Raw genomic sequence first — 72,089 nt, forward strand, 5'->3', positions numbered from 1 at the left:
GCAAGCTATTTTTACGGCATTGCCATTTCTTTTCTCTAGGAAAAGCTTTGAGAGATATCTGCACCAAGTTTTTTTATAAACGTTTAGTACATGTATGCCCTGCTGACTGCAAATTTTGAGGTCGATTGTACTTGTAGTTTCAGAGAACATGTGGATTTTTTTTCAGAAGTGACGTAAGAACAATATTAAATTTCAATTTTTCTTGAATAATTGAGAGTTTGTTCCTTCAATAAACTGTCATGATTAAACAGTCATACAGATTGATTGATTGATTGATTGATTGATTGATTGATTGATTGATTGATAAGTTGGTTAGTTGGTTGATTGGTTGGTTGGTTGGTTGGTTACACACGTTGGATAGGGTCAATTGAAACACGGAAAAAGAAACAAAGAAGATCTTGGACCCTATATTAAACACATGAGACGGAAACATGATTGATTGATCATGATCATGATTGATTGATTGATTGATTGATTGATTGATTGATTAGTTGGTTGGTTGGTTGGTTGGTTGGTTGGTTGGTTGGTTAAACACATTGGATAGGGTCAATTGAAACACGGAAAAAGACACAAAGAAGATATTGGACCCTATATTAAACACATGAGACGGAAACATGATTGGTTGATCATGATCATGCATGATTGATTGAATGATTGATTGATTGGTTGGTTGGTTGGTTGGTTGGTTGGTTGGTTGGTTGGTTGGTTGAACCCTATAAGAAACACATGAGACGGAAACATGATTGATTGATTGAACATGATCATTATTGGTTGATTGATCATGATCATGATTGAATGATTGATTGATTGATTGATTGGTTGGTTGGTTGGTTGGTTGGTTGGTTGGTTGGTTGGTTGGTTGGTTGGTATGTTGGTTGGTTGGTTGAAATTCAAACACACATAAAACTGTTTAAATAGTGCCAAAACCACATAATTTGATGACCTTGACCTTTGACCTTGTAACCTTCGTCAAGGTCATTGCTCCACAAGGTCATTGCAAAAGAACCTATGGGTCAAGGACCTTTTGTTTAAGAGTTTTGCCTAAAAATGGCCTTTTAAAAACCATCGATGGGAGTTATGTCCCTTACATGATGGTAAAATCAATATAGTCATAATGTAAAAAAAGTTGCCCCTTGAAGTACCAAGCATTTTTCACTGCTTAATTTTTTTGTATCTATAACCGTTCAAGAGTTATAGGGAAATCAAAGACATATGAAAACCTAAAATATGAACTTGACCTTTGACCTTGACCTAATTTTCTAAGTTAGGAATCAGGGGACTCAAATAAAAACATTCCAGGGTTATACGGTTAACGGTTTATGAGTTAAAAAAACATACCGACAAATTTATTCCGAAAAGATAGATAACTCCTATAAAATTTCTTCGAATCGCTTCGATCCAAATACGCCAAAAATTACTGAGGATGTAACGAACAATTTTGTAAAATAAATTTGTCATAATCTTTAACGGTTGCGAAGGAGATGCCATAACAAGGAAAACAGTGTTTGGGGAGATAACTCCTACAAAGAAAAGTATTCGTTTACGCAGGGTAAATTTCAAAAGCGCATAAACTGTTCGATATCATATACAAAATATCTAAGCGACATATTGCGAAACAAATGTTTATCGCAAGAACAAAATTAGGCGGAAGAAAAAAAAAATAATCAGAAGAAAAACAATAGGTCTTTCCACAGAAAAGTGGAAAGACCTAATAATAAGTGTTGATATTTACATGTATCATGTTTATATTAAGTTTGTTGTATAATAGTTCATGACATTGTAGAACGTATGTTTATTTTTTTCTTGATTGATTGACTTAATATATATGTTAAAGCATTGGTTAGTATATTTTTTTCTGTTGACTAGTAAAATTAAGGAATAACAGTACTGTAGTTGAAGAGTTGTCACCGTCAATTGTAGATTTGACGGTCGCAAATGCAGTTTTACTGGCGACGCGTAGCGGAGACAGTAAAACGGAGATTTGCGACCGTCAAATCAAAATTGACGGTGGCAACTCTTCAACTACAGTTACTGTACTGTTATTCCGATTCTAATGCATTTCAAAATGAAATAATACGATAAAACTTGGAAAAATGACTAAATTTGACAAATTAAAAAAAATCCGCGAAACTTCATGAATGCTTTTGGCGCCAAGACGTCATTGGTAATCGTGACGTCATACAAAGGAAAACTTACAAACTGGAGCTTGTTACGTTACCTGTACGCTTCAAAGTCGGATAAAATAACATTAAAACGGCAAATTTGAGGTAGGTGTTGTTTTATTTTCGATTATATAGTAGTAATCGAACATTTGTTGATTCAATTATTTCAAATGGTTGTCCCTCCTTAGTTACGCCTGGTCAACTGTGGATTTGACGGCAACTTTTAGCCAATGAAAAAAAATGTTACACACAAATTGCATTAGAAATATAGATTCTTACACTGCAACAAGTGTATTACGATATTTCTCCACTCGAGACAGTTAAATTTTATTATTTAAAGCGCGAGGCTTAATGGAGAAATATCGTAATACCCGAGTTATAGTGTCGGAATCTGTTTCTCTAATGGTTTTTATCGGGTTTTTTCAAAAAATTTCAGAAAATTGTGCTCTTTATATGCGACGTCATCAGGCAAGGTCGCCTTTTTTCATGACGTCACAATAGGAAAATTGAGAAGAAAACAAAACATTTAGACGTCATAATCAAATTTCGACTAATCATTTGCCGAGAACAGATTTTTCACTAGTGAGGAGAACTATTTTTCTCACACCGGTCAGGAAATGTGAAAATAGCACAAAAATTAGAGAATTGTGATTACAACATTTCCAAGACCAGCCGGAATTGTTAGGGGAAAAAAGAAGATGACACTTTAGAAAAACTTATGAAAGAGGGAGTATCGTTGAAGTGCCGTATTTAAGAAAAATAACTGAATGCACCATCCCCCCCTTGTCCTTCATCAGAACATAAAGTTTGGGTTTTAATACATATTAACAATATTCTATGCTAAACGTTTAGAACCAAATGTTACATGTACCAATATTCATTCAGAATATCCCGATTTTTAAAATCTCTTCGACTATTTCTTTAGTGTATATTGAACGGAATAGCCGGCCAATGACTACAGTATAATGACGTCATAAATACGAATATGGAACGTTTGAAGCAGATATAAATGTTCAAAATTACATTTCAGTTCAAATGCCTACCTATGGTAAATTATAATGTCATGACATTTCGAGGTGTACGTACATCTTTGAGCATTTAATGTACAATGCAAAAACGTTGTTGACATAGAAAAAAATTATTTGGGATCTACGAAAAATAAAATGACATCCGTTTTAACGTATAGCATGCGAAAACTATTATTGTCATTTCGGGCAATAAACTTTTTGGGAGGTGATATTCCGATCATTTATCTGTGATGTGGCCATGAATCTTTTTTTCAATATCATTTTTTTACAAATGTTTTAATTGTAACAATTTTACCAATGAATAGATTGATTATGTTGAAATATAACATACCGATATATGAAAGTCAGTCTCTTGAAATATGTAATATTGATTGTCGCACTACAAAATAGACATGTTGCGTGATGTCGATGTTTTGACAGCTGCAAACAAACGTTACATTTGACATTTTATATGAAACCTTAGAATTGTAGCGACAAAAAAAAGGATCAGGTATTAAATCTTTGACAATTCGATTTTGTTTTCGTTTGTCAAAATACAATAAATATCATTCTAATATGACGTTCTTTAAACGCCTTGAAAATATTTGTTTGAGCTTTTCCGATAATACTACCACTTCATACGCTTTTTATGAATGGGCTACCCGACATCATTGAACGATGACGTAAGAATATGAGAATTTGGCGGGAAAATGCATGATTATGAAACCCAAAGTCATCAAAACAAGGAAACAAAAACAAACAATGATAAAATGTGTTATACATGTTATAAGCCAATTTTGTTTTACATATTAAAATTATCATTTAAATTCATCCAAATCTATCTAAATATGTTATTTTAAATAGTTTAAGCTTGTCACTAGCTTAGTTTGATTCGTTCTTTTACGTAAATATAATAATGTGTTAAAAGTAAAATAACAAAAATACTGAACTCAGAGGAAAATCCAATTTACGGGAGCGGCAAATATTTCACCTAGAACCCTTCGATCCAAAAGAATCGCCGTATTAGAATAGAAATAATTCGTTGGGACCACTGCTCGTGGTAAAATGTTTAGCATAAAGGGCCAACCCGTTGTAAAATCAGTATAAATTCAAGCCCCAATGAATTATTTCTAAAAAAAAAGAACTTAAACATTATTTTACAGACAGATAATCAGACACTGACTTTCTTGTTTCTTTAACAGCAATACGTGCATCATGTTCTTTTATCAAACTAACTAATACTATATCATGTCTACCGTAATATATTATCTCGAAATGTAAAAGAAAAATTAACAACCGGAGTATTAAATAAGTATTCAAAATTGCTACACTTGATGTATTCTTTAAATTGTTATCGACTGTAACAATATGAGCAATGAATATATGAACAGAAAACATACATCTTGTACACATGTAAAAATCAAAGAGCTGACACAACAACCTATCGAAACATAATCTTTTCGCTATAAATGCATTCTGAACAGATTTGCCGTAAGGGAGTGATATTTTCCCTTGGTATCTACAATAATGACTCATTTCAATGTCTACTCGGTCCAAAAATTGTGTTGTTTACGTCTTACACACATGTCGTCTTAAGACTTTAACTTTTCTCTACGAAATGGTATAGCATTGTGATATTTTATGTATTTGTAAGTACCCAAAAATAGGAGGAAATCAATAATCGAGGCATAACATTAAAGAAATAAGAAGATGTGGTATGATTGTCAACTCTCCACAAGAGACTAAATGACACACTGCTTAACAACTATATGTCGACATAATGCCTTCAACAATGATTAAAACGCATACCCTGTCCAAACAATAAAAGTAAGATTTTTCACGTAAGTATTCGGACAGCTGATTGACAAAAGTGAATAAAAACTGATCAGACATATGTAATTTTATGTTTTCAAGTGCTTTAAAGACTTTTTACACAAAATGAAAATTGATCTTTCCGTCATTTTTCTTATTTATGGCCGATTTGTGGTGACTGGCACATAAAATCAGAAAACTTCACCAACAATGTGCGTAAAGTCAATTACAAAGCATTGATTGTGTTCAATGACACTTTCATCACTATTGTACTATTTCGCGGTGGTCAGTTATAATTGTTGCCTAAGGAAGCCGGAGTGCCCGGAGAGAACCACCGACCTTCGGTAGGAAAACTTAAAATCCTAATCAATTAAGATTTGAGTCGATTCCAACTTTCAAGCTAGTGACACATCTTCTACATAATGATATCAAATGTCAAAACATGCCACAACATATTAACAAGAAGTCGTGGATATCAATTATTGCTCTTGTTTTATTAAGATACTAAACAATTTAAATATGTTATTTATATAGTAACAATTCTTTAAATACTTGCATATACATGCAATATATTTGTTTTACATTCATGTTATTTTGTTTTGGTTTTACAGTTTCTGTTCAATGTGATGAGTCTTTTACAAAGTTATATGTTCACCAAGCTTTATCGATAATACTCGGAATCAAACCTTTGGGAAGTAAAATGAAAAAAATAGATACATGTAGTAAGAGAAATTACTTTTCTCTTTGAGCTTGGCCGGTTGTTTATTTCTTGTTTGAATCTATGAATTTTAGTGTCATTGTTTGTATTATTTACATATCCCTCTCCATAGTTTTAAACTATCGTTCACTGTAAAACAAAATCGCGTTAACATTTGAACCCATCGCTTGTGTCGCTTGTGTCTAGGAGCCTAGCATGTAATGATTGTCACTGCTTGTTGTTTGCCCTCATTGTTTTTTGTTTCTTTTTTTGTTATTCATGTTAGCAAGTAGGCCGCTAGTTTTCTTTTATGATTCATTTCACATTCTGTTATCTTCTCATTACTTCGTTATAAAGTGTGTGATGATGAATGCGGTACCTTTACCTACAGATGTTCACATCCGTATCTTTGGATGTTCGGTTGATAGTTGTCTAATTGCAATAATACTATTTGTTTGAGCTTGATAATAATTTAGGTTGGTACCTGTTACTTAGTATCTAATTTGTGTTAATTTTCGATGATACAAACGTCAACCTCTCATATATCGTCATATCACATTTCTGCAGATGAATCATAATCAATCCAAAATAAAATTCACATTCGGTCTTATATTTAAAGCAAACCATATGTTGTTATTTAGAAGCACTGCAGTTGATCATGGAATACAATATTAAACAAAATTGTCTATAAAAATAATGGAATTATTTGCATTATGGATTATTGTATACTAAACGTATCATTACCAATTGTTTACAATATATATTCATTAATGTGCTTTTTAATTCATATATCTACCGTTTTCCTTAGTATTGGATTTCTTTTATTTGTACACGATTTTTTTTATATTCGGTTTGACAAAAATTACATGCTTAGTGCCATAATTGGAAAGTGAAGACGTCAAGTGTTTACCAGACGACACACTTGCAAAGTATAACATTAAACCGTGCATCCAAAAGACTACTTAATACTTCGGATGTAAGTATGTATTTATAAGTCAATATAAAACGTTCAACTCTCGCAGGCAAAGTTGACCTGTGATGAATTCGACCATTTATTTTAGGTGTTTTTGTCATTTAGCTCTTTAACTTTTTCAGTACTGATACATGACTTATAACAAGCATTTCTATATGTCCGTTGATAAATTTTGTAATTATAAAGAAACTAAGTTTTCAACTCCCTCAGGCAAAGTTGACCTTAGATACATTAGGCTATTTTTGAAGGTATTTTTGTCATATAGATCTAACAGACTTCAATTGTTACGGTTCTTATACAACCCTCGGATTTCAATTGTTTGGCTTTTAACGTTCCTGATGAAGGTAACTCCAGAAAAACGCTGCGGACGCATGAAGATATTTGAATGTGTTTTTTTTAGTTTGTACATCACTGTGTTGATACCTCTGCTGGTGGACTATCAGTCCACGAGGGTATCACCAGCTCAGTAGTCAGTACTCAGTACTCAGGTACTGACATGATTTATAACAAACCTTTCTAAATTTTTGGTTGTAACATTTTGAAATTATAAAGTAACTAAGATTTCAACTCCCTCAGACAAGGTTGACCTCAGATGAATTTGTCTGTTCTTGTTAGGTGATTTTGTCTAATGGATCTAACAGAATTCAACTGTTTCGGTATTTATATAGCCCTCGGATTCCAAATATTTGGCTTTGGGCGTTCCTGATGAATTCAAATCCAGAAAAAAAGCTTCGGACGTATGGAATTAATTGACGTGATGCTATGATTTTTTTATATCACTGGGTCGTTACCTCTGCTGGTGGACTATCAGTCCCCAAAGGTATCATCAGCTCAGTAGTCAGTACTTCGGTACTGACATGATTTATAACAAACATTTCCAAATTGTCCGTTAATAAATTTTGAAATTATAAAGTAACTAAGATTTCAACTCCCTCAGGCAAAGTTGACCTTGGATACATTAGGCTATTTTTTAAGGTATTTTTTGTCATATAGATCTAACAGACTTCAATTGTTACGGTTCTTATACAGCCCTCGGATTTCAATTGTTTGGCTTTTAACGTTCCTGATGAAGGTAAATCCAGAAAAACGCTTCGGACGCATGAAGATATTTGAACGTGTTTTTTCAGTTTGTACATCACTGTGTTGATACCTCTGCTGGTGGACTATCAGTCCACGAGGGTATCACCAGCTCAGTAGTCAGTACTCAGGTACTGACATGATTTATAACAAACCTTTCTAAATTTTTGGTTGATAAATTTTGAAATTATAAAGTAACTAAGATTTCAACTCCCTCAGACAAAGTTGACCTTAGATGAATTTGTCTGTTTTTGTTAGGTAATTTTGTCTAATGGATCTAACAGAATTCAACTGTTTCGGTATTTATATAGCCCTCGGATTCCAAATATTTGGCTTTGGGCGTTCCTGATGAATTCAAATCCAGAAAAAAAGCTTCGGACGTATGGAATTAATTGACGTGTTGTTATGAATTTTTTAGATCACTGGGTCGATACCTCTGCTGGTGGACTATCAGTCTCCAAAGGTATCATCAGCTCAGTAGTCAGTACTTCGGTACTGACATGATTTATAACAAACATTTCTAAATTTTCTGTTAATAAATTTTGAAATTATAAAGTAACTAAGATTTCAAATCCCTCAGGCACAGTTAACCTAAGATGAATTTGCTTATTTATTTTAGGTGTTTTTGTCATATAGCTCTTCAACTGTTTTGGTTCTCATACATCCCTCGGATTTCAAATGTTTGGCTTTGAGCGTTCCTGATGAAGGTAAATCAAGAAAAAAGCTTTGGACGTATGGAATTATTTGACGTGTTGTTATGATTTATTGTCATCACTGGGTCGATACCTCTGCTTGTGGACTATCAGTCCCCGAGTGTATCATCAGCTCTGTAATCAGTACTTCGGTACCGAAATGGTTTATAACAAACGTTTCTAAATTGTCCGTTTATAAATTTTGAAATCATAAAGAAACTTAGGTTTCAACTCTCTCAGGCAAAGTTGTTATTAGAATGTTAGATGGAATTGGCTATTTATTTTAGGTGTTTTTCGCATATACCTCTTCAACTGTTTCGGTATTTATGCATCGCTCGGATCTCAATTGTTTGGCTTTGAGCGTTCTTTGTGAAGGCATATCCAGAAAAGTGCTTCGGACGCATGCAATTATTTGTCGTGTTGTTTTCAATTTATACATCACAGGGTCGATACCTCTGCTCCTGGACTATCAGTTCCCGCGGGTATCATCAGGTCAGTAGTTAGTACTTCGGTATCGACATGATTTATAACAAACATTTCTAAATTGTCCGTTGATGAATTTTGAAATTATAAAGTAGCTAAGATTTCAACTCCCTCAGGCAAAGTTAACCTTATATGAATTTTGCTATTTATCTAGATGTTTTTGTATATAGCTCTTCAACTGTTTTGGTGCTAATACATCCCTCGGATTTTAAATGTTTGGCTTTGAGCGTTCCTGATGAAGATAAATCCAAAAAAGTGCTTTGGACGCATGAAAATATTTGACGTGTTTTTATTAATTTTTTAAATCACTGGGTCGATATCTCTGCTGGTGGACTATCAGTCCCCGAGGGTATCATCAGCTCAGTATTCAGTACTTCGGCACTGACATGATTTATAACAAACCTTTCTAAATTGTCTGTTAATAAATTTTGAAATTATAAAGTAACTAAGATTTCAAATCCCTCAGGCACAGTTAACCTAAGATGAATTTGCCTATTTATTTTAGGTGTTTTTGTCATATAGCTCTTCAACTGTTTTGGTTCTCATACATCCCTCGGATTTCAAATGTTTGGCTTTGAGCGTTCCTGATGAAGGTAAATCAAGAAAAAAGCTTCGGACGTATGGAATTATTTAACGTGTTGTTATGAATTTTTATCATCACTGGGGTGATACCTCTGCTCCTGGACTATCAGTTCCCGCGGGTATCATCAGGTCAGTAGTTAGTACTTCGGTATCGACATGATTTATAACAAACATTTCTAAATTGTCCGTTGATGAATTTTGAAATTATAAAGTAGCTAAGATTTCAACTCCCTCAGGCAAAGTTAACCTTATATGAATTTTGCTATGTATCTAGATGTTTTTGTAATATAGCTCTTCAACTGTTTTGGTGCTAATACATCCCTCGGATTTTAAATGTTTGGCTTTGAGCGTTCCTGATGAAGATAAATCCAAAAAAGCGCTTCGGACGCATGAAAATATTTGACGTGTTTTTATTAATTTTTTAAATCACTGGGTCGATATCTCTGCTGGTGGACTATCAGTCCCCAAGGGTATCATCAGCTCAGTATTCAGTACTTCGGCACTGACATGATTCATAACAAACCTTTCTAAATTTTCTGTTAATAAATTTTGAAATTATAAAGTAACTAAGATTTCAAATCCCTCAGACACAGTTGACCTAAGATGAATTTGCCTATTTATTTTAGGTGTTTTTGTCATATAGCTCTTCAACTGTTTTGGTTCTCATACATCCCTCGGATTTCAAATGTTTGGCTTTGAGCGTTCCTGATGAAGGTAAATCAAGAAAAAAGCTTCGGACGTATGGAATTATTTAACGTGTTGTTATGAATTTTTATCATCACTGGGTCGATACCTCTGCTTGTGGACTATCAGTCCCCGAGTGTATCATCAGCTCTGTAATCAGTACTTCGGTACCGAAATGATTTATAACAAACGTTTCTAAATTGTCCGTTTATAAATTTTGAAATTATAAAGAAACTTAGGTTTCAACTCTCTCAGGCAAAGTTGTTATTAGAATGTTAGATGGAATTGGCTATTTATTTTAGGTGTTTTTCGCATATACCTCTTCAACTGTTTCGGTATTTATGCATCGCTCGGATCTCAATTGTTTGGCTTTGAGCGTTCTTTGTGAAGGTATATCCAGAAAAGTGCTTCGGACGCATGCAATTATTTGTCGTGTTGTTTTCAATTTATACATCACTGGGTCGTTACCTCTGCTCCTGGACTATCAGTTCCCGCGGGTATCATCAGGTCAGTAGTTAGTACTTCGGTATCGACATGATTTATAACAAACATTTCTAAATTGTCCGTTGATGAATTTTGAAATTATAAAGTAGCTAAGATTTCAACTCCCTCAGGCAAAGTTAACCTTATATGAATTTTGCTATTTATCTAGATGTTTTTGTATATAGCTCTTCAACTGTTTTGGTGCTAATACATCCCTCGGATTTTAAATGTTTGGCTTTGAGCGTTCCTGATGAAGATAAATCCAAAAAAGCGCTTTGGACGCATGAAAATATTTGACGTGTTTTTATTAATTTTTTAAATCACTGGGTCGATATCTCTGCTGGTGGACTATCAGTCCCCGAGGGTATCATCAGCTCAGTATTCAGTACTTCGGCACTGACATGATTTATAACAAACCTTTCTAAATTGTCTGTTAATAAATTTTGAAATTATAAAGTAACTAAGATTTCAAATCCCTCAGGCACAGTTAACCTAAGATGAATTTGCCTATTTATTTTAGGTGTTTGTGTTAATAGCTGTTTAACTTTTTCGGTATTCATGCATCCTTCGGATTTCAAATGTTTGGCTTTGAGCGTTCCTGATGAAGGTAAATCCAGAAAAACGCTTTGGACGCAAACATTATTTGACGTGTTGTTTTCAATTCACTGATTACAAAGGATATGTTACACTTTTGTAGTCAATTACTCGATTGTATCATCTAAATTTTCGATTTGAAATCACAACCATCGTGTTTTGGTCAGTTTGTTTAAATGTTTAACTTATAATAACCTGTTAGCTGTAAAACTTGGATTTTCTTGTTTTTGATCTATTTGTGGATGTTGATGTCTGAATTATTTATTTGTGTTTTTTTTTTTGGGGGGGGGGGGGGTGTGTGAAATGGTGGGTTTAATGCATAGACTTATTTTTTTCTGTTTAAAAACAATCCGCATTCAGCAAGTTGATCTGTTTTTGATTTTATAACCTGTTTCCAATACCTTTTACAAGTCAGGAATATGACAGTTGTTTTACATTCGTTTGATGTGTTTTGTCATTTGATTAAAGACCTTCCGTTTTCAATTTCGTATTTTTGTGATTTTACCTTTTATCATGTGAGATAGTCATGTATGTTATTTTGGTGCTGTTCCATTGCAAAATTCTCCGCTCTATATTGTTAACCAGAAGTCTTAGATTATGAAAATCAATTGTTATTTATCATCTTAGAAAACATAAACGGGTGTAGCAAAGGACCAGAGCAAAGTAAAAAAGAAAACAAAAGAATAAAAAACCAATACAAACAAGATATTTCTAATTTATTATCTTATTACACGATGATTCCAAAAAACACTATGGTTGTAATAATACGATGACCACATTCATTTTATGGCCAGGTTTTCTTCTATTTTATTATCTTATTACACGACGATTCCAAAAACTCTCTGGTTGTTATATTACGTTCACCACATACACTTTTATGGACAGGTTTTCTGAAAAAAATATATAATCGTTGATTAAAAAATCAAATAACTTCAAAATGACATGAAATAATTTTTGAATAAATGCTTTTTGGAATGTTATTTTTTTCAAATATACGTGATTAATATAACCAAACTGAAATGTAATGGTACAACAAAAGATGCTTAAATAAACAGAAATCCATCGAAACTACATTATTGTTGATCAACTTGATGGGTGCCTCAAAATAAGTAATATCTGCTTACCAGGCAGGGGTACACGATCAGCAGGATCGGCTTACCCCGCAGGATCACATAATATCATCACCAGTTTTTGGTTGAACTGATATTGCTTAGTTCTATATATTTTGTAGACTAATGTTTTGTCTTTTGTTGTGTTTAGTTCACCTTGTGTCACCTTGTGTCTGTCGCATGCCGTCTGTCGTCGTCATATGTTATTGTCTCTTACAAATATAACTACTATCCAAGTTTATTTAAACTTAAATACAATCATAATTTTGGTGTCTAGTTAATAATATTTGTCTGATTACTTAGTCTAAAAAAACAACACAGCCGATATGGCTTAAAATTGAACATAGTGATAAAATGACCTTTAATCTTCAAAACCATTAATCTGTCATAAGACCTTTCAGAGGAGCAATTGTTCTTACAAGACAGTGTTAATAAGCTTGAGCTTACGACGGTAAAATATTTAAGTGTTAAAATTTTTAGATTTTAGTTTCAAATGATTTGTATGTCAATATGTAAAAGAGAGCACGGTTCTTTTCAATCATGTTCGTACATCTTTCATCAAAAGAGTCAAAAATATGTGCCAAAATGATCAAAATATAATACATTTGCAAGCAACCTACAGCTATAGTGTACATCGGAAATTATTTGCCGTTTCAAATGTAAATTACAATCACCAGTTCCTATATAAATAAATTGGGGAACCTTATGTTGTTTTTAATTTTGCCTTTCTATAAGGGCATTCCGTTTTTGAATTTTCTTTGGGGTTCAGTATTTTTGTTATTTAATTATTTGCAAGAGATTTAAAACTAAAAGAATAGTAAAAGTCCTGCTTTTTGGGGGTCACAAATAAATGAATGCTTTTCCGACTTGAATTGTTTAAATATCCTTTTAAATATTAAACTAATTACAACTATTGTATTAGAATATATTGAGACTTTTGCAAAACAACGAAATAAACTATCCACGTAATTGCAAGTTTTCCACATTCCACGAAACATCGATACCCACAAAAATGCGAATTTCAAAGAAAGCCACCCAAATACAGAGGGTGAGATCATACGGTCCAAATGTGACCCCTTTGTGTTTCTTATGTAGTTAATAGTTCGATGATCACAATTAAGTCTCATTCATTAAACACATTAATGATAGTTTTATCCATTGAACAAACTTAAAGCGTTAGTTTATAGGCTAGTTCTCTACCTTGCAACATACGGTTTTCAAAGCCAAACAGATAAAGGACAGAGAACAAGTCTACTTTATTGGGGAGAATACCATCGTTTCCTCGAAAGATCCATTTGATCAAAGTATTATCGAATACCTAAGACTTCCATATAAAAAAAAATCAGTAACATGGTAGGGCCCATTTAGTTTTTTTATGATTTAGCTACTTTGTTTAAATTTAAATAAATTTGCAAAAAGACAAAATAATAATACTCTTATCAGATTGATGTTTGGTTATACATGATAACATGTATGACTGTAGATAAGTGATTTTGGTTCAATAAGCATGATAAGATACAACAAAAAATCAATTTTATCAAATAATTTCACAAATAATGTGCCTACTAACCATTGGAAATTCGCAAATATATTGAAGTCTGCTCGTGCACCGATAATCTTCCCAATTTAAAATCGGTCCAAGAGCAATACAGCTTTCGTTGGTAAAAGTTCCAGCTGCAAAAAAGAAAAAAAAGGTATTTATTTTAAAATTCATGCTGAATAACGAATAAAACAACTAAATAGAAATCAGAAGAAAAAAAATAAGGAATACAAACTGACAGTTTTGGTAGCAGTGGCGGATCCAAAAAAATTTGGGGGTAGTCCCAAATGAATAATGAAGGGTATGAAAAAGGTAAAAAAATAATTTCGACATTATGGAAGATCATGAATTTGGACAACACCATGCAATGCACATATTCCTAGGTAAAGGAATTTAAAGACATGTAACACTGATTTTTATTTAAGACTCTATACAATATCTTGCAATCTAAAATAGCACAACATACGACTCTCATCTGAATTAGGCAAGCTGTAAAAAAAGTTAAGCTAAAATATTCCGAATCGGTAAAAATAGTTCTACGTACAATTGTTCAAAATTTAATAAATTAACAAAGAGTCGTATATCAGGTCATTCAACATCATGCGTCGCTGATGTTTCCTTGCAAAGTTATCTATAATTTGATTTATGTTAAGTTCCAAACTGTAGTGCAAATGGGTCAACGCAAGTCCGTTTAAACGCGATTGTCCCATAGTTGTTCTCAGGTAGGTTTTTAAAAGTGATAACTCAGTGTTGGATCGCTCACATTCGCAACTCGTCACCCCATGGTAGCTATGATTTTTAAGATAACAGAAATATTTGGAAAGTCTGTTTTGCAACATACTTTCAGAGCACCGGCTACAGTTTCTGGTTTTGAAAGCATTGACTCGCAAGTCTTTTGCCACAAAAGCAGTTCGGACGGCATTGTAGATGGACTCGGCAAATCAGTATGGCAAAAGTCTACAAAATGTTTAATTTCATCAAATGTTGCGCTTTGTACAAATGCCGGTACCAACTTCAGTGCTTGAATTGTTGTTGATGTCAGGCGCGAAAATCTTGCTTCCATGCCACTCAATACATCGTCAAGATATGGGATAGATTTAAGTGTTTTTAAGCGTGTGAAGATGTTATATCATTATTTTATCTGAAGTCTATCTTTAGATTCGTCTTTTTGAAACATTTTCAAAAACATCCGGTATTGCTCCTTGTTATGTTCCTGTGATTTCCTTTGTTTTTGTTTAACCATCGTTTGTCCTCCTTGTCGATTTATCATATCAGAACATCGGTAATGTACTATTGCCTTTTTTTAGTTGTATCGTCTTTTAACTGGTATTGATTTTGCTGTACTATTGTTTATTGTATTTTCGTTATCGTTCTCCTTAAGATTAGAAGTGATGAGTGCTATAGCATAAAACCAGTTTCATTCGAAATTTTGCAACCTCGGGACGATTTAAGACTTCTTCTGTTGATAACAGTATCGTGAGTATTTTGACCTCGTTATGTCTTTTTTATGTTGTTGGGTTACTGTCACAGTGATGTTTATCTCATATCAATTTTATCCATAAAACCCAAACTCTGAATTTAAAATTCTTCTGCTTTTTTCATTAGTATCGAATATAGTTATTAAAGGTACCAGGATTATAATTTAGTACGCCAGACGCTCATATCAAAATATTTATAAATATCTTTTGATTACACATACATAATACTATTATAATTATAAACATTTTTGATAAACAGTACATTTTAAACAATATATTTGTTTTATTTAATTATTTTCGAATATAAAACTTACTGATTCCAAAGGGAACATTCGAATAGTTAAAAACACCATTGTCTACAGCAAATACAAAGTTTCCGTCTTGGCCAGGACTATATCCACCAGTCCATATTTCATTCGCTAAAAGGAATTGACTTATAATGAAAGTATCATAGACTTGTTAGAAGATTCATAATCCCAGTCAGTTAGCAAATACTGTCTTAGACTTACCCACAAACGGATCTCAAGGTGTGATATGTAATATTAACCATTGTCTACGGCATATAATTTACGTCTTGACCAGGACTATTTGCACCAGTCCATATGACTGTAGCAAATTCTGTCTTAGACCTACCCAATTCCTATCACACAAATTTATATATATGAAAGACAACTGAAACTTAAATAAACATGCATTTTACTGTCCTCACAAGCTGACCCGTATGCTTTGCCTGTATCTCAACTCACTAGCCACATGTTTTCGGATTCTCAGATGATTTAGTAATGTAAAAGTCGTTACATCTGGAAGATTTCCGATTTTGTCCTTTTCTCAAATGTAAATATTTGCGTGAGTAGTGGTTCATATGGAACATGCAGGGTGTATTTCAGGAGAAGATTATCCTGTCAACACACTTGGTTGAGTATGCAGGATATATTTCAGGACACGTTTATCCTGTCGACGCACTCGGTTGAGTATTGGTTCATAAAGAACATACATGATATATTTCAGGACACTTTTATCCTGTCGACATACTCGTTTGAGTATTGGTTCATATAAAACATGCATGATGTATTTCAGGAGACGCTTATCCTGTCGACGAACTCGGTTGAGTATCGGTATATATGGAACATGTAGGATTTATTTCAGGAGACGGTTATCATGTCGACGCAACTGGTATCACTCCCATGCGATTGTCTCAGTTTGTTTCCTCGATTTTTCTGCTTGTTTTATTTAGTGCAAAGCAACATGAAATGCATTAAACATATTGAATCGTATAGATAAAAAAGTTGTGGTATGATTGCCAATCCCACAACTCTCCGCAAGAGACCAAAATGACACAGAAAATTACAACTATAGACCTTCAACAATGAGAAAAGCTCATACCGCATATTCAGCTATAACAGGCCACGAAATAACAATGTAAAACAATTCAAACGAGAAAACCAACGACATAACGACAAATAACTTACACATGAAGAAACGGAAACCACTAGATTACAGGTTCCTTACTTGGGACAGTAACATACAAAGAAATTTTTTCGAGGTTAAAGATGTTAGCAGGAATACCCCCTAACCTAAATAAAAACGAGCTAAAAAAAATCAGTTGAAAAATGCTTAACTCATCAGATGGATAACAATAAAAATACTACAAAAACAAGTAAAGGTGGCCGGATACTTGTAGATCCCAACAACAAAAAGGTGGTATTTTTCAGATCTGGAGGTACTCACAATTACTGACAGCTGGTTCAAAGCCACACACAATTAATAAAAAAAATCATACATCTACGACTAAATTATCAATCAGTACACATCCAACATCAAATGGATTTAGTGAGAGAAAACATGACCTTGTACAATGCCAAGATACAGGTATCGACAGATATCCATAAACGTCTATATGTTTATTATATAACAATAATATTTAGTTTGCTTTTAATTAACTGATTTCAAAATCAAAGTTGATACAAATGAAACAATATTCAGTGATATAATTACTGTGTTGAATTGGTAACCAAGGATACGTTTAATTGAAGGATCGATAAGTTTATCAAGATTTTTTCATAATTTCCGGGCACGGTAAATAACATTTCCGTAAAATAGAGGAGGTGCTATACAGTTTAAAATACGTTTGTTACAGGAACAACTAAACTACAAAACCAAATCTTGATATCTGTAGATATAGGAAGATGTGGTGCGAGTGCCAATGAGACAACTCTCCATCCAAATATGCATATTTTGTTTGTAACTTAAGCTTGGTAAATTCTTGTCTGTTGTTTTATCACATTTCCCACACTTTTTTAGACTAAAAATCATCAAGTCGGAATTACTTGCTCTCTCAATATTTTGTGCTATAGGACGGCAGTAAAATCAAGAATTACAAAACCTATGTGTTTAGATACATGTCGTTCAACTGATTGATGTTAAAAAGTGAATATTTTTTTATAATTTCTAAGAGCTGTTGTTATTATTACAATGATAACAAAAGAATTATCAGTTACTTATAAATGATAACTTACCGCATCTAAACTGTGTAAAAGCAGCCGAAGCTTCTGCTAGACTATTTGGTCTCCATAAATAAGCTCCTGGTGTCATGGTACATATCGACTAAAATTTAAGAACAGTCTTTTTAACTTTTTTGGATTCGAGCGTCACTTATGAGTCTTTTGTAGACGAAATGCGCGTCTGGCGTATATACAAATTTTTGTCCTGGTATCTATGATGAGATTATTTATCTAAACATTCATAAGATAAATAAAGATAATACAACAAATAAAACATGTCTCACACCGGATAAACACTGCAATAATAACTTATTGGGCTTTTAACTTATCGGTACTGCAATTTAGTATTACTAACGACTTTTGTCAGGTTATTTTTACTCTGGAGTCAGCTACAAGCCTATGTGAATGTTCAGTTTGTTGAGCATTTAAATTCGAGCATATGATATACCCATGAAATTCCATGAATAATAACGAATCATCTATTTTTAAATTGAAATGATAATGCATACCCTATTGGTTAATCTTGTAGACAATATACATGTATTGTTTTAAATATAACCAGATATACATTGATTATTATATCATGTATTTACATCGCTATCAAATAATACTCGAAAGAAAAATACTATGTTCGGAAGATATTGCTGAAAGTGACATTAAACACCAATATCAATCAATCAACTATAAATAGAGGTGATTGAGTTAAACATTTTAAATATAATGCTATATTTCTTTGGTCTTCCATTCATATACAAAAACAAATATATTATTTGGATAGTTGTCTCATTGGCAATCATACTACATCTTCTTTTTTATAATTAATTGAAATAAGATGTCAAGCGTCTCTGTGAAGGATGACAAAGGCACATATAAGTTTCCCATTCTTTATTTCCATTTTCAATTTTATAGATAACAAAAACAATAAAAGACATGAAAAAAGGTAGATCCGTTTGAATAATTTCTCAGAAATGTATACTTTCATATTTCATAACATATCAACCACTCAAAATCAACAATACTTGAATAAGAGAAAATTGAATCTGATATAACATAAAAACAAACTCACCAAAGCAATTGTCCATGGTTCTTCAAGGTGATCCGGTTTAGAGTGAGCGTAGCAATTACGACTAGCGGTTTGGTTATCTAACAGAACATATCCTTCAGGACAATTGGCAGTGGGAACACATGGTACTATTTATATAACACAATTAGAGTTAAATATTGAACAAAATAGCTACAACATTGAATTAACTGATGACACCAACAAATGTCATTAGGTTTTATGTACAGCATTGGCAGGATAAAAATGTAAAATGTATAACTGTCACAAAGAAGACTATTGTTTCGTCAAATTAAACCCATGTTATTTTGACGACATACAGACAGTGATACACGTATACAGAATGCTTGTACTGTATAATGCAGCTGTTAACAACTATATAGAGCAGAACAAAATTCGTCAATGAAAAATAGTAATACATTCTGTCTAGGATATTACACCAAAGGTGATATAACTTGTTTGAAATAGAATGACCAATATACTGCATTCTCGCAAAACAATATGATTATTGCTATGAGGTGAGTAATATGCATACCTTTTTTGTATCAGCGTTATCGATATATACTAAGTAAATCATATATTTTCAGACTTAACTAATAAAAGTGATATGACTCAAGGTTAGATATCTTAGTTTTTATACACGAGTAGTGATTACGTCCAGCTAAAAAAGATTTAAAATAAGCATTTCAGAAGCTGTCAAAAGTTTTCTAGATCACCAAAACATAAATTTTAAAATTGTCCATAGTTTGAATTAGAGTGGCTGAAATTTTCAATTATTTTGATATAACATATTATTGAGAAAGAGCAGGTAGGCTGTGGTATCCAACCATGAGATTGGTCATGAGAATCACGTAAAAAATATGTCACGCAGGCAAAGCTGTAGAGAAGAAGCCAACAATAGGACTGGTTGTTAAATGATTCCATTTATTAACTTTTTCCAGATCACATAAAACAAATTGTGACGTGTTTAAATCGTTATTGTCCAAAATATTTTGATAGAGTGTCGGGCATTTTCTCTGAAACTTAACAGAAATTAGAAATTAACTTCTTACAATTTAATTTAATTTTAATTAGATTAATTAAATTATTTAATTTTATTGTTTTGGTGTATCCTTAATGATGACAATTGTATACATTATCGGCATTGTCTTTCCATAAAATTGTAAAACAAGTTTCTGTATAATATCGTCATTGTTTGAGAACCTTGTGTTCTATTGATATTTTCTTATATATTTTTGTTAACATAACTTGATAAAAGGTGTCAAATATCTACGTTTAATTTAAAGACAATAATATATCGCTTTTTATATTGTTTAATCTTATTTTACATCACGATCTTCTGCCTACGTTTCATTTTTTAATAGAAGGGATCATGCTTTGTGTGTTTACTTACATTTACAACATGGTCCTCCATTGCAACATCTTCCGTCTTTGATCCATCCTTTACCAAACGCAGATTCACAAGTACGACCTTTCTGTCCACATGTCCCATTTGAAGCGAGACAATTTCCAGTGAGTCCTAAAGAGTAAAGTTCTTAAATACAATGTGACATTATGAGCTCCTATTTCTGCATTATACAATAAGAAAATAGCTTTTATTTGGAAAAACAACTGTTTTAGTCGTACTCTTAAAGTTATATTCTGCATCGCAGTAATGAGTTTAAGGAAAGCAAAATAGGTTCATATCATTTGAAACCCAAATCTCTTCTAATAACCTTATTTTATTTTTAACGTGAGGTGAATGTTTCATATGAACAACATTTTTGTCTGATAGATTTAATTCAAGGAAACATTAAACATGTTAAATTAAGTTATTCATATTTTTACTCGAATTTAAATTAAGGACACATTCATTGACTTAGATTCAACATTACCCACATCGAGATACCGGCAACTAAGTAAAGGCAATAGTAGTATCAAGAAAAACTGAACTACGAGGAAACAGAAAGTTCCCAATCAAGTGGCAAAATCAAATTAAAAAACGAATCAAACGAATCAAACGAATGGACAAAAACTGTCATATTCAAGACTTGGTACAAGCATTTTCAAATGTAGAACATCTGGTTTTATAGCGCTTAACCTCTCACTTGTCCGCCAATCGCATCAAATGTCATAATATTGACATCGATGCATGAACAAAGTGTAACAAATAGGGGTACAACAACAACCCAAACCCAACCCTAAATGTTGGTTGCTCTCGAAGGGTAAGTATATTCTGTTCTACATGTGGCATCCGTCATGTTACTGCTGTTCAATAGTCATAATTTCACTACTCAAAAACCAATTCCGGTATAAAACTTAAACCGTGGTTAACACACCAACAACTAGTATGAGAGGAAAAATTCCAGAAACAGCAAAATCCCTTAACGTCAACAAGGCAAGCGACAACATACCTAGAAACGGACTATATGAATCAACTGCCATATTCCTGACCTCTCTTGTATACGAGCGTTGTATACTTTGTCATTTTTAAAGTTTTTTTTTATTGATTCAAAGTGGTCTAGCACATACAATACAATTATGTATTGATGTAAAATCAAGTAAAAACTTTCGCCTAATTCTATTGTGTATAAGTAAGAACAGCATGTATACGATAAAACATAAAGAATACTTACTTCCGCCAGTAGAAACATGAATTGTGTAAAGGATGATTACAATCAAACAACAAAATTTCATCATGATACTGTAATACTAAAACGAAAATTTGTAAACATTCATTATATATTCAAGGTTATTCAGAGGGGAATCGTCACTCAGTAATATGTGCTTTTGTACTTGTATGCATTTAATGATACATTGTGACTGTTAGCTTCAGGTTCGAAACTATGCTAATACATTATGTTGAATTAACCATAAGCTGCCGAATAGACAGTTTTTTTTTCTCAAAAAGACAGATTATGCTTGAAGATGGAGTTGATTCAGAATTTGAATTGTTTTCGGGGATGCCAAGAACAGTGCTATATGTTGTTGCTGAAATTTTAATTTGACTTTTCGTTCAACTAAATATTACTCAATGCTAAAAACGAATGCATTGCAATATTTTTTTTCTGTCCGCTTTATTAGAAAAAACATAATTTCTGATGTAATTTTGTAGGATTATTTCAAAATCACTTTTTCCTATGTACCTACTTTTGTTCATGTACGTCAGCCGTAGAGTATTTTATTCTTATTTACATGTTTGATATAAGTAAAAGAATTATAATGTAAAAAGTAAAATCACAAAAATACTCAACTCAGAGGAACACCTAATCGAAAAGTTTATAATCACATGGCAAAATCAAATGACAAAACGCATCAAATTTATGTTCATTTCAGATTCTTGTATAGCTGACTAAACGGTAGGATTTTTTTTGTGGTGAATAATGTTTGTGTATAGAATCATTGGCAATTATACCACATCTTTTATTTCAATATACATACTTGTAATCAATCAATTAAATCATGGAACGTTCAGAAAATAATGCATCGTCTACTAAGGTGTAAAAAGGAAAGAGACAAAATACCAAATCAGCTTTCTATACAAACCAATGAAATCAGATAACATAAGTACATTAACCAAAATACAATGAAATCAAACAAACAGAAATTGTAAACAATATAAAGAAACTTTATAGATTTGACAACAGTGAATAATACGGTGAAGTAAAAGAGAGGCCAAATATACCAGAGGGACGGTCAAAGTTATGAAAAAAACCTGACAATGACATTGCCAAAAAATGAAACAGACAAACACAAATAATAGTACACATGAAAAAAACAAAGAAAACGATAGACTAAGCAACATAAACTCCACCAAAAACTAAGGGTGTTTTCAGGTGTTCCGGAAGGGTAAGCAGATCCTGCTTTTCATGTGGCACACGTCATGTTGCTTATGTTATTACAATACCGGTAAATAGTATAAATCGGTAGGTCAAATTCATGAAAAGGGAAGGGGATTGTAGTTACGACGTGAGAAACATTTCCGATATTATCTGTGAAACGGTTATTCCATAATGGTCAACCAACTCGTTATGGCGTCCGTTAAATTTTTGAAGGGATGAATTCATCTTCACCATTTGGAACTCTTGGGTTAATATTTTTTCTTGTGAGCAGCAACCCTCTATCAATGAAAACATGATAGCAAATACAAGCCCGGGTATATCGTATCAATTGGGAGATATATACACCGTATGCAGGCGCTGCTGGAATGTTGCTATTTAGAAATGGAAACTTCACAATTGGGAAACTGAAATCATCTCTTTTGTCGCAACGTTTTTTAATTCAAGATATGAGGTCGACTTAACTGTATCTATTGTATCCTTTATATCTAGTTCGATGGGATAGATCCGTTCAACATTGTCACCAATTTTTGAATCATTTAGTGAGAGAACATCATCTTTACAGTGGAAAGTAAAGTCAAGGGATATTGCTAACTTCTTATCTTTCTTCCTATGTATATTAGTAAAGAAACAAGTCGGATAGAAGAGGAGCATAATTTGTTCCCATTGGAATGCCGACAGTCTGATGAAAAACATATCCTCCAACGTAACAAATATGTTGTATATCAAGAAATCAAGCATCTTGATAACTTCAGTTTCAGAAAATGTTTTGTTGAATCAGAGTGATCCTGTACAAAGTAGGATGTATCCCTCCTTAAGAATATATACCTGAATCTACATTAGTCTTTCTTTTTTATGAAAAATAGCAAAACCAACTCTTTCAATTTGTCTTTTAGTTTGGAATCGGTAAGAAAAGTCAAATGTTTTAATACTACTGCAAGATGAAAGAGTCATAAATTGTATGTACTAGATCATTGAGTATCTGATTAACGCCACCTCTAGAAAAGGCAGTTTCACAATAACTTTGAAGCCCGGTTTTTTTTATTACTGATAAAACAGATAGGACACTTGCGTTGTTTAGGTATTCAATGCAGTGATAGAAGATCCAGTATTTCGTCTTTGGTTGAAATTCCAAAGGAACATAGAACAAACCTATGAATATTCAGGATTTCCTCTTTGGTAAGTGTCGAGAGGGTATAAATAACAGTAGTATACCGCTTTTTGAAATGCATGAATCGATTGAGATAAACACAAATCCGTGTTACAACCAAAAACTGAGGGAAACACATCAAATATAAGAGGAGAAAAACTACACAACAGAAACACAAGTTTTAAGGGGTAATAATTAAGATACCTAACCGCTTTTATTTATACATGTTATATGGCAGCAAATCATTAATAGAGACATCGTGCAAAGCAGGTGATGTATAATGACGATGACCATGACTGCGTCTACGTCGAGGAGTAAAGTTGGGAATATTCATCATATTCCACGAGCTACACAACGGACTATATATTATACATATACCATCAATTTAAATAAAGCATCAATTGTGTCAAGCAACTTAAATTCATTGACAAACAACAAAAGCTGACATTTTCAGATCAGACGGATTTTCATTTCTAAGTAAATAAATGAACACTTACCACACTCTGTTATAGCAGACCTAATGATAATAATATAACTTTTTAAACGAAGTGGCTTCTTAAATAACACCGGAAATTAAAATATTCAATCGAGGAATGCTGTAGGTGTGAACAAATCATTAGCGACATATGGTGTTAAGCTTTGTTCAATTTTACTGAATATGCAAACATTGTTTAGGCTTGCAACATCTGTCATCTTAAGTTAAACATGTGCACTTCTAAATATATATTTCACATCAGCTAATTATTGCCTTGACGTGTAGTCTTTAAAAAAAAAATTATAAATTCTATATTCAATATCTACAAAATTTGGACACAATTGTAACCGATTTTACGTTATAAGGGTCGTTGTTTAAAAAACGTTAACCTCTCTACATAATGTGATTGTCTGATTGGTATTCAGCTCCACTTTCAGCATTTTTTTGTTTAAACGTGGCTTTCGACTATTGACATGCTGTATGTATAACTGACAGCTCTAGTAGAAAATTTGGAGTCGAGCGTAGCTAGCAAATGAGGGATTGAGCTCAAAACATTTAATTTAATGTTGAAAGGCTATTGATGCAGTAGTTGATCTACATCTTCTAAATTGTTAGATAAGATTATACTAGGGTAATCTTAGTTAGGATTTTCGATATAACAATGCAATAGTATATTTTTTTCTATGTTTGGTCCATTGTGCAATCTTACATGTGTTATACACTGGTATTTATGTCAAATTTACATTATACATGTTCAGAAATCGACGGGACTACTGTCGTCCTTGACCTTTGTGAGTGAGTTGGTTTAATTCATCCTATTGGTACAGTGTCTGCATGCAATTTGAAGTCAGTGTTATATTATTGGGAATTGATCTATATTTAACATACCATGTATTTCAAAAGCTGAAATAAGCGACAACGAAATAAATATTACTACTTAGTCTGGTTATCTGGTTCATCGCCATTCTTTAATTGTTTATGCTTGATAATGTGTCTCTAATATGGAAAAGTAAACGAAGTATATAACTCAATTTCTTATACTCCTTAAGATCTGCTTAAAATAAATAGGGTTAGTCCTCTCAAAGATATACATAGATATACATAGCGTATAGACCAAGGAATTCTGAAGCAGAGGTATTTCCTTTATTCATTGATATTATACGTTGAACTTACAGTCAGCGAGATATGATTTATAGAAGTTGTGTAATGCTGTTTCCATGTTTAGCCATCGATTCAAATATGTTTGCCTGTTATAGATATGAAAATAGTTTCAAGAAACTTTGATCCTTCTATGATTTCATTAACATAGGAGTGTGTCCTGAAATGTTTGTAAATTTGTTGGTTTATTCGTAAATTAAAGCTCAGTAAAGTACTTCAGTGATACTGACATGTTATTAAAATATGATTTGTAACAGACTTTCTTCGATTATCAAGATGATTATGCAAATTATGTACTTTTTTATGTTGTACATGTAATATCTTAAATAATCATTATGATATACAATAGCAAGCCTTCAAATTAGTATACGTAGTGGTTCAAACAATTTTTAATACTCCTTTTTAAAAAAAATTGTTTGTCAATGATACAAGGTATAAACCACAGATTTCTGAACCATGGATCCTTACTTTATTCGGTAATATAATATGTTAAGCTTGCATTCAAAAAACATGGAAATAAGTGAAGTTGAGATCATTCTTTTAAAATTTCTATCCTTAATACAAAACTATTTGCCAGACATTGATATAGAGTAGGGTTTACAGAAACTGATATTTCCTTTATCCTTCAATACAATAAGTTTTCCTTATATTGTGGAAAATGATGCTATATGCAGAATTTATAATCATTATGTGTTGAGTCATAATGTACCAAGTAAGGAATATGGCAATATCTATATTATAGATCGTTCCTCTGTGTGTTACCTTTTAATGTTGTGTTTCTGGTGTGTCGTTGTTCTCCTCTTATAGTTGATGCTTTACCCTCAGTTTTAGTTTGTAACCCAGATTTTTTTAACCCAATCGGTTTATGAGTTTCGAACAGCGGTATACTACTGTTGCCTTTATTTGACATGTTTAAAGATAAAAACATGTTTTTGTGTATAGATATAAGCGTCACTGATGAGTCTTGTGTAGACGAAACGCGCGTCTGCCGTATTAGATTATAAGCATGGTATCTTTGATACCTATCAAACTTACTGGGTCGAAGTCACTACTAGTGGATGTTTTGTCCCCGAAGGTATTATCAGCCAAGTAGTTGGCTTCATAACTATTTTAATCTGAGCCTCACGGACGAGTCTTATGTAGACGAAACGCGCGTCTTAAATTATCAATAAATATCAAATTATAAGCCTTGTTCCTTTGTTACTATTGATAAACCATAGTAAGGTTTAAAGAAATAAAAATATTTCTTGATTGTGCAATAACGGATAGGGAATATGGTTTACACAAATGTTCACCATTCTTTTAATATGTTTGGAAGCCTGTTATAGCTGCATCAATATGCGGTATGGGTTTTGCTCATTGTTGACGGTTGTACGGTGACTTATAGTTGTAAACGTCTATGTATTTTGGTATCTGGTTGAATGTTGTCTTATACATGTTATATGTCTATTACACCAAATCTTCTTATTTTATATTGATCATTATAACAAACGTGTTTGCCTGATACATAATTTCATTGATATTGACAAGGTATTCACATATGATTTGTAACAGACTATGTTTTTCTTCGTTTATCAAATTGATTATGCAAATAATGTACATTAGGATGTTACACTTGTTACAACTACACATTACTAATAGTCTAGTGTAGACAATTACAAATTGTTAAATGTTTTATTCAATCTTCCTTAATTACCTATTGATGAAAAGAATCAGCAAATGTTTACATGTCTCTTTTAAAGAGTCAATAAAACAAATGTATATGTAAAGGGTAATGATATATTTTTCTGTGAAATATGATTTTTTTTTAAATTCGTTTATCAACGCAATGCGTCATATAATTTGAAATGTCTGTTGATGATACAATGCACAGATTTCAGAACTTGTGATTCTACCTATAATTGGTTATATAATATGATATCCTTACATAGGACATGTGGTTTATAGAAGTTGAGATAGTTCTCTTTCGAGTTTTACTATTGATATACACACTTATGTCTGCTATAGATATAGCGTATGGTTTACAGACACTAGTATGATCTTTCCTTTATTTATAAATATAATATTTGTCCTGACGTTGATTGGTTTGTGGTTCATATAACTTGCTATAATTTTTAACATAATTTACCCTCGCCGAATTGTTGTTTCTGTCCTGAGTCAAGAGCCTCTAACATTTGTTGGTCTTGTGTGATTTTTAATGTTATTTTCTTTTATATTAGTATGACGACAATTATCATATACTAGTATACTTTTTTATTAGGGGCCAGCTGAAGCACGCCTCCGGATGCGGGATTTTCTCGCTGCATTGAAGACCCTTGGTAACCTTCGGCTGTTAGTTGCTCTTTAGTCGGGTTGTTGTCTCTTTGGCACATTAATTCCCCGTTCCATTCTCAATTTCATTAAACATCAAAACAAATATGTTTGCCTGATATGGATATTGTAACTAAACTGTAATTGTTCTTTTATTTATCAATATGTCATTTGGCCTTGATATTCTAATAACTTATTTTGTAATACTCACAAATCAAAAAGAAAAAGCACAAACATACTGTACTCCGCAGAAAATTAAAAACGGAAAGTCCCTAATCAAATCGAACAATCAAAAGCTCAAACACATCAACGGACTGGATAACAACTGTCATATTCCTCACTTTGTACAGATATTTTCTTGTGTAGAAAAAAGTGGATTGAACCTGGTTTTATAGATAGCTAAATCGCTCACTTGTATGACAGTCGCACCAAATTCCATCACATTGACAACGATGCGCGAACAAAACAAACAGACGAACAGGTAACAATGTCAAAAATACAGCAGTTTAACATTGTGCCACTACCCTAATCACTAACAAAAACATACAAAAATGTAACAAAGAAACACAAAATAACATGAAGATCAAGCATATTAGGAAACAAATAAAGATAAAAATACACAAACTTACCACAGTACAATAACACAATGACCTGATGTATTAGTAACGAAGAAACAAAAAAAAAGCATATAGATAAAACACAAAGCGAAAATAAAAGACATTCAACAAACAAGTTTTCGAAGTAACACCCAAAGGTATATAGACAAAGCACATTGGCAGAATGAAAGACATGATAACGAGAATATCATAAACAAATTAACAGAATGTACAGAATGTACAAGTACCACAAGTATCATACATGTAATACTGTAAAACAAAAATATTTAAAAAAGAAGCACAAAAAGCCATTAATCAAATGCATCAACCTCATAATGAAGTAAAAGTGCTTTAATGATACTAGCAAGACTTGCAAACATGATTTTAGAGAAATGTGCAATGATATATTTTTCTGTGTAGTCTAGACATACATATGAAAATCTCAATTCGTATATCCACCTAGTGAGTCATACAATGTTAAGTACTCCTATTATTGATTATGAAAAGACTTGTCTGTTGATGATACAAGGTATGGACCATAGATTTCTGAACTTGTGATATTCTTCTTAAAATTGGTTATGTAATATGTTGAGACTGTCATACAAGTGAGAGGTTTGGCGCTCTAAAACCAGGTTCAATCCACCATTTTCTACATAAGAAAATGCCTGAACTAAGTCAAGAATATGACAGTTGTTGTCCATTCGTTTGATGTGTTTTATCTTTTGATTTTGCAATTTCATTAGGGACTTTCCGTTTAGTATTTTCCTCGGAGTTAAGTTTTTATGTGATTTGTCTTTTTACATGTACATTCAAAGGAAATGTGGTTTAAAAAAGTTGAAATTATTCTTTTCACGAATTTAACTATTGGTATAAACATTTAAGCCTGCTATAGATATAGAGTATGGTTTACATAAAAATTATCTTTCGTCATACATATCCATGTATATGTATATGATATTTTGTTGATAGGTATACGGTTAACATAACTTGCGATCATTTTCTAACATGTTTAAACATCAATACAAATAGTTTTGCCTGGTATACATGGTATAGATAAAGAGAAGTTTCCAGAAACTGTAATCTTTCTTTAATTTATGGTCTTTATATCTTTATCAAGAATTGTGTGATACTTTCAAATTTAAGTGTTTTAATGATACTGGCAAGGTAAGCAACCATGATTTGTCACAGACTCTGCTTTTCCTAAGAGTTGTCGCTCATACATTACTTCCGTCAATTAAGAATCAAATTACGACGACCAAAACTGATCCGTTCTGTCGATAAACGTGGAATATATAAAAAAAAAATATGGCACTTAAAACACAGACAATTTGCGGAAACGATGCATGCCCTAAGACCCAAAAGAAATCAAATGCCTTATAAATTAGAAAGATTACTCCTAGAATTCGAGAAGGAAAATATGTGATTAGGTACGAAGTGAAATACCTTTTCTCCATAAAATATATTAGTGACCACTGTGGATAGTAAACTTCAAATTGATCGTAAATAGCAAATACAAGTTATTTCTAGTATAGTTATGCTCATATTAAACTGTTAAACACGAAAATAATTGAAAATAATAGGGGAAAGGGATTTTGGAAAAAAGGGGAGGGCTAAAATAAATTGTCCTGTCCCTAAGTACCTAAGTATACATTTTGAAACATATTGAAAGAATTTCTTGAGAGTAGGTCCGATAAGACCGCTTTTTGACCCAAACATTTAGCAGTTTTACAAAAGTGTTTCAGCTATTTATCGGAAAGTAAAGTACTTCTGCTACATAAATATGGGCGAGTTTTGACAATACAATGCACAGATATCGGGTACTAGCATCATTTAGTCATGCTTTATTACTTAAATCTTCAGAATTTTAGCATTTGAGTTTCATTTTAGACGTTTTTCAACTTCAATGGTAGTGGCCGCATTTGTGGTCATCCTTGATATTTAAATATAAGTTGGATTTGATACATAACATATATTCATATGATGAAGACAATCTTTCGATCACTTTAATTGCGGTTTGTAGCTGACATGTCAGTAACTGATTGTAGTCCTTTGTTAATTTATGTATCATTGGTCATTTTGTTGAGTTTCTTGTGTTATCTATTTTGACATAGGACTCGGACGTCTTTTCAACTGAGTTTTACTGTGCGTTTTGTTGTGTGTTTGTTTTTTTCTACATTGGATAGGGGTAAAGGGGGAGAGTTGAAATCTCAAAATCTATGTTTAACCCCGACGCATTTTTGAAAATGTAAGAAGAGTTACCTATGAAAGAAAAGAAACAACAGCTATCCATATACGCACATGTAAACAGAAATAAAATTACTTCAATCATAATGACAAGATATTCATTATTGATTTGTAGCAGTCTTTGTCTTGTCAAATTGATTATGCAGTTTGTATATTCCAATTGTAACATCTGTAATTTATAACTCAACGTTTATTAATCACTTCTTCATCAACAAACAAATTTATTAGATTTCAGCAGCAAGTTTTCTTATCTTTTTTTAAACAAGCTAAAATGAGTGGAATGTGAAAATCTTGAATAACAGGTGAACTGGTACTTTTCTAAACTCAACACCATAGACAACAACTCAACCAAAAAGAAGAAAAACGTCGGAAGGAAACTTTAAACTATATAACATATCTTATTTAATTTATTAGACTAATTTATATCTCTTATAAACTATATTTTATTAACTTTATAAGATAGTGTTAAAATATATAAGATGTTTTATTAACTATCTGTTATAAACTATATAAGATATCTTTAAACTATATGAGATATTTTATAAACTATGTATTATAAACTACATAAGATATTTTATAAACTATGCATTATAAACTATATAAGATATCTTATAAACTGCATAAGACATCCTGTCAGCTATATAAGCTATCTTATAAACTTTATAACCTGTTTTATAAACTTAATAAGATATCTCATAAACTATATAAAAAATCTATTAATTTTGTTTAGTATCTTAAAGTTAGAATAAATAGTAAAACGGCTTGCCATACCAAAAGATGAACCGGGTTGACTTATGTGATCTAAAAGAGTAAGATCCTGCAGCACTAGTAACATTATTGTTTAGCCATGTAATAAATGCTTATCAATGTATTTTTGGTTTGTTTGTATTGATAAAAAAAAATTGTAATACATGTAAAAACCAAAACTGATCCGTTCTGTCGATAAACGTCAAATGTATCAAAAATTATGGCACTTAAAACACAGAAAATTTGTGGAAACGATTCATGCCCTAAGACCCAAAAGAAATCAAATGCCCGATAAATTAGAAAGATTACTCCTAGAATTCGAGAAGGAAAATATGTGATTAGGTACGAAGTGAAATACCTTTTCTCTATAGAATATATTAGTGACTACTGTGGATAGTAAACTTTAAATTGACAGTAAGTAGCAAATAAAAGTTATTTCTAGTATAGTTACATGTATGCTCATATTAAACTGTTAAACACGAAAATAAATGAAAATAATGGGGGAAAGGGTTTTGGAAAAAGGGGCCATCTTAAATAAATTGTCCTGTCCCTAAGTACCTAAGTATATTACATTTTGAAACATATTGAAATAATTTCTTGAGAGTAGGTCCGATAAGACCGCTTTTGGACCCAAACATTTAGCAGTTTTACAAAAGTGTTACAGCTATTTATCGGAAAGTAGAATACTTCTGCTACATAAATATGGGCGAGTTTTGACAATACAATGCACACATATCGGGTTCTAGCATCATTAAGTCATGCTTTATTAATTTTAGACGGTTTCCGACTTCAATGGAAGTGGGCGCATTTGTGTTCATTCTTAATATTTTAAAGTAAGTTGTATTTGATGATAATACATAACATATATTAATATGATGAATACAATCCTTCGATCACTTTAATTGCGGTCTGGAGCTGGCATGTCAGTAACTGATTGTAGTCCTTTGTTAATTTATGTATCATTGGTCATTTTGTTGAGTTTCTTTTGTTACCTATTCTGACATAGGACTCGGACGTCTTTTCAACTGAGTTTTACTGTGCGTTTTGTTGTGTGTTTGTTTTTTTCTACATTGGATAGGGGTAAAGGGGGAGGTTTGAAATCTCAAAATCTATGTTTAACCCCGACGCATTTTTGAAAATGTAAGAAGAGTTACCTATGAAAGAAAAGAAACAACAGCTTTCCATATACGCACATGTAAACAGAAATAAAATTACTTCAATCATAATGACAAGATATTCATTATTGATTTGTAGCAGTCTTTGTCTTGTCAAATTGATTATGCAGTTTGTATATTCTAATTGTAACATCTGTAATCTATAACTCAACGTTTATTAATCACTTCTTCATCAACAAACAAATTTATTAGATTTCAGTAGCAAGTTTTCTTATCTTTTTTTAAACAAGTTAAAATGAGTGGAATGTGAAAATCTTGAATAACAGGTGAACTGGTACTTTTCTAAACCCAACACCATAGACAACAACTCAACCAAAAAGAAGAAAAACGTCGGAAGGAAACTTTAAACTATATAACATATCTTATTTAATTTATTAGACTAATTAATATCTCTTATAAACTATATTTTATTAACTATATAAGATAGTGTTAAAATATATAAGATGTTTTATTAATTATCTGTTATAAACTATATAAGATATTTTATAAACTATGTATTATAAACTATATAAGATATCTAATAAACTGCATAAGACATCCTGTCAGCTATATAAGCTATCTTATAAACTTTATAACCTATTTTATAAATTTTATAAGATATCTCACAAACTATTTAAGAAAATTTATACATTTTGTTTGATATCTTTAAGTTAGAATAAATAGTAAAACGGCGTACTATACTAAAAGATAAACCGGGTGGACTTAAATGATACAAAAGAGTAAAATCCTGCAGCACTAGTAACATTATTGTTTAGCCATGTAATAAATGCTTATCAACTTGAATGTATTTTTGGTTTGTTGGTATTGATAAAAAAAAAATATGCATTGTAATACATGTATATGAGTAAATTCAAATGTTATGAATACTCCAAAAGACAGTTATCCAACACTCAATAACTAATTTGTTAGTTTATTCTCCAATTACAAAAGTTCATATTTCTACTTACAACAAGACAAACATTTTTCTAAGTTATGAAAGAGAGCTGATTACTGAATTTTTTTCTGGATTTGGTTGATCTGAATGTATTGAATTGAGTCTGAAATTTACTAACAGGACTTGTGTTTCCTTACAAATATCTAAGTATACATGTTTGTATAGGGTGCAAGCTGAAGAAAGCCTCCGGGTGCTGGAGTTTCTCGCTGCATCGAAGACCCATTGACAGCAACTCAACCAAAAAGAAGAAAAACGTCGGAAGGAAACTTTCAACTGTATAACATATCTTATTTAACTTATTAGACTAATTAATGTCTCTTATTAACTATATTTTATAAACTATATAAGATAGTGTTAAACTATATAAGATATTTTATAAACTATCTGTTATAAACTATATAAGATATTTTCAAACTATATGAGATATTTTATAAACTATGTATTATAAACTACATAAGATATTTTTTAAACTATGCATTATAAACTATATAAGATATCTTATAAACTGCATAAGACATCCTGTCAGCTATATAAGCTATCTTATAAACTTTATAACCTGTTTTATAAACTTAATAAGATATCTCATAAACTATATAAAAAATCTATTAATTTTGTTTAGTATCTTCAAGTTAGAATAAATAGTAAAACGGCTTGCCATACCAAAAGATGAACCGGGTTGACTTATGTGATCCAAAAGAGTAAGATCCTGCAGCACTAGTAACATTATTGTTTAGCCATGTAATAAATGCTTATCAATGTATTTTTGGCTTGTTTGTATTGATAAAAAAAAATTGTAATACATGTAAAAACCAAAACTGATCCGTTCTGTCGATAAACGTCAAATGTATCAAAAATTATGGCACTTAAAACACAGAAAATTTGTGGAAACGATTGCCTAAGACCCAAAAGAAATCAAATGCCCGATAAATTAGAAAGATTACTCCTAGAATTCGAGAAGGAAAATATGTGATTAGGTACGAAGTGAAATACCTTTTCTCTATAGAATATATTAATGACTACTGTGGATAGTAAACTTTAAATTGACAGTTAGTAGCAAATAAAAGTTATTTCTAGTATAGTTACATGTATGCTCATATTAAACTGTTAAACACGAAAATAAATGAAAATAATGGGGGAAAGGGATTTTGGAAAAAGGGGCCCTCTAAAATAAATTGTCCTGTCCCTAAGTACCTAAGTATATTACATTTTGAAACATATTGAAAGATTTTCTTGAGAGTAGGTCCGATAAGACCGCTTTTTGACCCAAACATTTAGCAGTTTTACAAAAGTGTTACAGCTATTTATCGGAAAGTAGAATACTTCTGCTACATAAATATGGGCGAGTTTTGACAATACAATGCACACATATCGGGTACTTGCATCATTAAGTCATGCTTTATTAATTTTAGACGGTTTCCGACTTCAATGGAAGTGGTCGCATTTGTGTTCATTCTTAATATTTTAAAGTAAGTTGTATTTGATGATAATACATAACATATATTCATATGATGAAGACAATCTTTCGATCACTTTAATTGCGGTCTGGAGCTGGCATGTCAATAACTGATTGTAGTCCTTTGTTAATGTATGTATCATTGGTCATTTTGTTGAGTTTCTTTTGTTACCTATTCTGACATAGGACTCGGACGTCTTTTCAACTGAGTTTTACTGTGCGTATTGTTGTGTGTTTTTTTTTTCTACATTGGATAGGGGTAAAGAGGGAGGGTTGAGATCTCAAAATCTATGTTTAACCCCGACGCATTTTTGAAAATGTAAGAAGAGTTACCCATGAAAGAAAAGAAACTACAGCTTTCCAGATACGCACATGTAAACAGAAATAAAATTACTTCAATCATAATGACAAGATATGTATTATTGATTTGTAGCAGTCTTTGTCTTGTCAAATTGATTATGCAGTTTGTATATTCCAATTGTAACATCTGTAATCTATAACTCAACGTTTATTAATCACTTCTTCATCAACAAACAAATTTATTAGATTTCAGTAGCAAGTTTTCTTATATTTTTTTAAACAAGTTAAAATATATATAGGAGTGGAATGTGAAAATCTTGAATAACAGGTGAACTGGTACTTTTCTAAACTCAACACCATAGACAACAACTGAACTGAAAAGAAGAAAAACGTCGGAAGGAAACTTTAAACTATATAACATATCTTATCTAATTTATTAGACTAATTAATATCTCTTATAAACTATATTTTATTAACTTTATAAGATAGTGTTAAACTATATAAGATGTTTTATTAACTATCTGTTATAAACTATATAAGATATTTTTAAACTATATGAGATATTTTATAAACTATGTATTATAAACTACATAAGATATTTTATAAACTATGCATTATAAACTATATAAGATATCTTATAAACTGCATAAGACATCCTGTCAGCTATATAAGCTATCTTATAAACTTTATAACCTATTTTATAAACTTTATTAGCTATTTTATAAACTTTATTAGCTATTTTATAAATTTAATAAGATATCTCATAAACTGTATAAAACATCTTATAAATTTTGTTTGATATCTTAAGGTTAGAATAAATAGTAAAACAGCTTGCAATAACAAAAGATGAACCGGGTTGACTTATGTGATCCAAAAGAGTAAGATCCTGCAGCACTAGTAACATTATTGTTTACATCCAAAAAGGTCAGATCCTGCAGCACTAGTAACATTTTTGTTTACATCCAAAAAGGTCAGATCCTGCAGCACTAGTAACATTATTGTTTAGCCATGTAATAAATGCTTATCATTGTATTTTTGCTTTGTTGGTATTGATAAAAAAATATTGTAATACATGTATATGAGTAAATTGAGATGTTATGAATACTCCAAAAGACAGTTATCCAACACTCAATAAATAATTTGTTAGTTTATTCTCCAATTACAATAGTTCATGTTTCTACTAACAATAAGACAAACATTTTTCTAAGTTATGAACGAGAGCTGACTACTGAATATCTTTCTGGATTGAGTGAATCTGAATGTATTGAATTGAGTCTGAAATTTACTAACAGGAATTGTGTTTGATTACAAATATCTAAGTTTACATATTTGTTTAGGAGGCAAGCTGAAGGAAGCCTCCGGGTGAAGGAGTTTCTCGCTGCATTGAAGACCCATTGGACTTCGGCTGGTGTCTGCTCTATGATTGTGTTGTTGTCTCTTTGACACATTCCCCATTTCCATTCTCAATTTTTTTGTACAATATATAAAATATTAAATAACATATTTGATGTCGTTTTATTTATCGAAATATATATAACATGAATACAAATATACAACTTACATAATGGTTTATATTCGAGGACCGCGAGAATTTACGACAGCTTAACGGGGACATTAAACGATTTCCTACGTATCTTTTCACTCCAGTTAACTATGAAAAACATGCTTTGTATCTAATCAAATTTAATATATTTTTTGGTGATTTTAAAATTATTTGAATATCGAATCCGATTGCTACCATCCCGCTTCCATATTGAATATCGAATAACGAATAACGAACCGGCTGCTAATTTCAGACACAGTTTTGGTATGGTCAGTTGCCTTTTAAATCTGTTGAGTGCAAATATTATATGTTATTCAGGTCTCAGACAGGGTATATACTGTGACATTCCCGGCTTAGAGTTTATATCCCCTGAGCCGAAGGCGAAGGGGATATAAGCACTAAGCCGGGAATGTCACAGTATATACCCTGTCCGAGACCTGAATTACACATATATTACGGATTACCCCTGACTTAATGTTATTTTCCAATGCAGGTATTTGTTGGCAACACATATTGAAAAACCCAACCTGATATTTTCGGCATACGTGAAGGATTTTCTAATTTGCTGTGAACATAATTTTATCGTGTATATTATAATTTATAATAACACCTAAAACATTAAATTTAAGTATTAAAAGTGTTAATTGCGAAATGTTGTACTACAAATGTATTATTGACTGAAGCACGTCATTATTTCCCCTCTGTGAGCCTCTGACAGTCTGATAGCTTTTGACTACGTCACATAGTAACCGGTGTTATGATGACGTTTCTGGGGTTCCAATTGGGGATAAAAACGTCGTATATACCCCGGCAGTTTCCTGAATATATGCTGACATCTCTGTGTTGTTATCCAATCACAAACCTCGACACATTTGTAATCCGTAATATAGTGTGGTATGACAAACATTAAGCAAGGTGGGTCAAATACATAAATGAAACCGGGTGGAAGTTGGCATCATATAACAGCACTCGGTTGTCAATTTTGTAAGAGTTGTTAATTTGAGGTCTTAGGACTTCAACAATAAATAACATTAGTCTCAAATAACGACGCTATAAAACACAATTATAAAATAATATTATACTAGTGCAGAGAAAGATAACTCTGACATTTTTTTTGAACAAGTACATTGCACTGTACACCATTCTAAGACAAATAACATTCTCATTCTCTTGTATCTGTCTCAAAAACTCAACTTAAACTTGTGTCTTACTACTATTAGTTTGTGCATCTCATTAACTTAACTGCGATAAATATTCTAATAGCATCTAGTACATGTTCTATTATTTCCTTTCAAATGATATGAGAACTAAAAGATATCAAAAGTTTATTTAAATTCACAAGTAGGAAATACACGTAGAGAAAAAACGAAAGTAAAGAACAACATGACACACACCAGTAAACCAAACATACCAAAAACCGAAGTCTGAGCAACCAGAACCCAACCAAAACAAGGGGTAACTTCATGTGCTTGGAATGGAAATCATATCTTGCTCTAAATGTGGTGGCACGCTTGGCTTACATAAGTACAAACCGGTTAATAAGTCTCAAACATACCTCAATGTGCCCGTGGTTGTTTATACATTCTGCACACTTTAATGTGATTGTTAAATAATGACATGCAGTAAATGTTTAAGATTTATTTAATTGATATTACTCCGTGTTTTTGTTCTTCAATTCATAGTTCATAGTTTCATAGTTTATTAAAGAAAACTCAGCCGCAGAAAACTGCGTAACAGGAGCATATTATACACAATATTAATTACAACATAGTTCATTATACAAACAGTATACATTTTTTAATTTTACATCTTCAGAAATAAGTCTGTTTTTATTACAGTTTTGAATAAGGCAAGCATCTTTTCTACCTTTTGAATAAAAATTGACGGCTTAGACAGCACATTACTATTACAATATTTAAGCATGTCAAGTACTTTTTTTTCATTTGGATATTTTGAATACTATGGAGGTATGAACTTTCCCCTTAAATCCTTAACTTCACAATTGACACATTTACATAAATAGTGGTATACATCCCCAAGACCAGATTTACAAAGAGGACAAATTCTCTCATTTCGTGGTACATTTCTCCATCTTCCTGTTTCGATGGGAAACTTTGTATTGCATACCCTTAATTTACATATACATGTATTTACTCTATGACCCCGCCTTCATTTTAAATTCACAGTTGTTGCATGACCGTCAGTTTGTAAAGAATTAATCTAAAATCGGTTGTATATGCTGTCTTAAAATTGCAGTTAGTAGAGATTTATTTGTCTCCGTGTTAAAGGCAGTGGAGGATTCGGGGGGATGGAGGGGGGGGGGCGTAGAGGGCGTACTTGCACTTTTTTTATATTATTTTCCGTGATTTTAGCAAAAAAAAAGTCGAAACAAATTTCCTTTACGCCCCCCTTTTGAAAATCTTGGATCCGCCCCTGGAAGGCACCATGGTAACTTTGAGATGAAGAATAACAAGAACTGCTCTATTCCTATTGTTATCTGTTGTTTGTTGGTTTTTTTTATTTTATTTTTGCCGTGCATGTGACATGGTTCGGATCTTTTCTAATATAATACTGTATATTTGCTACAAGACGCTTAGCATCTTGCAATGTATTCTACCAACCATTTGATAAAGGACTGAAGTATCTCACCAACATTTGTTATACATACTGTATACATACTATATATATTTATAACCCGTAATGAATGTATAATCACTCAATAGAAAAAATAAGATGATTGCCAATGATACAACTAGATATAGGAAGATGTGGTGTGAGTGCCAATGAGACAACTCTCCATGGCATCCAAATTGCAATTTTAAAAAAAGTAAGCCATTATAGGTCAATGTACGGCCTTCAACACGGACCCTTGGCTAACACCGAACAACAAGCTATTAAGAGCCCCAAAATTACTAGTGTAAAACCATTCAAACGGGGAAACCAACGGTCTAATCTATATAAAAAAACGAGAAACGAGAAACACGTATAACTGTCCACAAGAGACCAAATGACAAAGATATTAACAACTTTAGGTCACCAAATGTGCTTTCAACAATGAACATAGCTTACTTAGACATACCGCATAGTCAGCCATTAAAAGGCCCAGCAATGACAAATGTAAAACAATTCAAACGAGAAAACTAACGGAATAGTTTATGTACAAAACAAATGAACGAAAAACAGATATGCAACACATCAACAAACGACAACAACTGGATTACAGGCTCCTGACTTGGTCAATTCACATACATACAGAATTTGGCGGGGTTAAACTTGTTAGCGGGATCTCAACATTCCCCCTATTCTTGGGTAGCGGTGTAAGCTCAAGACAATATTTTGATATCACACGTTACAATAACGTTTTATTTATTATATAAACTATGTATTCAAGCATATTGGGTTCCAACATATTGTTCTTGTTTTTAATGATTGATCAATTGATTGTTGGTTGCTTAAAATCAAGTTTACAAAATACATGTAACATGTACAGTGGAGATCACTTCTAACCTCTCATTAAATCTGTCAGAATCTGTCAGGAGAACTGTTCTAGGACAGTACGTAGAACTGTCAGCCTGACACCTTTTAGTCAGTTCTAGGTTAGAACTGTTCTAGCTAGAACTGATTTGGTCAGTTCTACCTAGAACTGATTTGGACAGTTCTACCTAGAACTGATCCTGACAGTTCTACCCTAGAACTGATTTGGACAGTTCTACCTAGAACTGATCCTGACAGTTCTACTCTAGAACAGTTTTAGTCAGTTCTACATTTACTTCTAGAACAGTTCTGATTACAAATTCTACGGCTAGAATACATTTATAAATTCTACAGCTAGAATTGATTTATAAATTCTACGGCTAGAATTGATTTTTAAATCCGACGGCTAAAATTGATTTATAAATTCTACGTCTAGAATTGATTTATAAGTTTGAAGAACTCTTTGTCTAAATATAAAGGCTTCGGCAAAATAGCGATTAATATTATAAAGAGTTTTGCTATTTTGCCGGTTTTATTTCAAATTTTTCGTCGACAAGAGAACATGTTTAACCCCGTCATATTCTGCATGTATGTGGCTGTTCCAAGTCTGGAGCCTGTTATTCAGTGATTTTCTTTTGTTGATGTGTTACATAAATTATTTGTTTTTCTTTCATTTTTGAACATAGATTAAGCCGTTAATATTGGGAAAAAGGGGGGGGGGCATTTTTATTTCAATTGTTTTACATTTGTCATTTGGGGAGTCAGGATAGCTCATTTTACATAAAAAAAATTATCTGACCTTAATCTTTGTGTAATATGCTATTCTGGCCCAAACCACCAGGGACGGATCCAGCAGTTTTAAAAGGGGGGGGGGGTCCAACTAAATGGCCTCATTCAAATGCATTGATCGTAAAAAAAAGGGGGTCCCCCACCGCTCTGGATCTGCCATTGAGCCACTATTAACTTAAACTGATCATATTTGATTTCATCATATAAATCTAAATACATTTAGCTGCAAACTGCAGGAATCCAGTTTATATCAGTTAAATATCAGTAGTTTTCATACTTCAGACTGAGTTGTGTAATAAAATATTTTGACCGCACCAATCTAAACTGACCTTATTTGCTCTTTCTTTCTACAAATCTGCTTAGTATATAGCTGCACAGTAATTCAGTTATAATTTTAGGTCATGAGGGACTATAATATACAAGTTACAGCAATATTGGAAAACAATGACTTCAAAATTTTGTTTGCATGAATTTATAGTGCTAGCATATCCTCTTTTTATTCAAAGTATTGAATCGTAAACAAATATCAGTAGTTTTCATACATCAGACTGAGTTGTGTAATAAATTCGTTTGACTGCATCAACCAAAAATGACCATATTTTCTTTTTGTTTATGCAAGTCTATATAGTTGGACAGTACATCAGTTATAATTTTAGGTCAAGAGGGACTGTAGGTTATAAATAACTGCAATATTGGAAATCAACAACCACAAAAAAAATTCGCATTGATTGAAAGTGCCATCATTTCCTACTTTTATTCAAAATATCGCATCAGAAACAAACATCAGCTAGTTTTCATACCTCAGACTGACTCATGGAACAAAAATATGTGTCTGGGCAACAACAACCCAACCATAGAGCAGACAACAACCGATCACGATGGATTGTATAATTCAAATGACAGCGTGTCCTCTTTTTATCCAAAATATTGAATTGTTAACAAATTTCAGAAGTTTCGATATATCAGACTGAGTCGTTTTAATAACAAAATTATTTAACCGCATCAACCAAAACTGAACATATGGGACCTTTTATAGCTTGTTGTTCGGTGTGAGTCAAGGCTCAGTGTTGAAGGGCGTACATTGACCTATAATGGTTTACTTATTTTTAAATTGTTATTTGGATGGAGAGTTGTTTCACTGGCACTAACACCACATCTTCATGATCTTCCTATATCTATATATTCTTTATCATGTAAATATATATGGCTTCATTGTAAACCAATAATATTTCTAAGTCAGGACAGATATTGTATGATAAAGAGGACACCAAATTTTATCCACATCAGAGCGCCATTTTTTCCTCTCTGTATCGATAATATTACTATTTAAGGAATGACTGTAATATTTTTTCTGTCTATGAAGAAAAAACATAAAAAATTTGGTGCACACTGATAAATGCGAGTAGAGGGTTTTTTAACAGTGTGCACCACATTTTTTACGTTATATATATACATGTATAATATAATAGACAGAAAAAATATTACAGTCATTTCTTATAATTTAATTCTAAATTTCATTTTAACAAAGTGTTTAAACCTTGGCAAAACATAAAAAAACGTTGATGATGTTACGTTCACATGACTAACTTATGTCTATGGGTGTTGATAACAAAATAACGTCAGAAGACCCGTTACATCCAAACTTAAATTATTAAATATTGAACCGTCACAAAAGTGACTTTTAAGTTAGTAGTTCATGATGTTTTTTTTAAACAAAACTATTTAACGGCATAATCCAAAACTCACATGACTGATTCATATACTTTATTTTAAAATGAAAAGTACATGTATGAGAAGTTCTCTTCTTGGACTTGGAATAGTATACTGACTATACTGTTAATATATAATTTGAAGAAGGACAATGATTGGTTTTGTTTGTAGCCTAACGTCCAGTGGCAAATATTTCATTTATGTTCAATCGAGTATATTTTTCAGACTTTCAGGACTCCCAGATATTATTCATAATCGTTATGGATAAGTTTGGCAACGAGCTAATGCAAATGTACATAGTTTTTTTTACGTTTAACAACACTGATTTCATTAATCCCATAATCCATCCACTGTACAATTTTCGTTTGAACATTTGTCAAAACAGAATCCTAAGTCATGAATGTAAATCCAAGGCAAACAAGGTAAATTAAGATTAAATTTCCATGAATTAAATGCAGAGTTATATTTATGAAGAGACTGTTAAACACGGGGAACGAAGAAACGTAAACAATGATGTTTCATTTGCAATCTTATAAAAATATTTCTCCGATGAGTTGGATAACCTCCTATCCACTTCGATATTTGTACATGTAAATTTTGATTTACGTGTGGTGGTTGAAGGTGGTGGTTGTGTAATTTATTGAGAGCCAGTTTTACAGATTTTACAGATTTTTACAGACTTGATAGTGTTTTAATGTGAACTTTTATTTCCTGTATTGCCAATGAGAACCCTGAATGATGTTTTAGCAAAGTGAAAATACATTTACTGCCATTTCTCGAAAGAAAATGAGATACACGAGACAAAGAAATAGCCGATTCATAGGGGCCGATTCATAGTCGCCATCTTGGTTTTATGAAGAAATTTTAAAGAAGTTTTTAATTAACAGTCCTTTTACCTTTTAAACATAGAACACTTTTAATATATAGTGAACAGTTTTAAGAAAGACAATTGTTTTATTTAAACATTTTTTCCAAATCACTGTTTTTGAGTAGATACAACCAACAGTAAATTCAAAATGTCGAGAAGGTCAAGTAGAGAATTAGTTCCAACTAAAATATATACACCCAGCAAGAGTATTCAAACTACTAAGAATTATGTATTAAATGAGAAAAGAACTTTGAATAAAATTAAGGAAGCTGCAAATAGAGACATTGATATTCAAGCAACTTTAAAAAGGGGGAATTTAATCATACAGTTTTCATCGGCTGCATTTTTGCAATTCAATACATGCTTCGACCAGTATTTTAGCTCAAACCAAAGTTTAAAACTAACAGTACATGAAAGGTTCGATTTATCAAAGAAATTATCTGAGAGGTTAATTTCATTTGCTGACGTTAGTAATCCGTCAAAGCAATTATATAGGGTGAACATTTTTAATACAACATGTCGTATTGAAGTGAATGGGAAACAATTTATGTCATTCATAGATGAATTTTCTAAAATTGCATCGCATATGAGTAATGATGTAGACTATAAACATCTCAACACCAAAATTAAAGAGCAATGTGATTTTTTATTATCATCAATTAATAACGGTCATAATCCGTCAGTTGTAGTGGATAATACAAAGATTAGTCAATCTAAAGCTGTTACAAATGCTGCCGCTGGTAGTAATGACATTAAGGACCCTAAAGTATGCCCTAAATGTACTAGAAATTGCTTATCTAGAAGTGTCTGGTGTAATAGGGGTGAACATTGGATACACTATAATTGCGAAAAACTAAAAAGTGAAATGATTAACATTTTAGAGAATAATTCTGATACAAACCATTATATATGTTCAATTTGTGATATAGACTCCATAGATGATAAGCAAGTATTATCTGTGAATTCTACCACTCATACTCAAGTATGTGATAGTATCAACTTACCTTTGGTCAACATGATTAATGAAGAATCTTTTTTAGAAGGAAATGGAATAGAATCCGATACTTCAGTAAAACATATACAGTGGAGATCACTTCTAACCTCTCATTAAATCTGTCAGAATCTGTCAGGAGAACTGTTCTAGGACAGTACGTAGAACTGTCAGCCTGACACCTTTTAGTCAGTTCTAGGTTAGAACTGTTCTAGCTAGAACTGATTTGGTCAGTTCTACCTAGAACTGATTTGGACAGTTCTTCCTAGAACTGATCCTGACAGTTCTACCCTAGAACTGATTTGGACAGTTCTACCTAGAACTGATCCTGACAGTTCTACTCTAGAACAGTTCTGATTACAAATTCTACGGCTAGAATTGATTTATAAAGTCTACAGCTAGAATTGATTTATAAATTCTACGGCTAGAATTGATTTATAAATTCTACGGCTAGAATTGATTTTTAAATCCGACGGCAAATATTGATTTATAAATTCTACGTCTAGAATTGATTTATATGTTTTAAGAACTCTTTGTCTAAATATAAAGGCTTCGGCAAAATAGCGATTTTTATTATAAAGAGTTTTGCTATTTTGCCGGTTTTATTTCAAATTTTTCGTCGGCAAGAGAACATGTTTAACCCCGTCGTATTCTGCATGTATGTGACTGTTCCAAGTCTGGAGCCTGTTATTCAGTGATTTTCTTTTGTTGATGTGTTACATAAATTTTTTTTTTTTCTTTCATTTTTGAACATAGATTAAGCCGTTAATATTAGGAAAAAGGGGGGGGGCATTTTTATTTCAATTGTTTTACATTTGTCATTTGGGGAGTCAGGATGGCTCATTTTACATAAAAAAATTATCTGACCTTAATCTTTGTGTAAAATGTTATTCTGGCCCAAACCACCAGGGACGGATCCAGCAGATTTAAAAGGGGGGTCCAACTAAATGTCCTCATTCAAATGCATTGATCGTCAAAAAGGGGGTCCCCCACCGCTCTGGATCTGCCATTGAGCCACTATCAACTTAAACTGATCATATTTGATTTCATCATATAAATCTATATACATTTAGCTGCAAACTGTAGGAATCCAGTTTATCTTTAGGCAAGGATACCAATTATATTGGAAAACATTAATGATTTCAAAATTGTATTTGCACTCAATTTATGATAGTACTAGCATGTCCTCTTTTTATTTAAAATATTGAATTGTAAACAAATGTGATATCTTTTTACAAGTAGTTTTCATACCTTAGACGGACCTGTTATACAAAAATCTTTTGACCGCATCAATCTAAACTGACCTTATTTCCTCTTTCTTCCTGCAAATCTATATAGCTGCACAGTAATTCAGTTATAAATTTAGGTCAAGAGGGACTGTAATATACAAGTTACAGCAATATTGGAAAACAATGACCTCAAAATTTTGTTCACATGAATTTAAAGTGCTACATGTAGCATGACCTCTTTTTATTCAAAGTATTGAATCGTAAACAAATATCAGTAGTTTTCATACTTCAGACTGAGTCGTGTAATAAAATATTTTGACCGCACCAATCTAAACTGCCCTTATTTGCTCTTTCTTTCTACAAATCTGCTTAGTATATAGCTGCACAGTAATTCAGTTATAATTTTATGTCAAGAGGGACTATAATATACAAGTTACAGCAATATTGGAAAACAATGACCTCAAAATTTTGTTCGCATGAATTTATAGTGCCAGCATATCCTCTTTTTATTCAAAGTATTGAATCGTAAACAAATATCAGTAGTTTTCATACTTCAGACTGAGTCGTGTAATAAATTGTTTAACCGCATCAACCAAAAATTACCATATTTTCTTTTTTTTTATGCAAGTCTATATAGTTGGACAGTACATCAGTTATAATTTTAGGTCCAGAGGGATTGTAGTTTATAAATAACTGCAATATATTGGAAATCAACAACCACAAAAAAAATTCGCATGGATTGAGAGTGCCATCATTTCCTACTTTTATTCAAAATATCGCATCAGAAACAAACATCAGCTAGTTTTCATAGCTCAGACTGACTCATGGAACAAAAATATGTGTCTGGGCAACAACAACCCAACCATAGACAATGATAGAGCAGACAACAACCGATCACGATGGATTGTATAATTCAAATGACAGCGTGTCCTCTTTTTATTCAAAATATTGAATTGTTAACAAATTTCAGAAGTTTCGATATATCAGACTGAGTCGTTTTAATAACAAAATTATTTGACCGCATCAACCAAAACTGAACATATGGGACCTTTTATAGCTTGTTGTTTGGTGTGAGCCAAGGCTCAGTGTTGAAGGGCGTACATTGACCTATAATGGTTTACTTATTTTTAAATTGTTATTTGGATGGAGAGTTTTCTCATTGGCACTCACACCACATCTTCATGATCTTCCTATATCTATATATTCTTTATCATGTAAATATATATATATGGCTTCATTGTAAACCAATAATATTTCTAAGTCAGGACAGATATTGAATGATAAAGAGGACACCAAATTTTATCCACATCATTTTAGAGCGCCATTATTTCCTCTTTGTTCTCGATAATATTACTATTTAAGGAATGACTGTAATATTTTTTCTGTCTATGAAGAAATAACATAAAAAATTTGGTGCACACTGATAAATGTGCGTAGCGGGTTTTTAAACAGTGTGCACCACATTTTTTACGTTATTTCGAATAGACAGAAAAAATATTACAGTCATTTCTTATAATTTAATTCTAAATTTCATTTTAACAAAATGTTTAAACCTTGGCGAATCATAAAAAAACGTTGATGATGTTACGTTCACATGACTAACTTACAAATGTATGTCTATGGGTGTTGATAACAAAATAACGTCAGAAGACCCGTTACATCCAAACTTATATTATTTAATATTGAACCGTCACAAAAGTGACTTTTTAAGTCAGTAATTAGTTCATGATGTTTTTTTTAAACAAAACTATTTAACGGCATAATCCAACACTCACATGACTGATTCATATACTTTATTTTAAAATGAAAAGTACATGTATGAGAAGTTCTCTTCTTGGAATAGTATACTGACTATACTGTTAATATATAATTTGAAGAAGGACAATGATTGGTTTTGTTTGTAGCCTAACGTCCAGTGGCAAATATTTCATTTATGTTCAGATCGAGTATATTTTTCAGACTTTCAGGACTCCCAGATATTATTCATAATCGTTATGGATAAGTTTGGCAACGAGCTAATGCAAATGTACATACACAATGACATGTAGTTTTTTTTACGTTTAACAACACTGATTTCATTAATCCCATAATCCATCCACTGTACAATTTTCGTTTGAACATTTGTCAAAACAGAATCCTAAATCATGAATGTAAATCCAAGGCAAACAAGGTAAATTAAGATTAAATTTCCATGAATTAAATGCCGAGTTATATTTATGAAGAGACTGTTAAAAACGGGGAACGAAGAAACGTAAATAATGATGTTTCATTTGCAATCTTATAAAAATATTTCTCCGATGAGTTGGATAACCTCCTATCCACTTCGATATTTGTACATGTAAATTTTGATCAGTAAAAATATAGAAAAATCCGCTATTATATATAGTAAAGTAATTGGAACTGATTCTTTCTTCTAAATTCTAAAGTGCCCTTCCTGCAGTGACGTCATTTAGAACTGTTCTTCAGTCCTGACTGATTTGGTCAGTTCTGCTGACAGTTCTACAGTTAGAACTGATTTGGTCAGTTCTACCTAGAACAGTTTTAGACAGTTCTACCCTAGAACTGATCCTGACAGTTCTACCTAGAACTGATTTAGTCAGTTCTACCTAGAACTGATCCTGACAGTTCTACCTAGAACAGTTCTAGGTTAGAACTGTTCTAGCTAGAACTGTTCTAGGACAGGTTAGAACAGTTCTATGACAGATTATTCTGACAGTTCTAATGAGAGGTTAGAACTGATCTCCACTGTAGATAAAGATCAAGTAATACCCAAAGTAACTTTTGCTCAATCTCTTTTATTGGAGGAATTTCCAAGGTCTTGTGCCTTATGTTTAGAGTTGTTAAATACTGATGAACAAATTTGTGAATTCTGTGATCAATCTTATCACATAAAATGTATGGGAAAAGAAAATAAAATATGTCTAGGATGTGAAGCAACACATAGTCAAAATTCTGAAAATTTGCATTTGAATATTGAAACTTCAGTAAAGAAGATTAATTCACCTCGTCCAACTTTAGTCTGTGTAGACAAAAACATTACTGATAAATCTAAAGAAAATCAAGATAAGGATAATGAAAATAGTGTGTTGAAACAGAAAGAATTGCGTCAATTAGAACTAAAATTAAAGAAAAAAGAAGAAAGTCTGAAATTAAAAGAGTTGTCAGTGAATGAAAAACTTAAAGAGAAAACCAAGCTTCTTGATTATCTTCACCAAATTGAAGCCCGAAATTTAGAGTTAGAACAAACCATAAAAACAATGAATAGGAAAATTATTATATTGGAAGAAAATCAAAATAACTCTTCCCTGCGTAATGAAAAATCAGAATCTGGAAATTTAAATAGTCATAGGGATAATAGTGAAGATTTACTGGTACAAGTAAGGAATAAAGTCACAAAATTTATTGTGGACAAGATTGAAAATGAATTGGATAAATTATCTGACAATATTACTGAAAGCAATGATAAATTAAAGGATACACAAAATCATGTTTATCAACAAAATGTGAAAGATAACTCAGAAAATCAATATTCTCAACATAATTGGGATTACCAAAATTATTTTAAAGTGATACAGAACATTATAGATCCAAAATGTAGGCGATTATGTTACAATCTCCATTGTGAAAGATATAGACTGTTGCAATTAGATGATATAAAGAAAAAGAAAAGAAAGTAACATTTTATGAATCCTAAGTGTCAATTGGTTGTCTACTCTTAAACAGTGATATCTTTAGATAAATATTTTTAGATTTTAAAATATTTAATGATTTGATGATATTGACATTAAGTCCAATTTTATCGTCAAGAATATGATGAACAATGTAAATAGTGTATAGTGATATTGGTGGAAGATATTTTTATTCATGATGTGAAAAAACAATACTCGGAAGAGGTGTGCCTACATTGGCAGAATATATATTACAGATTACAGATTACAGATCAGTAAAAATATAGAAAAATCCGCTATTATATATAGTAAAGTAATTGGAACTGATTTTTTCTTCTAAATTCTAAAGTGCCCTTTCTGCAGTGACGTCATTTAGAACTGTTCTTCAGTCCTGACTGATTTGGTCAGTTCTGCTGACAGTTCTACAGTTAGAACTGATTTGGTCAGTTCTACCTTGAACAGTTTTAGACAGTTCTACCCTAGAACTGATCCTGACAGTTCTACCTAGAACTGATTTAGTCAGTTCTACCTAGAACTGATCCTGACAGTTCTACCTAGAACAGTTCTAGGGTAGAACTGTTCTAGCTAGAACTGTTCTAGGACAGGTTAGAACAGTTCTATGACAGATTATTCTGACAGTTCTAATGAGAGGTTAGAACTGATCTCCACTGTATGTTCGGGTCGAAAATAAATTGAAGAACATGAGTGTATATTAGATAGGTCCTGAGCCGGAAAATTTAGACTGCCAATGAGAAATTAATGTGTATTGAATCGGGATAGAACAATGTAGAAGTTTATTCCTTAAACATGCCTTCGAACGACCCATACAATAGTTGGAGCAAGAGTTTTTATTGAATAGGGAAATTGACACTCTTTTTTTCGGATCGGACATGGCGGTGATGATTTCCATAACAAACAACCAAACAGAGGCGACCTCTTAAAAGTGACTAGATAAAAACAATGCATGCTCAAATGGATTTTCTGACTTGAGTCCCGTGATTGTCCACTAATCAGTTAGATTTGCTATAGACAACGTTTTGTATCTCATTCAGACACAACTGAAAAACGTCACTATCAGAAATAATTGAACATACAATGCAAGTACAGGACATCATTATATCTACGATATAGGAAGATGTGGTACAGAATGAGCGCCAATGAGACAACTCTCTATCCACATAACAATTTATAAAAGCAAACGGCTTTCAACACGGATCCTTGGCTCACACCAAACACCAAGCTATAAGGAGCCCCAAATATTACTTGTGTAAAATCATTCAAACGGGGAAACCAACGATCTAATCTATAATATATAAAGCAAAGAAACAGTTTATTTTTTAGAAGGATTGATAAGATATTGATTCCTGAACGGTCTAAAACAACCAAGACAGCCTGTGCAAGAGATATAAACAATAGGGTCTTACAAAAGAAGTGATGCTTTTATACCGGCAATTAACTTGTTGGTAAGAAAAATTAAGCACATCAAATGGATCAGAGTGATACCGTATTTGTGTGAATGTCCAGTACGAAACGGGTTAAATCTCCTTCAGTATCTGGTTTTAATAAAATTATGAAAAAAATATCAGTGTACAGCTTAATACATGCTTTGATGAATACAATCAGTCTTGTTACTATTGCAATATAGGGATTGTGGGGAAAAAATAAAACATGTGAATATGTCCCCTACGAAACGGTCCCCTACGAAACAAGTATGGGAGAAACACGTTACGTAGTGGACACTTTCACTACCATGCAGTCGTTTTTTACTGTTTTTTCAATTATATTCGTGCAAAACAAATAACAAGGGTTAGTTTCGTGTAATTTTTATTATGTTTTTATTAACATAGAATAGGTTGATGTCAACTACGATTTTTTTTGTCCACTACGAAACGGTTTTGTCAACTACGAAACGCATCGAAATGTCCACTACGTAACACGAGTTATACCTTCATGTTTGAAGTACTGTCTAATCTTTATCGATAAAAAATGGTTCTCCAATTCAGAAAAAATGAGATGTTTCTAGTATATAAAGTAAACGAACTGGAATGTCTATAGGAAACATTTAAAATTGCAAAAATATGTGTGTTTAGAAGCAGTTGCGTAGAGGACAAAAGTCTCCTATGAAACAGTACACAAATTATGAAAATAATATCATTTAAAAGAGCATTTAAGATCGCACTTTTTGTTTACGAACAGGTCTATAATAGAGGTATTCAAAATAACTCTTAAAATTAAATTTTAGACAAGTTGATTTTCCATTTTCATTTAGGTCTGAAAGTTACGCTTTTATTGAAAAACGCCCTCATACGTGTTTCTCGTTTCTCCTTTTTCGTTTCTAGTTTTTGTATAGATTAGATTGTTGGTTTTCCCGTTTGAATAGTTTAACTAGTAATTTTTCGGGCCCTTTATAGCTTATTGTTCGGTGTGATCCAAGGCTCCGTGTTGAAGGCCGTACCTTGACCTAAATGGTTTACTTTTATAAATTGTTACTTGAATGGAGAGTTGTCTCATTGTCACTCATACCACATCTTCCTATATCATACTGGAATGTGCAAAAAAGCTTCACAAATATTTCTCGAAATTTCTAAATTAACACATTGAGAGTATTGGCCAACAACTCGTGAAAATTGGATATCGCTTGATATCAACTCTCGTTATCTAATTCACGCCTGGTAAACCATCTAATCTCAACCAAAATGTTGAGATGGAAAAAAGTATTCTGGCACTTCCTGTTGAGTCTTTCTGGTTCAAAATATCCAAAATAAACATAGGGTAGGTCGAATTTTCGTCAAAATACTAAAAATCGATGAGTTTTTTGTAAAATAGGAGAATGTCATGCCATAGATAATTGAATTAGGATTTGTTTCGTGTATAACACGGACCAATATGATTTAAAATGACATCGGAATTACTTTTCTCCTGCAGGTAAATGTGGCCAGTGCACTCAGCTTTTGACAAAATGACAGTAAAATCATTGATAAAACTAACGTATATATCAGTAAATTAGTATTTTTCTAAAACCTTATAAACATAAAATTACAGTTTGCTCTTTTCTTTACTAATATAATTTTATTCAGCTTAATATGTTATAAAGTAGATCATGTTGAGATTTTCTGGTATCGGTTGAGATATTCTGGAACAATGTTGAGATCTTCTGGTGATTGAAATTTTCAACTAGCTTAGTATCAATTATACATACAAATGAACAACCGCCAAAATTCATAAACTTGCCGTATACTGTTTGACATTTCAACTGTCATTTTAATCTTGTCTTTTTCAACTGTCATTTTTTATCGTATCTGTATAGTTATGGCAGCAGCTTCTAAATATACCTTTGGTTATAATAAAGTAAACTAGAACACACCCGTGATATCGCGGGTCTGTGACTGAATTAAAGAATATAACTATGCGTAAGCCTTATTTTAGTATTGGTATTGTCATCTGATAAAGTCATGCCGATTATAAAATGCACACGGTTTTCTCTGCTTTCAACATCTTTCTGTTTGAACCCGTCGACCTGGAACTTATCAATTATTGGTATTATTACCTATACGCCTTATTTTAAGTCCAGATTTTTAATATTCGTATTGTCATCTTAGAAAGTCATACTGATTAAAATACTACAATCGGGAACAATGTGACAATGATTGAATTTAGTAGTGTCAACCCTGTGATTACGACCCGTGTATATAGCAAAATCCTAAATACAGCGTTTGGTGGTGCCCCTGTCAGATGCGGAACGTACAGATAAGGTAATAGGTAAGAGGTGAATATACTATTGCTATCGGTATCGGATTCGACCCGGAACTTCTTAATTATTGGCAATATTAATTATGTGGAAAACAAAAGGGTCTGGAGTGGTGTAATTTTTAATCAACAGCATTGTACTATATTAGTTATATATAAAGTTGAATTCTTTGATTCATCGTTTTTACGTGATGACGGCTGACAAATTGGACCTCGTAATTTTAGTATTATAGATAGATACTGGTAGTGAAAAGTAAATAGCTGTGTTTTTTATGTATTAAAGTTCTAGCGCTGGAGATGAATAGTCTAGCGCTGAAGATTAATAGTCTAGCGATGGAGATTAATAGTCTAGCTCTGAAGATTAATAGTCTAGCGTTTGAGAAACAGTTTTGCACAGAAGCTAGAAAGTCAATAATGTTGAAATTGATATATATAGGTCCACTTGTATTTTTGTCAATCTGATGAATTAAGCATTTTCCAACTGATTTTTATAGTTTGTTCCTCTGTTGTACTGTTATTCTACTGTCCAATGTTATGGGAGGGTTGGGATGTTAATATTTGTCTGGCATATGACTCGGATCAATTTACAAAAAGGATATCTTAGTCTATCCAAGGTCTATTTATTCATTTTTTTAAAGTAACCGACCTGGATTATTTTTGTATAAAGCAAAGCTTTCAGAAAGTTCTCAAAATCATTTTTTTTCTGGTGGTCCTTGGAGAAAATCTTCTCATGTCCTTACTATTATTTCTAATGCAAAATTTCGATGATGAAAGCCTTCGGACTACCACTATTCAATTGCTTTCATTATATATCGATCCATATGTTAGTATGCAACGTAAACCAGACGTTTCCTATACTTTTCTTTTTAATAAATTTCTTCAGTTGGTTGTGTACGGATTGATACTTCAGTCTGGGAGAACAAAATTTATTTCAGCACTAGTTGCAACTAGCTTTGAACAAACTTCCAGTAATTGCAAATACTCTTAATTCGATGTTTTGAGTCTATGGTCTTACTGTTAGTTGGCCGGTTTTTGAGTATCTCGTACCGATCTTTCCAGTTAATCAAATCCCAATCATGAGTATTGAAATTAGCGTTACACATAATTACGGAATCGAAATCATCTAAATAAAAACATAATAATAAATAAATATTATAAAATAATCTTATTTATACTTATAAAGCATAGTACATTTTTCTATCGACAATTCTAAAAATTGTATCAGTATTTAGATTTTAACTTACCACATACAGAAAACATATATCAGGTTAACCGCAAAAAGGTAAACTCGAATAGTACCGTTCACTGATATAGTTTCGTTGTTCATTTTGGGAAATAACTTTATTTTTACAATAGAAATTACATCTAATTATTTAATTAAACTTTAGCATAGCTGTTTTAGCAGTTTTTGTCTTTATATAGTAATATTGCACGCGTGTTGGATTGCTAGTCGTAGTTAATTTGAACTTTGAAACCTCAGCGCCCATATTTTAACAATAATATACTTTATGACACAAAATAACCAGAAAGACTCAACATTGTGACAGAAAGACTCAACCAGTACCTTTATATCTCAACCATTTGCAATTTAGAATTTTCCTGCTTAGAATAGGCTTGACAAAATTTGTTTTTGCAATTAACAGACGTAATTATCGTAAAGCATAAAAAAAACACAAATAATTGACATATTTTCTTGCTAGGTCATTAAAACCATAGCAGTTTTATCGGATTCAAAGAAAGTAAACATGGTAATCAGTAGGAGAAAAGTGATTGTGACTTCAATTTCAGATATTTTGAACCAAACAGAGAAATATTAGCTACAATTATCATTTATCTATGGCATGACATTCTCCTATTTTACAAAAAAATCATTGATTTTCAGTAAATTGACGAAAAGTCGACCTACCCAATGTTTATTTTGAACATTTTGAACCAGAAAGACTCAACAGGAAGTGCCAGAATACTTTTTTCCGTCTCAACATTTTGGTTGAGATTAGATGGTTTACTAGGCGTGTAATTTAAATAGAATAATAAACTCGCAAAAAACTCTTTCATTATTATATTAAAATAAACTCAAGTTAGGGAGCTACCATTTGATTATTATGGGGGGGCTAGGATGAAATTTGAAAAAAATAGGCAGGACAGGAGTTTTGAGTAAAAAAAAAAGTCAGGATGAGACACTTGCAAAAAAAAAAAGTCAGGATGACAATTATTGTAAAAAAAGTCAGGATAAACTAAAAAAAAAAAGCAGGACCGGATAGAGTGAAAAATAAAAAGGCAGGACAGAGATGACAACTAAAAAAAAAATGCAGGACAAAATTTTTTATCCTAGCCCCCCCCCCCCCCCCCCCCCCCATAAAAATCAAATGGTAGCTCCCTTAATATCAATCGATACCCCATTCTCTTTCGTTATGAAACCTATGACAAACGCGATAGTAAAAATAATGGGATAGTTAAAAACTATCGCTTATTTACTGTGTTGAGAAAATGTCGAAAAGTACTAGTTTAAAATTAAAAATCAACAAACTTGATTGTAATGATACTTTTTGCTTGTCTATTTTTTACTTTCATGATTGAACGAATTGCTAGTGACGATTATTTGACATTTCTAAATCTAAAGGACAATGAATTGCATTTTGTGTTTAATCCAATACAGATTGATTGATTGTTGGTTGCTGAACGTCCAGTGAAAAGTAAGTCATGTATATTAATTCAGGACGTGATCAAATTTACAATTAATAAAATATTACTGTAATAGAGGGGTCTGGGATTAAGGTCTGAGAAATGTAGACTGCAATGAGAAATGATGGTATATTGGATAGGGACAGATATTTAGCCTTGCAACAGTTCACCTACGGACCCCTCAAAAAGTTGTTGGAAGGGTTCTTATCGTGCAAAAAGCTTGGCACTCTCTTTAGACGAGGCATCGAATTAAACGTCCCTATTCTGATCGGACGTGGCTGCAATGGTGTACGTCCCGTACAGCCAACCGGACACCCGACTATGGCTAGGGATTTACTGCCGGATGGAGGAAGACCAATGGTTACCATACTTCTATTCCACAGTCACCGTAGGCGTATCAAATAATGAAGTTTAAATGGTATTTTCTTATAAAGTGTAGCAATATAAAATCATCGAGATTAAATCAATTACGTATATTGTCGGAAAATTTTAAATAGTGTATATTAATTGTACTCTTTATGAAATACATGTAGAACTAGACGAACATCAATTTAAGATGTTCTTGAAAGAGGGAAGGTCTTCGCATACTTATCTATAAATTTTAAGTCGTTTTTATCTACTCTTTATAATGATTGCCCATTTCTAGATATCTCTCTTTTGAATTTAAGCACCCTATGATTATCCGTTCTGTCTGAATTATTTTTTTGCATATTTTTCTCTTTTCTTTATTTGCTTTACCCATTTTGGGACCATTTTTCTGCAGACTTTCTCAATCATTCTTTTTTCGGTAAACCCCCTCAAAACCCTCCTTTATCTCATATTTCAAAAGCTTGTACATAGCCATAAACTTTTGTCAATCTAATTAAAATACAGTTCTCTGATTACCATATACTACTTACATGTATGTAGTTTAACGTTATCAGAGATCTGTTTTTTAATTAGATTGAACCTTTTGTTTATGTTTCGCAATATTGTACCATTATTTAGATATAGGAAGATGTTGTTACATTAATGTATGCATGTTCTTTCGAGTTTGTGTTTACCAAATGCTCGTAGGTGTATTCAGTTATGGAATGTTTATCGATACTCTTTCGTTTTTCGTGAACCAAGAGGCAGATTTCGGGGGTGGCCCAGGTGGCCCGAGTCCCCTTTTCGTGGTAATATAATTGTTGCTTATATAGGTAATCACTAAGGTGTGGTGGTAGCGGTCCCCCTCTTATGCAGTCAGTTTACCCCCACTTATGAAAATGTCTGGATCCGCCTCTGAAACATGTCAAGAATGGAGAGGAGGAGACTGGGTGGTATAAACATTGGCTAGCGGCGATGTGTATTTGTTTACCTTAGCCGTACATGTATTTGGCCCAACTTTTTGAGAATGTTGGGTCCTCAATGCTCTTCAACTTCGTATTTGCTTTGGCGTTCTAACTTGTTTTTATCTGAGCGTCACTAATGAGTCATAAGTGTATCCTCTAATATGAAGGTTTCCTTAAATGAGATATAGATATAGTAATGCCCAGTGCTTTCTATTAATTTACCTAGTTATATTATTAACACTGTCCTTGTTGTGTTCTTCTGCTTGTTAATACATATTTTATATATTATTGTGTCTTATTCTTATTGAAGCACTTTTTATCATTAGTATATAAATAATGTTGATTGTTCTGCTGTTTTTGGGCGTACATTGTATTGTCATTTGATTAGCAATAAAAATATTTGTGTGTTTATGTACACCCTGTATAACCCCGATACAGATGAAACCGGACGTTGACGCGTTCGGATCGAACACACCGTGTAACACCGAGTTCAGACAATAAAAAAAAATACTTTTAAAGAAAATCCCTATCTATTCTTCGGATATTTGCTCCAATACATTCTTTGCCATAATACTCATTAGTTACTAAAAGGTTTTTCAAAAATGTGACATCTTTATATACAAACATTAAAAAACGCACGACGATATCAACGATAAAACGTGCTTGGTATTTTTAAATATTCAAAAATTAATGTTTCTCGTACCTCATAGCTTTTAAAACATACATTTTTGAAAATGTCATATTTGAAATTAACAAACTTATTAAGATCGTATCTTTCTGTTGTGTCTATAGAAAAGGAAAAATTCACGTTTTAAAGTGTCTTTGTTTTCATGTTGTGTACGCTTCGTTGTCCTCACACCTTTTTGTACTGTACGCTTCTCTGACACAATATTGCGTTTGTCAATGAATTTTGCATGTATCACGCCTGGTAAACCATCTAATCTCAACCAAAATGTTGAGATGGAAAAAAGTATTCTGGCACTTCCTGTTGAGTCTTTCTGGTTCAAAATATCCAAAATAAACATAGGGTAGGTCGAATTTTCGTCAAAATACTAAAAATCGATGAGTTTTTTGTAAAATAGGAGAATGTCATGCCATAGATAATTGAATTAGGATTTGTTTCGTGTATAACACGGACCAATATGATTTAAAATGACATCGGAATTACTTTTCTCCTGCAGGTAAATGTGGCCAGTGCACTCAGCTTTTGACAAAATGACAGTAAAATCATTGATAAAACTAACGTATATATCAGTAAATTAGTATTTTTCTAAAACCTTATAAACATAAAATTACAGTTTGCTCTTTTCTTTACTAATATAATTTTATTCAGCTTAATATGTTATAAAGTAGATCATGTTGAGATTTTCTGGTATCGGTTGAGATATTCTGGAACAATGTTGAGATCTTCTGGTGATTGAAATTTTCAACTAGCTTAGTATCAATTATACATACAAATGAACAACCGCCAAAATTCATAAACTTGCCGTATACTGTTTGACATTTCAACTGTCATTTTAATCTTGTCTTTTTCAACTGTCATTTTTTATCGTATCTGTATAGTTATGGCAGCAGCTTCTAAATATACATTTGGTTATAATAAAGTAAACTAGAACACACCCGTGATATCGCGGGTCTGTGACTGAATTAAAGAATATAACTATGCGTAAGCCTTATTTTAGTATTGGTATTGTCATCTGATAAAGTCATGCCGATTATAAAATGCACACGGTTTTCTCTGCTTTCAACATCTTTCTGTTTGAACCCGTCGACCTGGAACTTATCAATTATTGGTATTATTACCTATACGCCTTATTTTAAGTCCAGATTTTTAATATTCGTATTGTCATCTTAGAAAGTCATACTGATTAAAATACTACAATCGGGAACAATGTGACAATGATTGAATTTAGTAGTGTCAACCCTGTGATTACGACCCGTGTATATAGCAAAATCCTAAATACAGCGTTTGGTGGTGCCCCTGTCAGATGCGGAACGTACAGATAAGGTAATAGGTAAGAGGTGAATATACTATTGCTATCGGTATCGGATTCGACCCGGAACTTCTTAATTATTGGCAATATTAATTATGTGGAAAACAAAAGGGTCTGGAGTGGTGTAATTTTTAATCAACAGCATTGTACTATATTAGTTATATATAAAGTTGAATTCTTTGATTCATCGTTTTTACGTGATGACGGCTGACAAATTGGACCTCGTAATTTTAGTATTATAGATAGATACTGGTAGTGAAAAGTAAATAGCTGTGTTTTTTATGTATTAAAGTTCTAGCGCTGGAGATGAATAGTCTAGCGCTGAAGATTAATAGTCTAGCGATGGAGATTAATAGTCTAGCTCTGAAGATTAATAGTCTAGCGTTTGAGAAACAGTTTTGCACAGAAGCTAGAAAGTCAATAATGTTGAAATTGATATATATAGGTCCACTTGTATTTTTGTCAATCTGATGAATTAAGCATTTTCCAACTGATTTTTATAGTTTGTTCCTCTGTTGTACTGTTATTCTACTGTCCAATGTTATGGGAGGGTTGGGATGTTAATATTTGTCTGGCATATGACTCGGATCAATTTACAAAAAGGATATCTTAGTCTATCCAAGGTCTATTTATTCATTTTTTTAAAGTAACCGACCTGGATTATTTTTGTATAAAGCAAAGCTTTCAGAAAGTTCTCAAAATCATTTTTTTTCTGGTGGTCCTTGGAGAAAATCTTCTCATGTCCTTACTATTATTTCTAATGCAAAATTTCGATGATGAAAGCCTTCGGACTACCACTATTCAATTGCTTTCATTATATATCGATCCATATGTTAGTATGCAACGTAAACCAGACGTTTCCTATACTTTTCTTTTTAATAAATTTCTTCAGTTGGTTGTGTACGGATTGATACTTCAGTCTGGGAGAACAAAATTTATTTCAGCACTAGTTGCAACTAGCTTTGAACAAACTTCCAGTAATTGCAAATACTCTTAATTCGATGTTTTGAGTCTATGGTCTTACTGTTAGTTGGCCGGTTTTTGAGTATCTCGTACCGATCTTTCCAGTTAATCAAATCCCAATCATGAGTATTGAAATTAGCGTTACACATAATTACGGAATCGAAATCATCTAAATAAAAACATAATAATAAATAAATATTATAAAATAATCTTATTTATACTTATAAAGCATAGTACATTTTTCTATCGACAATTCTAAAAATTGTATCAGTATTTAGATTTTAACTTACCACATACAGAAAACATATATCAGGTTAACCGCAAAAAGGTAAACTCGAATAGTACCGTTCACTGATATAGTTTCGTTGTTCATTTTGGGAAATAACTTTATTTTTACAATAGAAATTACATCTAATTATTTAATTAAACTTTAGCATAGCTGTTTTAGCAGTTTTTGTCTTTATATAGTAATATTGCACGCGTGTTGGATTGCTAGTCGTAGTTAATTTGAACTTTGAAACCTCAGCGCCCATATTTTAACAATAATATACTTTATGACACAAAATAACCAGAAAGACTCAACATTGTGACAGAAAGACTCAACCAGTACCTTTATATCTCAACCATTTGCAATTTAGAATTTTCCTGCTTAGAATAGGCTTGACAAAATTTGTTTTTGCAATTAACAGACGTAATTATCGTAAAGCATAAAAAAAACACAAATAATTGACATATTTTCTTGCTAGGTCATTAAAACCATAGCAGTTTTATCGGATTCAAAGAAAGTAAACATGGTAATCAGTAGGAGAAAAGTGATTGTGACTTCAATTTCAGATATTTTGAACCAAACAGAGAAATATTAGCTACAATTATCATTTATCTATGGCATGACATTCTCCTATTTTACAAAAAAATCATTGATTTTCAGTAAATTGACGAAAAGTCGACCTACCCAATGTTTATTTTGAACATTTTGAACCAGAAAGACTCAACAGGAAGTGCCAGAATACTTTTTTCCGTCTCAACATTTTGGTTGAGATTAGATGGTTTACTAGGCGTGTTTATTGAATTATACTTTGGTATGATTATAACCAATATGCATGCTATAAAAAAATTATTTACCAACAATACATGCAGACAGCAACCCATAATATCCGTTGTATTGTTGGAACACTCTTAGAGGTATTTTGCGCATGTAAAAAAATCCTTATGTATACGAAAGTGTAAATTGGTAGCAATAAGTAAAATCATAAAATTACTGAACTCAGAGAAAAATCACATCTGAAAGCTCCTAATCACATGGGAAAATCAAATGACAAAACACATAAAAAACGAATGGACAACAACTGTCCTATTCCTGACTTGGTACAGGCATTTTCAAATGTAAAAAATGGTGGATTAAACCTGGTTTTATAGCGCTAAACCTCTCACTTTGTACGACCAGTCATCATCGTGTTACAATTTGAAAGAAACAATTTAGGGTTTAGTTTTTTGTAATTAGTTAATATTTCAGTTTCATTATGTATATCTCTTTCATATTCATTTGTTAAAATTTACTGTTTGCAAAAACATTAAGTATTCTATATAATAAGGATGTTCTTATCCCGTGCATAAAAACAATGCCGTATTTGTCAAAACCTTTTCAACTTTTGATCTTCAGTGTTGTACAACTTTGTACCTTTTTCACGTTCGATCTTTTATATCTAGGCGTTATGTATTCAGGTTTAGTTTTCTGTAATTAGTTAATACTTTAGTTTCTTTGTGTATATCTCTTTCATATTCATTTGATAAAATTTACTGTTTGCAATAGCATGAATTGTTCTATATAATAAGAATGTTCTTATCCCGGGCATAAAAACAATCCGGTATTTTGCGAAACCTTTTCAACTTTTGATCTTCAGTGCTGTACAACTTTGTACTTTTTTCACTTTCGATCTTTTATATCTGGGCGTCACTGGTGAGTCTTGTGTGGACAAGGCGCGTTTTTTGGCGTATTGAATTTTAAACCTGATGCTTTTTGTTATCTATTAATCATGTTTTTCTGTGTCTAATATGTTCTCCTATTTATTTGTATTGTAGTCCTGTAATATTATGTTGTCATTTCAATGTTATATTTAACTTTGCCTTTAAAGTGCGAGGTTTGGCATGCCTTAAAACCAGGTTCAACCCACCACTTTTATTCCCCTTTAAAAGTGTCCTGTACCAAGTCAGGAAGATGGTCATTGTTATAATATTGTTCGTTTCTCTTTGTGTTGCATTTTTACGTTGAGTCGTTTGTGTTTTCTCTTATTTTTGAGATATTGAGATAAGACGTGGCACGGTACTTGTCTATCCCAAATTCATGTATTTGGTTTTCATGTTACATTTGTTATTCTCGTGGTGTTTTGTGTGATGATTGGTCTGTTTCTGTGTGTGTTGCGTTTCGGTGTTGTGTCGTTGTTCTCCTCTTATATTTAATGCGTTTCGCTCGGTTTTGGTTTGTTACCCCGATTTTGTTTTTTGTCCATGGATTTATGAGTTTTGAACAGCGGTATACTACTGTTGCCTTTATTTAAGAGAACACAAAACCATCTATCAATAAAAACACATTCAAAATTGAAAATACAATAACTCGACAGATGCATATATGGCTAAGCAGACAGATACACTACACACGTCCGATTTTTAATTGGATACAATTTTAAGTGTTTACGTGACAGTCAATGTACGGTTAGGGGATGGGTTTGGTGCCCGCTTACATGTTTAATCCCGTCATATTCTGTATGTGCCTGTCTAAAACCAGAAGCGTGTAATTCAGTAGTTACATATATTTCTTATTCACTATTTTGTGCATAAATTAGGCCGTTAGATTTCTCGTATGAATTGTTTTTCACTTGTCAGTTCGGTGAGTTTTATAGCTGACTATGTGATATGGGCTTTGTTTATTGTCGAAGGCCGTACACTGACCTATAGTTGTTCATTTTGTGTCGTTTGGTCTTTTGCGAAGAGTTGTTTCAATACCACATCTTCTTTTTAATATAGACAGCAATAAAAAAAACGATCAATGGATTTTAGACTTTTGGTCTGAATCTCAGAGGCTAGTCCTAGTGGGTCATATATTACAATAGAGTTACATTAAGGCTACATCATATGTGTATACAATATACATGTAACTTATAGCCACCAATAGTAATACAGTTTCTTTAATGTGAAGATGTAAAGATAAAGAGATAATTTTTGATATTCAACTGGTTTGCTTTCTTCAATTATGTTTTTTGTTTGTTTAATTTTTAAGGTCTAAAGTTTGTGTTGAACTTCCTCGAACATTACAGTCTTTCTACCGTGATGGAAAAAAACTAAACGATTCATAATGCTGGTTACGATTAGCACCCTAATGTCTACCAACCCATATGCATTTCATTCAAATTTTTACTTATTTTGGAGAAGACAGAAAGGGACCATATTAATATTCCCCAGTTACCCTTGGCGTCATCGGTAAACTATGCGGTTGAGCAAAGCATCAATTAGCAACCTAACCTTAGTCATTTGCTTTGTTTCTTCTTTCATGTCTTAAAAGTTACCAATAAAAAATGAAACGTGTCACAGTTGGTACTGACCAGTTTCTGCACTCTATTATTTGTTAATGACACGCGTACGTAATGGCTGATTGTTGGTTTCTTAAACGTTCACTTGCAAAAATGTCATGCGTGTCACAGTCAGGATAATCACAAAGTAGCAACACATATTACATGTAGGTCCTGGAAGAAGACTCCCGGAATTACGCCAGAGAAGTTTGGACTGCCACTGGATTAAATAATGTATAATATTGAATAAGGACATAAATGTTGCCTTTCAACAGGCCATTTATGGACCTCTCATAAAGTTTTTGCAAGGGTTCGCACAGTGTATTAACGTGGTGTTCTCTCTACACGAGATATTGGATCTAATATTTCCATTAGGACTGGACGTGACTGCGTACTTTTACGTCCGACACAACTAAACAGGTGGCCAACTTCGGTCAGGTTTTACTGCCGGTCGGAAAAAAAGACCAAAGTGACCATATACTACTTATAGTACTTATAATTATTTGGCATTGCACAAGTTAATGCGTTTTATTACGTCTTTACCTTAAACCGTAGGATATATACTGATCTAATCTTTAGGTACATGATTTACCTCCTAGTTGCAACTCGCTTAGAAATAACTATCAGTTACAGTATTTAATTACTCCTTTGTCGATATTTTTATGTATATGGTTTTTGTGCCTTGTACCGACATTTTGAGTTGAGCTAATTGCAACTTTACAGGTTTTTTTTATCATGTTGTGCTGTTACGCGAGTGTCCCGTGAAAAGGAGAGGGTTGTGGGCTCACTTGTTGAACCCCGCGGCATTTTTTATGTGTGTCGGTCCAACTTCAGGAGCCTGTAGTACATTGGTTATATAGATCTGTCCTATTTTTTTCTTCTTAAATATACATACTTTTTAAGTTATCAATATATATGTTAGTTTCCTCGTTTTATTTATTTCACTAGTTGATTTTTTTTTTAAATCAGGGCCTTTTTTAGCAGACTATATGTTATAGGTTTCCCTCGTTGTGAAATGTTGTACATTGCCCGGGACTATAATGATTGTTTTATAAGCACACCTACTTCATTTAAACTTAGGTGGAAAGATGTCTCACTGGCCATGCATCACACCACATCTACAAGCTTTAGATGTAAAAAAAAAAAAAAAAAAAAAAAAAAGCAATTGGAATGCCATGTATGTCATTCGGAAAACTAAGTTCAACAAGTCCTTTGTCTGCTTTCGTCTCGGCGAATGTGGAAAAACATCGGTATTTTGAAGAGCCTTAAATTGTGAAAAGTAAGTCATTAAAGTTTTATTGAGTGAACTATACTTTATCAGGAATATATTTATTAACTGTTCATTTCATCTGGAATAACGTTGAAAGTCCCAATTTTCAATAAAAAAAACCCATTCCTATCTGATGTACGTTGGTTAAACATTGAAATTTTGGCTTTGTATGACTGATATTTCAAGTTTAACTAATTTGACTAAGTTAACAGATAAACATGTAAAATAAAATATAGAAATAGAGTCGCCGACACCATCTCGAATACCTTGACAAGAAAGTGATTTGTGACGGCTTTTGTCAACGAACTGTACAGTGATTATTTAAAAACGCACAACGAACGCGACACATTTGGTGGAACAAACAATATAGTAAGAGAAAACTTATTTAGTATGATATTGCGTTTATTCTAAGTTCTACGGAACATTTGAAGACACGCAGTAATGCAACGTATAGTTATTTATTATTTGCCTAAGGTATTGATACGCAAATGTGTATGTTCGAAAAGATATTAAGCATTGTTTATCTCATAAAACGTATGAAATTGCACCATGTCTGTGCGTTTTGCATCTAGCAGTTTTATCAAACGCTCTATGCATTATCTAAAACTTACAACAACTGTATAATTTAATAAATAAACTATCATGCACATTGACATATTTATATATACTCGTATAAGTTCTAGAGAGGCATTCAAAATTGTTGCCATCCCAAATGTTGTCCTGATTATCGCTTCGAACGCGTCAACGTCGGGATTCATTTGTATCAGGTTATACGGGGTGATCGATGTAGATGAAACGCGTGTCTGTCGTATATAAATTGTAAGCCACGTACCTTTGATAACTATCTTCTTATATACAATGTAACTCAAAGTGTTAATGACACCGTCTCCAGTATATCATCAATATTATACAATGCTGCTTTTTTAAGTAATACTAATAAGACCCCTGGTAAAGACAAGAGAAGTAAAAGAAGAAAAATAAAAAAGCCATATTATGATAATGAATGTGAATCTAAATATAGGTCCCTAAAGAGTCTGACTAGAAAATTATGTACTGAGCCCTGGAATGACAGTCTTAGACACAAAGTATTATATCATAAAAAGGAACTGAACAAACTTATAAGGAAAAAATATAGACAATTTAGACATAAAATGATAAACCAGATTATAGATTCAAATAATAGCTGTCCAAATGATTTTTGGAAAACAATTAAGAAACTAAAAAAGGAGAACTTCAAGGATCCTAGTTCTAACATACAACCTAAAGAATGGTTTAAATATTTCAATAAATTAATGAATATGGAGTATGATAAAAATGTATGTAATGACAAGAAAGAGTATACTACTTTTAAAGATTGTAACACATGTACTAAGATGTTAAACAGTTCTATTACAACTGAGGAGGTGGTTATTGCAGCAAAATCTTTAAAGAATAATAAAGCAAGTGGTTCAGATTGTATTACGAATGAAATGTTACAAATATCTTGTTATATGAATATTGATGTGTATGTAAAATTGTTTAATCTTATTCTTAAGTCTGGTATCTACCCAACTTTATGGAGAAAAAATTTTATTAAGCCCATTTTCAAGGGTGGGTGTTTTAATGATCCATCTAATTATCGAGGTATAGCCCTTTCAAGTTGTTTGGGAAAATTTTTTCTAAAAGTTTTACATAACAGATTAGAAAAGTATCTTGAAGGAAATGAACTTATATGTCGTGAGCAAATTGGATTCAGAAAGGGAAGTCGAACAAGTGATCATGTTTTAACTCTAAAAACTATAATTGATAAAGCATTTAAATCATCAAAAAAGATATATGCCTGTTTCATTGATTTCAGGAAGGCATTTGATACTATTAATAGAGATGCCCTCTTTTACAAATTGTCTTATTACAACATAGATGGTCCCTTTTTTAGTATAATGAAAGATATGTATAAAGAGGTTTTGTACTCGGTAAAGATCTCGGAAGGTATCACTGATTTTTTTAATTCCTCAGTTGGGGTAAAACAAGGGTGTATTTTAAGCCCTACATTATTTTCTTTATATATTAATGATTTACCATCTATTTTTGACTCAACATGTGAACCACCCAAGTTAAATGATAATGATATATCATGTCTGTTATATGCTGATGATTTAGTTCTTATTTCTGAATCAGCTAATGGCTTACAAAAATGCCTTGACAAGCTTAGTTTATATTGCACTAGTTGGGATTTAACAGTAAATCTTGACAAAACCAAAGTTATGATTTTTAACAAATCAGGTAAAAAACTTATAAAAGACAAGTTTGTTTTTAGTGATAATATTTTGGAACACTGTACAGAATATAAATATTTGGGTATACTGTTTAAACCATCTGGTAGTTTTACAGAGGCAGTGAGGCTTCTTTGTAAAAAAGCCTCAAAAGCTATATTTTGTATTAGAAAACTGTTATTTTCTGAAAATATCAATGTATTACCTCACTTAAAGCTTTTTGATGCTTGTGTTAAACCTATACTTCTTTACTGTAGCGAAGTTTGGTCTCTGTATATGATAAAAGATATTACAAATCTAGAGTCCAAATATTGGTCATTGGCTACCATCAAAGTCCAAATTAAATTTGCAAAAACTTTAATTGGAGTAAATAAATCAGCTGTCAATTTAGCAGTACTAGCTGAACTTGGTATGTATCCAGTTTTTATAGAAGCTTTAAAACTGTCAATTGGCTTCTGGTTGCATGTCATAAAATCTGATAACAATTGTTTACTAAAAGATGTATATTGTTCCAACCTGCAATTAACCAATGGATTTGCTAAAAAGATTGAACATTTACTTGCTACATTAAATTTTTCACATGTTTGGAAAAATCATGATACTATTTCAAAAAAGCGTTTATTATATGCAATTCATACCAAACTTAATGATAGATATCTTAATTATTGGAAAGAAAATATATTTTGTGATAATAAATCAGTACATGGTAATAAGCTGAGAACATATAGACAGCTTAAAGAAAATTATAAATTGGAAACCTATTTATTGTTAAATATAGACAGAAAAGTAATAGGGCATTTTGCTAAAATTCGTATTAGTAATAGTGTTCTTAGAATTGAACAAGGGCGTCACACTAAAACCCCTGTAGAAGAAAGAATTTGTCCTTTGTGTCTCTTAGAAGTAGAAGATGAATTTCATTTCACTTTAAAATGTACAAAATTAAATATAATTAGAGACCAACTGTTTTCCAGAATTAGTGAAATAGTTCCCTCTTTTTTCAATATGACTAATGAAGCAAGATTTAAATTTTTGTATACGTGTGTTGAGACTGATATAATTAGAATTATTGTTAAATTTATAAGCGACATGTACATTTCTAGAAATGCTTTATTAAGCACTAAATAACTTTGTGGTACCACCTCCTCATATAATGTTTATAAATTTGGTATGATATATATATATGTTTGTATGTTGTGTATAACAAATTTGTATTGTCTTGGTATCAATCCTGTAATTTTGGATTTTAAACCAATAAAAATTACTTACTTACTTACTTACTTACTCTATATGTAAATCCTCCCAATTATGGAACACCTCCTCAACGGATACTATTTGAATGATTTGGTATGCTCATAATTATTTTGTATATGAAATTTTCAGTATCTATTTTGCATTTGTATCATAAATGTATTCTAATTTGAAATTTCCCGCTATACTAAGTTCTATTTATAACTAGTTTGTCAATTATTATCAGGTGAGCGATTTACATGAATATTCAGGTCAGTTCACAGTATTTGCTATGTAATTGACATTTCGTACCTTTAGTAGGACCTCAATTGTTTAATTAATTTAAAGATTATCTTACAGTGACACTTATATTTCATTTGAAATGATTACCTGGAAAATAAACGTATCTTTTTTAGCAGAAAATCGAATGTTCTGACTATTGACCTCGATCACTTTTGTTATTCGGTAAATATTGCAATAGATTTTATACATAATATATATATACATGTATATATATATGATTACTTGGGTAAAGATCATGCATATTCGTTGATGTTTTTTTTTTCTCTTCATACTTTACACCGATGGGTGTCAGGATTGTACATAAGAATAAAAACCAGACAGCAGAGTAATGTACGAAAAAGGGGGAAGTCTAACTATGATAACTCAAACGTTTGACTTTATTAATCCGGAACTAATGGAAGGGGTCTGAGGAAGGGGTCCCTACATTTTGAATTGATTTATTCTTGTTATTTGCAAATATTTTTTCTCTATTTTTTTAAAACAACTTTGTCCATTATTATCTCTTATCTATCATGTTTTTTTTTTGTTTTGTCTATTTATCTCTGCTTTTCATTAGTTGGTCCACTTTTCTGTGGTATTGATAAATTATTATCTTTTTTCTCTACCTCCCCCAGACCCTCGTGGGAATATACTTCTGAATTCCTGACGTGGCACAGACATTTTCCAAAGATAACGGTAATGTTAAACCTTATTTTACAGCAACCCAAACAGATATAAATGGTTAATGTGACAAGAAACATAGCTGACAAAAAAATGCAAACAAACAAACAAATACATCTAACGTTTCAAAGACCCCAACATATTGTATTTCGTAGTTGAAAGATATATAATTTTATAAAGACACAAAATATGTAGTTGATAGTGAAGTACATGTATAATATATATATATAGTAAACCTTTTCTCGACCGTAAATACCTCTTGCGTTCGCATCGTAGTAAAACACCTGATGCCCATGGCTGCTTGCTTAAATACCGAGTCATATTAAGAGTCATATACTATCAAAGGAAACACAATAGCACGGAGACAAAAAGAGGAAAACTGTAAATTCATAAGTAAATGAAAAGACACTCAACTTCAGCACTTAAATTCTATTATCGAAACCATCTTTATATGTATTTTTTTGTGGAGTAAACACTATATTTTTATCTATTAAGTCTTTGTATCTTCTTTTTTGGTCCTCAATGCTCTTCAACTTCGTACTTTATTTGGCATTTTTAACTTTTTTGGGATTCGAGCGTCACTGATGAGTCTTTTGTAGACGAAACGCGCGTCTGGCGTATTTACAAAATTTAGTCCTGGTATCTATGATGAGTTTGTTTTTTCGTTTAAGTAAAAGGACGAAGCGCAGTGCTAAAAAAAAAGCTCATCTTTAACTCAGACTGGCAAAACGGTTATAATTGCATGTTATACACACTTGCTTTACTTAAGTGTATCCAAAACTTTGGGACTTGGTTAAGAATGAATCGGTGCATTGTTATGCTTACATGAAGGTGTGTTATGTATATCACAAAACGGCCCCATGAAGGTTTACGATAAAAAAAAAAAAAAAAAAAAAAACCAACAGGCCAAACTGTTTGAACGTAAAAAAGTATGTGCATGTACATATATTTTATGTGAATCTCGATGTGAATACGAGTAGCGTGGAATTCCGAAGTCGTGAAGAAACCAACATTTTTTCCCTTCATCTTTCTAAATTAAATACTAGTATTAAAGTTGTGATTTGCTTTTTTCGCTTATAAAGTAATTTTGTTTCTTTTCTCTAGTACAATGGACAAGTTAAAAGAAAAATTTACAAGCAATCAATGGGATGATAATTACGTGCAACTGACCAGCTCTCTCTCACTGCTAGAAAATATTGTAGACAATAGCAATCAGCATGAACAATCGTCCAACTCCGTCCCAGCAAAAGAGTCAAAAGTACTGTGCTCAAATTGCAAATGCGCCGTTTCTGAAAATGATACTGATAAAACAATAGTTGTACATGACGTCACAGCCCAATCTTCCAAACAACCAAGTCCAGATTCCGGAGTGAGCACCAGTAGTGATAAACCAGTTAGTCCAGATTCTACGTCTGGAAAAAGTTCAGAACTAACTTCCGGATTGGTGATTATAGGTAGTTCTCTACACAAACCTTCATTGAAGTCCTCTAGGTCAGATTCATCTTCTGATGATGAAGGGGCTAACTCGAACCCGCCTGGAAAAGTAAGAAGTATTCGAAAATATTTCAAAAACAGTCGACAACATCCACCAAACCCAGACGCACTTCCGCCATGTAGAGTGTGTGGAGAGAAGGCGTCTGGTTTACACTACGGAGTGAATACCTGTGAACCATGCAAGGTATATCTTGTTGTCCTTTATGATTCAACTTTGCACTCTATGAATATTACGACTATACATTTGGATATTCCCGTTCAAATTTTCTTTTGGATGTGTCGTCTTTTATAAATCAATGATGAAATCTATGAGGATTATGAATATAAATCTATGTATTCCCTTTCCAAAGAAATATTTATTTTTTTTAATTTACAATATTATACCAAAGACTTTGCCTTCGAAAAATTATGTTATGATAACGAAATCAACGTAATCGTAGCCAGTGCCTATATGAAAAATTTCTCCAACTGCAATGCCTAACACTTGCTTATAGTATTATTTGATGTATACATGTAAAACTGATAGAAAATGTTTTTTAAGAATATAAATAAGGAACAATTTGCAATCAATTAAACTTCAAAATATATATACCATTTCTTTAAATGTGGTATGATTTCCAAGAACCAAATTCGAGTAATTATGTTTACACAACACGATGTCACGTCACAGCCTTCGACAATTAGCAAAACCCATACTGTACAGTAAGTTACACAACGGTTAAGTGAACATTTCTAAATTCAATATCCAAATTTACCCGTGAGTGAAACAAATGAAGGAGATTTTTTTAGTAAAAAAAAAAAAAAAAAAAATTAACCACGTATTAACTAAATGAGCTTTGAACGGTTTCCGGAAATTACATTTGCGCATGATATGGTACATAGTGCACAGTCTTTTAAAGTTGTTAACTCGAGTACAAAAAAAGTGTTGTATATATATTATTTATAAATTTTAGTACTCTAGAGTATACAACCATACAAATATTTGTAATGTGTTTTTTAGGGTTTTTTCCGACGTAGTATAGTCAAAGTTGTCCAAAATAAAGAGGAATATAGAT

The 72,089-nt window shown here is 32.2% G+C and overlaps 2 protein-coding genes across 3 annotated transcripts in view; one reads left to right on the plus strand and one right to left on the minus strand.

The window, feature by feature from the left end:
* Positions 1-11,996: 11,996 nt before the first annotated feature.
* LOC134684152 (uncharacterized) lies at positions 11,997-24,424 on the minus strand. Its single transcript, XM_063543432.1, has 8 exons — positions 24,400-24,424; positions 21,550-21,625; positions 20,328-20,453; positions 18,941-19,065; positions 17,890-17,977; positions 15,688-15,792; positions 13,926-14,029; positions 11,997-12,136 (listed from the first exon to the last, which is right to left on the minus strand). Exons 2-8 carry the CDS (start codon positions 21,611-21,613, stop codon positions 12,122-12,124), a joined length of 627 nt encoding a protein of 208 aa, XP_063399502.1. The 5' UTR covers positions 21,614-21,625; positions 24,400-24,424; the 3' UTR covers positions 11,997-12,121.
* A 44,387-nt stretch (positions 24,425-68,811) lies between these two features.
* Positions 68,812-72,089, plus strand: part of LOC134683278 (nuclear receptor subfamily 1 group D member 2-like) — a 10,875-nt gene continuing 7,597 nt past the window's right edge. Inside the window, exons 1-3 of one of the 2 annotated variants that reach the window (XM_063542471.1) lie at positions 68,812-68,849; positions 70,645-71,218; positions 72,035-72,089. The exon at positions 72,035-72,089 is cut by the window's right edge and continues 102 nt beyond it. In XM_063542471.1, coding sequence (XP_063398541.1) covers positions 70,649-71,218; positions 72,035-72,089 — 625 coding nt within the window. In that variant the 5' untranslated portion in view covers positions 68,812-68,849; positions 70,645-70,648. Of the gene's footprint in view, positions 68,850-69,479; positions 69,556-70,644; positions 71,219-72,034 lie in introns of those variants that run through there. The other variant, XM_063542469.1, reaches the window with a different exon arrangement.

The sequence above is a fragment of the Mytilus trossulus genome, chromosome 9 (assembly GCF_036588685.1).
Source record: "Mytilus trossulus isolate FHL-02 chromosome 9, PNRI_Mtr1.1.1.hap1, whole genome shotgun sequence".
In the NCBI taxonomy this organism is placed as follows: domain Eukaryota; kingdom Metazoa; phylum Mollusca; class Bivalvia; order Mytilida; family Mytilidae; genus Mytilus; species Mytilus trossulus.

Bases quoted from the DNA above. Each gene is read 5' to 3' on its own strand.
- LOC134684152 (XM_063543432.1), bottom strand. From the start codon at position 21,613: ATGATGAAATTTTGTTGTTTGATTGTAATCATCCTTTACACAATTCAT. The intron at 17,978-18,940 runs GTGAGTTTGTTT...CTTAAATTTTAG, and splicing joins AACCATGGACAATTGCTTTG to TCGATATGTACCATGACACC. The intron at 15,793-17,889 runs GTAAGTTATCAT...AATTCCTTTTAG, and splicing joins TTTTACACAGTTTAGATGCG to CGAATGAAATATGGACTGGT.